We start from the raw sequence: 72,089 nt of genomic DNA, 5'->3' as shown, positions 1-72,089 counted from the left end.
ATTGAAGTGGCTTCTTCAGCCACTGATGGAGCATCGCCCTGGATCTGTGAGCTTGAAATAAATGCCATCTTCCCCTAAACTGGGCCTGGTTTGGACATTCAGCCCAGCAACAGTGCTGAAATCACAGTCTTTTTCACAAACAGGTTCTCCATTTCTTACTATTATTTCTCTTTAAGCAGAAAGATATTTTAAAAAAAAATAAAGATCTACTTACAACACTTGATACAGGCTCTTCTAAGTTCAATTAAATGCCATCTTCCCCTAAACTGGGCCTGGTTTGGACATTCAGCCCAGCAACAGTGCTGAAATCACAGTCTTTTTCACAAACAGGTTCTCCATTTCTTACTATTATTTCTCTTTAAGCAGAAAGATATTTAAAAAAAATAAAGATCTACTTACAACACTTGATACAGGCTCTTCTAAGTTCAATAGCTGGCTAACTATAATGGGTTGAAAAAATCACTTGACTAATTAATTAGCAGGTATAACTAATTAGACACACTCAAATTAACTTACACTTGGCATATATAGAATGGGTATCAGGTAGCACCCAAGAGAAAACAGAAAATGGAACGATTACATTAGATCAGCTATTTAGCATAGCTTTGCTGCTGTTATATAACTTCCCAGTTGACCTTCTCAATGAGGCCTTTCCGGGTTACTCTTTAAAATTTCCACCTGACCTCAACAGTGTATGTTATCTCCTCTGTTTTATTTTCCTGTTGGGTACTTATCACTGATTTACATGCTATGCATCTTTGAATCTACACTCCATGAGGACAAGGATCTTTTTCTAATTTTTTAATTAATTATTTATTTGAAAGTGACAGAGAGAGAAAGAGGCAGAGAGAGAGAGATAGAAAGAGAAAGAGAGGGAGAGAGAGAGAGAGAATGGGTGCACCAGGGCCTCCAGCCACTGCAAAAGAACTCCAGACGCGTGCGCCCCCTTGTGCATCTGGCTAACGTGGGTCCTGGAGAATCGAGCCTTGAACTGGGGTCCTTAGGCTTCATAGGCAAGCGCTTAACCGCTAAGCCATCTCTCCAGCCCAGGACAAGGATCTTTTTGAGCACTGTTTCCTGCTCCGGATTTCAATCAACACTTACGGAGTGCATTAATTGACATATAAATCCCAAACTTCTAAAGAATTCTTTTTGCTTTTCCTTCCCTGCAAGGAAGAAAATTGCTTTTCCCTATCCTAGTCTTGTCCCTACAGAGTCCTTTAATTCTTCTCTAGATTCCATCCAATAAAAACAATACCAATGCTTGAAAAAAAAAATAAAAAGGATGATACATAAGGCCTAAGGGAATAGTTTGTTCTGTCTCCATCACTTACAAACAGCTTAATCTGAGTCTTTTATCTCATTTGTGCAGTGAGAATACAAACAGTGTTGTCCAAAAAGATGTAGAACAGTGATTTATATACCTTAAAACCGTATATAAATGTTTACAACTACAGGCCAGTTGTCATTACTATGTTTTTCCTTCTTCTTTTTTAACTGCCAAGTAATACTTATTCCACAGACTCTCTTTCTCTGTCTCTCTCTCTCTTTCCCCTCCCTCTCTTTTTTTGCATTCTTCTTTTCCTCCCTCTCTGCCCCTCTTTGCTCTCTTCCTGCCAAGAATTCTTCTGAAATGAATGGACTATTGACCCAGTGGTCTCTACACCATCTTGAGACCACCTAACTTCTCAAGATTGTGTAGCTGCAGCCACTTTCTATCATCTGATGACCTGGCTGGAGCCAATGAGCCAATAGAAAAGATAGTAACATATTTAAGTGTCCAGATGCCAGAGAAATAACTAACAAAGCAACCAAACCGTGTACTTGGTAAATAAGATCAGAAGCAGAGTAGGTAATATAATTAGAAAGGTGCTAGAAAGATCTTTTCTAATTTGCTGGGGACTCTGAAATTATAAAATAAGATATTGATTTCTTTACTCTGAACCATTTCTCTTCAGAAGTCTTCTATTAGAGAGCAAATTCCATCTTAGAAAAACCCACAAAAATTGTTGCTCTTTTTTTGATACTTTTATATAAATTAGATTTCTGAGAGCTTGCTTTCGCACTGGAGAGCAGAGAACAAAAGCCCAGTGAAATATGATTTATATTAAGTAGTGATAGTGGGAAATGAAGGCTACAGAATAGTCATAGAATAATTCACACAAGCATATTAACTTAGAGCAACTTTTGCTATGAAGGATCAAATGGTAACCCTCTGGGGTTTTGCAGGCCATCCAGTCCCTGGTGGGACTGCCTAATCATTGGTGGCACTGCCAGGCAAAGGCAGCCATAGAAAGCAGTGAGTAACCAAATAGGGATAGCTGTTCCAAAACACTTTTGTTTATACTTGGCAGTGGGCTAGCCACATTGGCTAGCTGCCTATAGTTGACTGCTCTTTTCCTACATACAAAACCATAAATTTCCCATATCCATGCCCCCTGTTAATTTATAAAGAGTAATAGTAATCATTAGCCCCTTTTCTTTTGTCGTAGCACTCACTGGGAACAGTAGACATGTTGGCTAGAAGTGTGGACTTTGAGGGAAGATTTCTAGCATTCAAATCGTGCACTCTACCTCACGTGTGACTTTGGGCTGGTCTCCATCTCCTCATCTGCTAAACTGTGCATAGAGATGGAAACCACAACTACTGATTGTTATGAAGGTCACATCAAAAGCAGATCAAGAATGAGAATGATGTGTGGATGTGTATTAACCTCTGAGTATTAAGTACAATTTGATTCATACTCAACCAAGAGAGAGGAGCACTTTATCTCCACTTATTCATGGGACCCAAGCACAAATAAATTGCAGTCAGCTGATGACAGACACTCACTATATTGCTTCAGATGATGGTTGGCTAGAGAGAAGATGATCTCTGAGAACATGGTGACATAAGTAGCTCTCCCTTCTGTTCAATGACAGTTCCAAACTCAGAAATTTTGATTTCCCTCAGCTGGCTTCTGATGACAATGGGCAACTAGGTGTGGGCACAGGTTGGAATCTTATGTGAAGGGTGGCAAAGAAACATGAGTGGAGCTTTTATTTATTGTTTATTTGAGGTAGAGTTTCACGCTAGCTCAGGTTGACCTGGAATTCACTATGTAGTCTCAGGGTGGCCTTGAACTCACGGCACTACTCCTACCTCTGCCTCCCAAGTGCTAGGATTGAAGGTGTTCACCACCATGGCTGGCGAATGTACTTTTTGAGCCAATAATTCGGGTATATCTCCTAAGAATAGAACATTGAGACCTTGATTATGAAACTAGGAAGTGAAAGATCCTACAGAAAAATCTATGAACTCCTGAGTGCATGTGACCACTTCCTTATTTCACAAACGTACAAGGAGAAGCCACATAGCCTGAATTCACTCTAGTCCTGAGCTAGGGGAACACATCTTCCTCTTTGCTAGTCATGGTCCTGTACACTGCCGGGCCACTGAGACAGAAAGGCAGCATACTATCTTTAGGAACCACTGTGTTCATGGTATGTGAAGTCAGGTTCCAGGCACTGAAGTGCAACATGTCAGACGCTCAGAGTAGAGAGGCAGAAAGAGAAGTTTGTGACACAAAGGTCCCAGAAAGAGGAGGGTAGGAACATCTTTATTGTTTCACAATCACCCTACCACTTCATTATACTTCATTATGAGAAAAACTATGCCAAATAAACTGCAAAGAACCCCTACTGGATACTCTAGTAGAGGATGGTGAATGACAGGAAACTAGAACACATAGGCACCATGATCACTACGTAGCCTCTATTCAAATCCAGCTGATTGTTGTCCTATGAGATGTCAGCATGTTGTCCTAAACTCTAACCTTTACAGACAAGGAAGAAGTGTGTATTTTAACGTGTATTCTTGTAGTTCAAAATCTAGGATAGATTGAGCCAGGCATGATAGCTGCATGCCTTTAATCCCAGCACTGAGATAGGACTGCATGCGCTAAAGGCCAGACCGATGTTACAGAGTGGTGGCCAGGTCAGCGTGGAAAAGAGTGAGACTCTGACTTGAATAAATAAATGAAGAAAGAAAGAAAGAAAGAAAGAAAGAAAGAAAGAAAGAAGGAAAGAAAGAAAGAAAGAAACAGACGGATAAATTAGATACTATTAATAGTTGAATCCTACCTTAGCCCAGCATTTCCACTTTCATCTTAGGCACAACTATTGCAATGAAATTTGAAAATTTCATTGCAGGAACCAGTGACCTGCTTTTCAGAACCAATTGTAGAACATTGCATATACATAAACTAGTGGAATATAATTAAAATAAGTAAATAACTTGCCCCATTGAGTTGGGTTTTAATTTAGATCTTTGGTTTAAAATGGAGACATAGGGCTTAGTGGTTAAGGTGCTTGCCTCCAAAGCCAGAGGACCCAGGTTCAATTCCCCAGGACCCCTGTTAGCCAGATGCACAAGGAGTGCACATGTCTGTCTAGAGTTCGTTTGCAGTGGCTGGAAGCCCTGGCACACCCATTCTCACACTTTCTATCTCTGATTCTAATTAATAAATAAAAATTTAAAAATATTTAAAATGGAGATATACAGAACTACATTAAAAGGACCTATCAAAAATTAAGTATACTAAGGGCTAGACTGATGGCTTAGCAATTAAGCGCTTGTCTATGAAGCCTAAGAACCCCGGTTTGAGACTTGATTCCCCAGGAACCACATTAGCCAGATGCACGAGGGGGCGCACGCATCTGGAGTTCTTTTGCAGTGGCTGGAGGCCCTGGCACGCCCATTCTCTTCCTCTCTCTCTCTGTCTCTCTCTCTCTCCCTCTCTCTCTCTCTCTCTCTCTCTCTCTCTGCCTCTTTCTCTGTCACTTTCAAATAAATAAATAAAAATTAAAAATTAAAAAAATTAAGTATACTCTTGAAACAGAATCATTGAGGCCTGCCTGAAAAATGAAGACATGTCCATTTTTTCTCAAATTATTCCACACAATTCAAAAGGAGGTAACACTCCCTGATTCCTTCTATGAACCCAGAATTACACTAATAGCTAAACCAGACAAAGACACACAAGAAAAGAGAAGTACAGAGAGATATTTTTGATGAACTTAGATGCAAAAATTATTAACAAATTATTGCAAACTGATTTCAAGAACACATCAAAAGGTCAATCAAGTAGATTTCATCCCAGGGAGGGAGGATTAGTTCCACGTAGTGAAATCAATAAATGTAATTCATCATATTAAACAGACTTAAAGTCAGGAACCACATGATCATCTCAATAGATACAGAAAAGGCCTTTGACGGAATTCAACAACCCTTCATGATTAAATCACTGGAGATGACAGGGATGGAGGGACCATGCTTCCACATAATAAAGGCGACACACAACAGACCTAAAGCCCATATCATACGAAATAGAGAAGAACAGGAAGCATTTCCATCAAGATCTGGGACTAGGCGGGGCTACCTCCTGTCACCACTGTTCAGCATGGTGCTTGAAGCCTTAGCTCAAGCAAGTAGACATGAGAAGTAAATAACAGGGATACTAATGGGAAAGCCCTGGTCACAGATGACATGATTCTGTACTTAAGAGATTTAAAAAAAAAAAAAAACTACAACAAAAAATTCCTCGGTGTTATAAACACAGCAAAGTGGCAGGATGTAAAGTCAACACAAAAAAATCAGCAGCCTCCATTAATATCAATGCCAACAATATGGAAAAAGAAATAAGGGAAGCTGTCCTATTTACAACAGCCACAAGAAAAAAAACAAATACTTTGGAATCTCACTAACCAAGGAAATAAAAGACCTATGCAATGAAAACGTAAAATCACTGAAGAAAGAACTGGAGCAAGACACGAGAATATCGAGTGACCTTCAATGCTCATGGGTTGGAAGAATTAATATTGTTAAAATTATCATCCTGCCAAAATTAATATACAAATTCAATACAATGCCAATCAAAACCTCAGAGATATTCTCCACAGAATTACAAATATAGTCTCCAAATTCATATGGAAGCACAAAAGGCTTTGGATAGCCCGTCCCCCCCCCCAAAAAAAAAAGAAGAAAGAAAAAAGAAACAAAGAAAGATAATGTATTCAGCAAAAAGGAATACCTCTGGTGGTACCTACCTAATTTCAAGTTATACTATAGGTTCATAGTAATAAAAACAGAATGGGACTTGCATTAAAAACAGGCACATATGGAGCTGGAGAGATGGCTTAGTGGTTAAGCGCTTGCCTGTGAAGCCTAAGGACGCTGGGTCAAGGCTTATTCCCCAGGATCCACGTTAGCCAGATGCACTTGGTGCACACATCTGGAGCTCGTTTGCAGTGGTTGGAGGCCCTGGTGCACCCATTCTCTCTCTCAATCTCTCTCTGTCTCTCTCTTTCTCTCTCTCTCTCTTTCTCTCTCTGTCTGTCACTCTCAAATAAATAAATAAAATAAAAATAAACACCAAAAACCAGGCACATAGATTAATGGAATAGAATGAAATGGAACATGTGAGTGGAATCAGCCTGAGGCACCATGACCACCCCCTTCCCCCCAGAGACCAGCCACTATGAATACCAATAACACCACCAAAGGAAAACCACAGCAGAAAGGGAGTAGACGAGAGGGAGTCTAAAAGTACAACCTTGTTACAAAACATTAATAAAAAGTAAAAACCTTAAAAAAATAAGGCATTTCTGAAGGTTGGTCTTTCCGATCTCCTTCTCTCACATACCAAGCACTTTCATGCAATGTCAGCTTTACCTAATTTGTCTGTCTGATTTTTTGTTTCATCTGATTACCATCTAGTGCTCACTCATACTGTGTTCCTTCAACCTTGGAATAGTTACACAATGTTGGTGACTCCTGTGCCTGTTCCTAACAGGTCCAGTTTCCTTGACTTATGTAGTTGAAATTGTCTAAAGAGGGGATTTGACACACTCAGATTGTCTTCCTCTCTTTCATTGTATGACGTACTTCAGAGGTTAACCTGTGAGCGTGTTGCCATTGGCTCATGAAAGCGCTCCTCCAACCCCCTGGCTGGTAAAGACAGGACATACATGGAACATGTGGCTTCCTAGTAAAAAGTATAAAGGGGACAGATTGTCTTGCAAAAGAAACGTTGAGGCATGTTTTTATTACAATGTAACAGATGTTTACAGGGGTCTCTGTTCTTGGGAGTTCAGAAGTTTTGATAGACACTTGATGGCGATGCCCTATGAAAAGCCAGTGCATACATTTGAGTTTTCATTGCTTTTGAGTCTTTTTCTGTAAGACCATTATTTTATTTATTTATTTGAGAGTGACAGAGAGAGAAACAGGCAGAGAGAAAGAGAGAGGAGAGTAGGCGCGCCAGGGCTTCTAGCCACTGCAAATGAACTCCAGACACGTGCGCCCCCTTTGTGCATCTGCCTAACGTGGGTCCTGAGGAATCGAGTCTCGAACCAGTGTCCTTGGGCTTCACAGGCAAGTGCTTAACCGCCAAGCCATCTCTCCAGCCTGTAAGACCATTCTTGCAAAAAGGTTGCATCAAGGAAATTCTTAGGTGAGTCTACAACTATAGTCTCTGAAGAACAATTTTGTAAAATCTGAAACAAGAAGTTTCCGGCCAATAAAAAGTTTAGCCAAATCCAACAATGTATTCAAGTTGTACTTGAAATTTGCGCTCTCTAAAGCTGCAATCATTTTTAAAGCTTTGAAATGTACTATGCAAAATCACTTTCAAGTTATGTGCTAAGCTATGGTTTTAGGGCTGTCATCACAAAGTACTGTAAGTTAGTGGCTTAAAACAAGAAAATTATATTCTCTACCGTTCTGGAAGCTAGAAATGAAATGCAGACATTGTTAGAGCTATGTTCCATCAGCACCCCCCCACACCCCATCTTGCATCTTTTATGTTTGTTTTTAAATATATTTTAATGATTTTTATTTCTTTGAAAACAGAGAGCAAGTGAGAAAGAGAGAGAGAGAGTAAATTGGCACACCAAAGCCTCTAGCACACATGTGACACTTTGTACATTTGGCTTCATGTGGGCACTGGGGAATGGAACCCATGGGGACAGGTTTTGCATAAGCTAGCACCTTTAACTGTTGAGCTCTCTCCCTGGCCCTGTTTGCTTTTTTCCTTATTCAGGGTCTCCCTCTATCCCAGGTTAACTTGGACATTGTTCTATTGCCCAGGCTGGCCTGAAACTCATGGTGATCCTCCTACCTCAGCCTCCTGTGTCCAGGGATTAAAAGTGTGTGCCACCATGCCTGGCTCATCCTGCATCTTATTTTCATACCTCCAAGTATTTCTTGGCTTGCAGCAGTTTGCTTGCAATATCTACCTCTAATTTCATAGGGTCGTCATCTTGTGTATATGTTCCTATGTGCTTCATCTCTTCTCATAAAAAAACCCCAGTAGTTTTGCACGGTTATCTACCCTAATGTCATCAATGTTAACTTGACTATGTCTGCAAATAATGTATTTCTAAACAAGGTCATATTCATAGGTGCCAAGAATTCAAACTTCAACATACCCCAGGGAAGAACATGCAGTGTGCTATTATCAATTTCAATTGTTGCATTGAGTTTTGTTTGTTTTTGACAGATTCACACTGTGTAGTCAAGGTGATTGTATATGTATGAACTTCCTGCTTCAGCCTCCCAAGTACTGGAATTACAGGCATGCACCAAGTCTAGCCGTTGCTCTGGGTTTTGAAGGCACAGTTAATACTCCTCACAGGGATGGAATACAACGTTGGCTGATTAATAGAACCACCTGGGGCCTTTTCAATGTTCTAGTTAATTACCATGAGCCACAAAAACAACAGTGAAATCTGCATGTACGGAGGTGGGAGTGGCACATCAGAATATTGGAAAACATCCAGGTGCTTGTGAGTCTCGGGCATTTGTCCTGTGTAAAAGATACACAAGAGAAAACCTAAAATGAAAAATAACTGGGCTACTGTTGAAAATAGTTTAACCTAGGATGTCAAAACTATCTTATATTTCTTTGCAAATAAAATGGATCTTACTCCTAAGTCAAGGCCAAGCAGCTGGGCACATTCAGGTTTCCTTCTACATGGGCAAACGTGGGCCAGTCTGCTTCTGGCATGGGGCCTTCTAGCTGTCAGATCTTGTGAGTTAGACAAGAAAGACGAGGCCTGCTTACGTAGTTTCCATAATGCCATCAATCAGATGACTATTCCATGGAGAGTAGGCAGAAATGAAAAAAGAAAAAAAAAAAAACAAAACAGGAAAGTTCTTGCTACTTCCAACTATCACATATCCATTTATTTTTCCTCCCTGAAAACAACAAATAATTGCAAGTCAAATTAATTGGTTTCTCTCATTCCCCAAAAAACAATCTGGCTGACCTAAAATTGAGTTTCTCTGAAAAGTACTAGTTTAGCACCTAATGGCTTTCCTTTTTCCTATCAATAGGAACATCCTCTAGCAATACTTCCCACACAACATGGAACACCTTAGTTCGGCTACATTTTAAATGTGATCATCCACCTGAGATAATAAGCATCACACTGAAGATTCACTCACACACTCAGTTCTCAAATACTTCACTCTATGCTAACAATTATCCTTCTATCCTCTGTCTAAACTTTAGACCCTGTTATCAAAGCCAGACTTAACTAGCTAGCAAGTAAACATTTTAGATAGTGATAACTATTTTTGAAGGCTAGGGAGATGGATTAGCAGTTAAAGGCACTTGCCTGCCAGCCTAGGTTCAATTCTCCAGCACTCAAGTAAAGTGAGATATAAAGAGTGGTCCATAGGTCTCGTACTCATTTGCAGAGGCAAGAGGCTCTGGTGTGCCCGTAAACATACAAGCACACATGAAAATTAATCAGTTAAAATAAGTATTTGAGGGGAGAATTAAAGCAAAGATACGAATTTGATAGCCCAGGGGGTAATGTGCAATCTCTTGGCACTCTGTCCCTAGTCCTTCCCTTTCTATTCCCTTTCTATTCCCTTTCTATTAACACAAGGATTGGGAGGGTGTTTGAGTTGGCTTTCTATGCTCTGGCAAAATGCCTGGAAGAACAACTTGCAAATGAAGAGACTTTTTATTTGGCTCATGGTTTTGAGGGGTCAGTCGATAGTCTGGCGTTGTTGATTCTGGGCCCATGGTAATGTGGAGCCTCCTGATGGGTGCTGGGAGGAGCCAAGTTAACCCCCTGACAGCACTCAGGAGCCGAGAGAGGATGCCTGCTGGTATCCTCCCTCTCTCCCGTCTATTCCAGTGGGGAACCCAGCACTGGACAGAACAAGTCTCCCCAGTGTCCTTGAGTTAACACAGAGATGTGCTTTACTCCTCAGTCTAATTATGTTGGCAATGAAGATTTAACTGTCACAAATGAACAAGGAATATATTCTCAAGACTCCCTTGTATCTAGGTCACCGGGAATCATTTAAACTCTTCCAGTGAGATGCCCTTGGGTAATATGGGGAACATCGAGGGCAGTTTCCGACATGGGCTTGGCTCAGCAGATGTAAGCGTGCATCTGTTAATGTGTGCGTCATCGGTGCGCAGCGGTCAGTGTTACAGCCATGGCAGTAACGGTAGCATGAGAAATTTCCTAAACTGTGCCGTGACATGGCCTGAGCCTGTGGGCATGAATTTGTCCTTTGATTTTTTTTTTTTTTCATCTAATGATTCTGTAAGATTCTATTTTTTTTTTTTTTTTTTTTATTTCCGAGGTAGGGTTTCACTCTAGCCCAGACCTGAAATTCACTGTGTAATCTCAGGGTGGCCTCAAACTCATGGCAATCCTCCTACCTCTGCCTCCCGAGTACTGGGATTAAAGGTGTGCACCACCACGCCTGGCTAAGATGCTAATTTTTATTTTTAACTTTTTATTAACAATTTTCATACCTGTACATTATATACTTCAATTTAAAGTCCCTCCCAATAAATTCTTTTGTCCCCCTTCCTGCTGAATCCCTTCTTCTGTCCAGCCAGTCTCTCTTCTATTTTGATTTCATGGTTTGCTCTCTTCCACCATCTGTGACAACATGTTGATGGGCCCAAGGTTATGCAGGTCTTATGCAGATAATGGCAGCTATTGTGGGGTCATGAAGACAGTAGCTACGTTAGCTGTGTCTGCACAAAGAGCATTTCAAACCGCTCCTTCCTGTGCTTCGGCTCTTAAGTCCTTCCTATCACCTCTTCCGCAGGGTCCCTGAGCCACTGGAGGGAGTAGCGGAGATGTCTCACTTAGGACTGAATATTCCACTGTCACTTCTCAGCACACTGGGGAGTTTTGTGTTACTCCAGTCGTCACCACCATTAGAAAAACTTCTCTAAGCAAAAATGACAGCTTCACTAATAAATGGGCATAAACATAAATAATTTAGAGGGCAATCTGGTGCACACAATATATCCACTTAGCCAAATAGTAGTAGTATCTCCCCCCTCCTAGAGTTTATAGCTTTCCAGCCAGTGGTTTTCAGTACCTGGCATGAATTGCCTCCTATCGAGTAGGCCTCAATCAAATCCAACCAGAGAAGAGTTGATTACCACCACAACAGGCATGCCATTATTTCACTAATGGTCACATCTTGCCTGGTTGGTCATTTGTATAGCTTGCATGGTCCACTGATGGTTAGGACTCTTGATTACTTTTCTCCCCAGCAGCCTGCATAGCACCTTCACAGCTAGTTTTCAGGGAGGAGGCTTCCAGGTTTGTTACAGCTTAATTTTCAAATGTCCTACAACAAAAACACGTGGTGTCTTCAGCACATAGGGTCTTACCATGCAGTTCTGGTAGGTAACCATAAGCTTCTAATTTTAAGTTCAGTTCCTTTCTTCTTGAAATATCTAGTTACATATAGAAATTTTTGTACTAAATCAGGGAAGATTATTAAAAATGATGATCAAGAAAATGTGTCTGATTAAGTTGCCTTTGAGTGGAGATGTGCCTGAATAAAGGCAGACCTTTACTCACACCGGCCAAGGAAGAGAACTCTAGGCACAGCAACTAAAAGCACAAGGATGACACTGAGATCACTGTGCTTGTAAAACAGCAAGAAATATGATAAAGCTGAGGGGGGTGAAGAGGATTAGAGTTGGTGTACATAGAATTATGGCATGGTAAGCTGACCTTAAAGGGCATGACAAGATGGCCAGATTTACTCTCAGATGGGAAGCTGTTAGACTGGGGTAGTAAGAGAGTGATATAAACTCAGCCCCAGGCAGATAATGGCAATTAAAGAGGTTTAAGTAGCAGCTGGAAGGCCGTTTTCATGGACCAAGAGACAGTGATGCTTTGGACTAGTATGGAATACTGGAAATGGAAGAAGCACTGAGACACTGGATACATTGTGAAGGCAATGCTAGAGGGACTTCTGAGACATTGCATAGAGTACTCCCTGGAATAAGAGTTGAATGAATATATAATTCACTACCCAAACAGAACACCTTACACACTAATGAGTACTCTATTAATATTTATGCTGAGAACCTAATCTGAGATTGTGGTAGGGACACAAGGATCATGGATCCCTTAAGTTGGAGGAAAAGAAAGAATTCAAAGCTGAACAAACCTATTTTTCTTGAACTACTAAGCAGATAGTCACCTTAAGGGGTGAAGGAGTGAGAGAGAAGCACACAGAAATGACTTAAATTACAAATATCTCCATGGCTGGCCTGATGAACCTGTCACCAGGACTGGTGCAGTGATTGGAAGTACTTTTCGCTTTTTCAAATTTTTATTTACTTATTTATTTATTTATTCACATAGGTATGGGGAGGGTGGTATGCCAGGTTCTCTTGCTGCTACAAATGAAAATCTGTATGCTTGTGCCACTGTTGTAGTTACCTTTCTGTAGTTGGAACAAAACACCTGGTGGGGGAAAGGATTTATGTGGTTCCTGTCTCAGGGGGAAGCTTCGCAATGCCAGGGGAAGCGTAGCTTGAGTAGACATCACGATCTGTCATAGCAGGGGCAAGGCAACAGCACAGGAATGAGCTCTGGCAAGGGTGAGCCAGCTATAACACCCCAAAGCCTGCTCCCAGCTGCACACCTCCTTCAGCAAGGCATCGCCTCCCAAACCGCCACCAGCTGGGGTCCAAGCTTTGAACGCGTGTAAATTTATTGGGACATCAGATACAAGCCACCACAGCCACATTTCGTGTCTGGCTTTATGTGAGTAGACTTGGAGAACTGGACCTGAGCTGGTAGGCTTTGTTGAGCAGGGGATTTTCTTCTTGTTTTAACTCAGAGCTGGTCCTTGGTGTCTGGATTCAATGATGCCAGTAAGTGATAGCCAACCGCCACCCTTAGTGGATGGGCAGGAGGGATTTCCAGAGGAAGATCCTAACACAGAGACAACAGTAGATTGCATTATTGAGACATTCTCTGCTCCTAAATATACTGTCACATGCTGGATAGAAAGAAGAAAAGCATGCCACAACTATAAATATACTCTGGACGCTACAAATCATTAAGATTACTAGTCAACAATTTCATTGGAGTAAATGTATAGATTAACTTCAGGAACTGTGCATAATTGGTTGAAACATTGCTTAAGTTGTTGCTTGCCTCCTATCTATTGCATTCTTGTTCCTTTTCTGGTTGATGCCTTTTATCTTTGTGAAAAGGTGCGTGTGTGTTACCCACTCCAGGCTATTGCTCTGCGGCCATGCTGCACCTCCAGGCCTTCTTTGTAAAAATTAATGATCAGAATTCTTTTGCAATAGTAGTATTTGATCCTCAACACTGCAAAATAAAAATGAAGTATCGCAAACATAACTACCTCATGCTTTCCCTAGTAATTTGATAGACTGTCCAGTTTTAAATGAAATTTCAGACTCTAAGTAATAAATGGAAGAAAACTGTAGCATTATGTCAACAATTTATGCTGGAATGAATCTCAACTTATATAACAGTAACTCTTGAAGATAAGAAACCTATCTAATTATTTCCCACATCATATTAAATAATATGTTTTTATCCTTCTGCCAAAATATTTCCTATCCTGAGTTTCTGTCATCACTTCTATAATTTTATTATAATTAATACATGCTAGCTATGAATTTGTAGCTATCCAAAGATTTCATTGATAAATGTGACATTTCTTTGATTTCTCTAAGTCAGTTTTAATGAGCTCCTGCATCCTTTCCTACTGAAGGTTAAAAAAAGAAGAAGTCTGCGTAATCTTTGTGGGGCCCAGTTCTTTCTCTGCTGCATTACAATGTTAGGGTCAGTCTGACTTATTTGTCTGCATTGGTCAAATTCTGTGTCCTCTTTGAGAATGGGGAGCTCTGACACATCTCTAGCAACCTTGAGCATAAGTGTGTGTGTGTGTGTGTGTGTGTGTGTGTAAGCCTGTCAGCACTAATTAGGGAAATGAATTCCTAAAGGATGCAGAACCCTGGGCCTTGCTTCTTGCCAGACAATAGACCTTCATCTTGATACGCAGCTCATAAGAGAACCAATTTACTTTGATATACAAGTCAGCTTAACCAACACTGAAACCCTTTGAAAAATGTGACATAAGTCCAAATTGTCCTGCTGTTGAAAGAAAATGTATTCCTAAGTAGCTCAAATCGATTAGCCACTGAATTTCCAATAGGTACAGAGAAATAGAATCCAATCTCCATAACTCAGAGGGTCACAGAGGCCTAAGTTTATGAAGAAGTGGGGGTGTGAGTATCCTAAGCCCCAGATTCATTCCACGCACCAGTCCTTCCACATAACTATGCTAGTGTCTCTTCTGAGAAGAAGCCTTTTGTGCCTCCTTGATGTACCTCGTGTTCTGAATGTCGAGTATCTTGTTAAGTCCTCTTCAATTGATCCATGGTATTATAGAAAGCCCTGGACACTTGTGAGCTTAAAAGCCAGGAGAGAAATAGCTGGAAAAAAATCAGCTTCTCAAGTAGTGTGACCACAGTGCCATACAGATGCTGTCCACACCCTTGCAGACCAGGATTAGAGATGCTGTCCACGATTATAGATGCTGTCCACACCCTTACTGACCAGGATTGGGTTTGCTGCCCACACCCTTCTTGACCAGGATTATAGATGCTGTCCACACCCTTCCTGACCAGGATGGTAGATGCTGTCCACACCCTTGCTGACCAGGATGGTAGACGCTGTCCACACCCTCTCTGAGAAATAGTTTCTATAGTCTTATGATATCATGTGAAACCTGTTACTTAATAGCTTCTTCTTTCTCTTAAAAAGAAGTGATTTGAAGGTTAAGCTGAGGATGGTCTGAATTCCAACCAATTGTGAAAGCTCAGGCATCTATGGGGCCTGTCTTCTGAATATTTTAATATGCTAGAAAAGCCTCTGAGCTTTCAGTGCCATAAAAAAACCATAAAATATCATAAAATGAAGTCATTGCTATAAAAAGGAAAAAAGGGAGATGGGGAGCAGTATTTTGGAATATCTTTTCCATTGAGAAGAATTTTCTAACTTTGTGTCTGTTTTTCCTAATTGCTTCGCTACTGTGTTCGGGGTTCTTAGGCTGGAAGGGAGGGATGATCTGTTGATCCCCAGGCCACAATTTTCTTCAGCTCCCCTTGTATAACCTTAACATGGGCATGTTTGCAGCACCATAGAAAGAACAATGAGGCTGGAGGGATTGCCTAATGGGTAAGGTATGTGCCTACAAAGCCAAAGGACCCAGGTTTGATTCCCCAAGGTCCCATATTAGCCAGATGCACAAGAGGTCACATGCATCTGGAGTTGTTTGCAGTGGCTGGAAACCCTGGGGTGCTCATTCTCTCCCTCTCTCTCACCTTTTTCTGTCAAATAAAAAAATAAAATAAAATATTTTAAAAAGAACAATGGATAAGCTGACATTTTTTTAAATGAGTTTCCAGAAAATGAGCTCAAATGAGATTTCATTCTTTCTTCATCCATTGGTATATCTATTACCTATAAGATACTAGCAAGTTATGGACACTATAAATATATTTTTATCTATTTATTTTCAAGCAGAGGAAAAAGTAAGAGAGCTTTGGCATGGCTGGGCCTCTTGCCACTGCAAACAAACTCCAGGTGCATTTGCCACTTTGTACACCTGTCTTTATGTGAGTACTGTGAATTTGAACCCAGATCAAGAGGTTTTGCAAGCAAACACTTTTAACAACCGAGCTGTAATCTCTTCAGACCTCAATAAATATATTTTTTAACATAAGTAAATCAGTTAACTGAAAAGGACAGAAGAGCTCTTTGGATATATGTCCCTTTTCTCTCCCTCAAGGTTGCTAGTTTTCTAGGACATCTATATCAAAGTATCAAAACCTGGGTGGCCTAGAGGAAGAGAAACCTATTGTCTCACAGTTCTGAAAAAGTCTGAAATCAAGTTCTCTCAAGGAAGACTCTAGAGAAGTAGCTTTCCGTGTCTCTTCTAGCTTCTAGTGCTTGTCAACCATCCTTGCCTTAAAGATGCATCACTCCAGCCACATAGCCAACTTTTTCCTGCATAATTTTCCATAGTCATTGCTTTCATGTTTCTCTTTCTATACCCAAATATCCATTTTTATACAGACAGCAGCCATATAGGATTAAGATGTATCCTAATCACCTCATTAGGCTGATAACAAATGTAAAGAACTTATTTCCAAATGAAGTCACATTCTGATGTACTGTAGATTAAGAGTTAACACTCTGGACTGGAGAGATGGCTTAGTGGTTTAAGCGCTTGCCTGTGTAGCCTAAGGACACTGGTTCAAGGCTTGGTTCCCCAGGACCCACGTTAGCCAGATGCACAAGGGGGCGCACGCGTCTGGAGTTGGTTTGCAGTGGCTGCAGGCCCTGGAGTGCCCATTCTCTTCCTCTCTCTCTCTCTCTCTCTCTCTCTCTCTCTCTCTCTCTCTCTCTCTCTCTCTGTCACTCTCAAATAAATAAATAAGAATAAACAAAAAAAATTTTAAAAAGAGTTAACACTTGTTGGGGAAAGGGACATCAATCAATGTAAACAGGAAAAAATGAATCATGACCTACTCTAGGAAAAGATAAGAGCTTTCTCTATTTCCCTCAGATTTGAGAGGCTGTGGTAAGTGGGAGCAGGGGTTGGATTAGAGTCACCAAGGAGCCAATTATAACCTCCTCTGCACGTGCTGCAGGTGCTGCATGGTGGGACAGGGAGGAAGCTACCTGCTGCTTTCACTGAGGAACGTTGCCCATAAGCAAGTCCTCAGGGCCGCTGCTTCTGATTCCCTTCTTCCTTGACACAACAAATCATGTGTCAGTTAATACAGATACGGTGTGATGGCTTTTAAATGTCAATGAGTGTTAGAATGACCTAGCCAGAAGGCTGGCCTCCAATCTCAGCACCTCTGACTCAGCAGTTCTACAAATAATAGGTTCCCAGGTACCGCACGTGGATATCTTCACATTGGGTTTTGTTTCCTAGTGCTTTAGTGCGGCCTTAGCTATAATTATCTACAAAATCATATCAGTGGTTTCCAATCCCAGCCGCTTGAATGCAACTTTGCTAGGGCATTCCCCACAGTGATGTCCATGCTGACATACTGTCAACCCTGCACCAGTTTTTCTAATGACATATGAAGTCACATGTCACAAATGGGTACATCACAATCCCGCAATAAACAAACTCAGTCTATTTTTACTTCCTCATTTTTACCTCCTGTGAATAGTGAATTAATATTCTTGAGGTTTCAGCCTTGGCTCGACAATATTAACAGAAATAGTGAACTCTATTGTGCAGGCCAAGTTTCAGGAAGCCTTTTTTTTTAAACACCCCAATCTGATAACATTCACTCTGAACTGCTCCAAAACTAAAGCTTGCCTGCTTTAAACTGGATCCTGCCCTTTCTTTGCTAATAATCTTTTAGCCATACACCTGACACTCGGAAGTTATCACCAACTGGCCCACTCACCTGCTCCTTATAATCATTGTCTAGGGTTTTCTATTCTTCTTCTTTTGGTTTCAATCTATTTCTTCCATTTTTTTTTTCTGGTATCCCTTCATTTGAGACTCCAGCCCCTTATTTTGGTCATTTCATGCCTTGCATTACCTTTGATAACATTCAACCAAAACCAAGTCCATCCACAGGTCTCCATATTCTTCTGAAACACAGTTCAAATCACTTTGCTTTATATTGAAACCCTTCCATGGTGTTTCAAGTTTCAGTCTTGGCATAACAACAAAGTGCCCTGAGTTCTAGCCTCTCTTCAATTTTTAAAAGTCTTTTTGTACATTTCTTCTATTGAATTCCTTATCCTAGGGAAACATTAACAAACATCTATACACCCCATACATGACAGTAATGACAAACCAAAGAAAACATTGCACTTAAGCCCACCTTGGTGAACCAATGCATTTATTGGGTTCACTTACAGGAGCACGGGAGAGGGGTTATATGATCATAGAAACTGATACACAGGGTATTACATAACACACACACACACACACACACACACACACACACACACACACACTCTCTCTCTCTCTCTCTCTCTCTCTCACCCTACTTTTTGTCAAATTCTCAGCTTTTTCACTTTTTGATTCTTTTTTTAAATTTTTATTTATTTATTTGAGAGCGACAGACAGAGAAAGAGGCAGAGAGAGAGAGAGAGAATTGGCACGCCAGGGCCTCCAGCCACTGCAGAGGAATTCCAGACACGTGCGCCCCCTTGTGCATCTGGCTAACATGGGTCCTGGGGAATCGAGAGCCTTGAACCGGGGTCCTTAGGCTTCACAGGCAAGCGCTTAACCACTAAACCATCTCTCCAGCCCCACTTTTTGATTCTTAAAGAAGATTCTCCTGACTTGATTTTTAAAGGGATATAGAGATAGGACAATGCCCAGTCTCCACAGCCTTTAGATGGTCCTCAAATGGGAAGAAATTCTGCTGCTGTGGAATAGCTCCATGACCAAGACTCAGTGGTGAGCAAGCAGCTGGGACTTAAGGAAACCAAAACGATTAGAAACCTCACAACCAATAACAACGAATGTTCGTCCACATTGGAAACTTTGATTCTATCACCCGTAGCTTTTACTTTGCATCTTAAATGATACAAACAAACTAGGCTTTCCAGAAACAAGGAGAGAGACTTCCTCACATTTTCTTCGGTATTTTTTTTTCCTAAAAAGATGATTCTGATTGTTTTTGCAAGAGAAGTAGAACTTATGTAATGCATTAATACATTATATGTTTTAAAAGTTTATACATATTTCTAAGGCTTACAAGGCCACAGATATAACCCATGTATTTTATTTACATCTTTCATTTTTGTTTTTCTTCAAGTTCTCTTTGCTGGGAATTAGCTGTGCTTACAAGCTGATTTGAGGTACCAAGTCTTCTTTCTCACGCAGACTGTCTTGACCACCTAGCTATTACGTATTTAGATGGGGAGATGATAGTTTTAGAAGACGTACGAGCATGTGAGCACTGCTGGATGAATTACAGAAGAAATGCAGTCCTGAGATTGGTAATTACATGATAATGAATTTAATGGCAATTTAATATGTCAAAAATAGTGCAGTGTTCTAGTAGAGGCCAGCTGAAATACTTCACCGTGCATTTCACTATGAGCACTAAGTTTCCTTCAAGTTAGATATCTAAAGAAGAAGCATATCCTCCACTGGGGGAAAAGAGTTGCTTGTATCTGAAAGTCTATGCAAATGAAATTTGAATAAGTGTGTGTGCTTATGGTTTTTGAAAACTGAATATGTCTTTAACATTCTTACTATTAATGGTTGCCCATGTTGCTTGATGACATTGATTTAATTTAACTTAAAGAAAGTTAGGATTCTTGTCACCAATTGGAAAGAACACTTGATGTATTTTCTTTCTCTCTCCTTTCTTTCTTTCCTTTCTTCTTTCTTTCAAGAGAGAGAGTCTATGGATACACCAGGGCCTTTTGAAGCTGCAAATGAACTCCAGACACATGTGTCACCTTGTGCATCTGGTCTTATGTGGGTACTAAGGAAATGATCAAATCCTGGTCTCCAGCTTTTGCAAGCAAGTGCCTTTAACAACTGAGCCATCTCCCTGGCTCCTTGATATATTATTTCGTATTCATCAACTACTCCTTAACAAGGAATTCTTGCTACTTGTACAGAGGTGACCCTCTTGAATTTTGAGACCTATTGAGTAAAATGACCATTATCCCAGCAGCAACTAAGAACTTGTCAACCATGCTGAACTACACAGGAGCAGCAGACACCAGAGCCAATGTAGTTTGAGGACTAAAATAAATACATCCTCTTTAATTTCATTCAAACTCCTAATTTATACTTCGTGTTAACAACAACAATGACAAAAAAAAAAAAAACCCATAAAACCTTTCTCCAGAGGAACAGGGGAAATGATGAGAGGTGATTATGATTATGGCATATTGTCTAGATTTATGGTAGTTGCCAATAAAGAGTTCATAAAAGAAAGAAAAAAGGCGGACTACCCCTTTGCCAGTGCTGGCTGTGTTTGAGCAGTCAGTGGTGGGCTGAGGAAGCTACACAAGAATGGCAGCTGCCTACTTCTGGAGCACGAGTCCCACTCCTGAAGGTGCCAACCCAGCTATGACTGCTTCAGATGGCTTGTGCTTTCCCTGAAGTCCCATGGGGGAAGAACTTCCCTTGGTTGCTTAGCAGAGGGGACTGTTGTTGAGACTGTGACAAAACAGACAATGCCACGATTGATATAAACACATGATGTAGACCAATTTCCTCCAAGTTGAAATATGCCCTCCTGGAGGGAGCAGGAAGGCTCAGGAGACATAGGAGTCAACAAGTCCTGGAGAGCAGAAACTTCTACTGTCCCAAGGCTCCTCTCCAGGGTCTGCAGAAGCAGTAAGGGCCAACAGCCGAGTCGCCTGCAGGTGGCGCAGTGAGCTCCAGAGACGCAGCTTCCAGGAGTCCTCACCCACGCCAGGGTGGGCTTTTTGGTGACACAGCTGCCTGGAGGTCACCCATTGTCCCATAAACAACCCTCTCCCCTTCTCTGTTAGTGATCTCAATAAACGCATCAGTTCACCAAAACTGACTGAAAAATAAATAAATAAACAAAGGGCTGGAGAGATGGCTTAGCAGTTAAGGTGCTTGCGTGTGGTGCCTAAGAACTCATGTGACTCTTCCAGTCCCAGATAAGCCAGACTCACAATGATACGAGCATGCCACGCAGCACATGTGCACAAGGGAGTGCGTGCATCTAGAGCTTGTTTTCAGTGGTTGAAGGCTCAGGAGCACCCAGACGCACTCTCTCTCTCTTTCTCTCTCTCTCCCTCTCTCTCCCCCGCTCCCTCTTTGCCTCTTTCTCTCTCTCAAGTAAAAAAAAAAATAAATAAATAATAAAATTGGGCTAGAGAGATGGCTTAGTGTAGAAGTTTGCTTGCCTGCAAAGCCAAAGGACTGAGGTTCGATTCTCTAGGACGCATGTAAACCAGGTGCACAAGGTGGCGCACGCATCGCAGCTGGAAGCCCTGGCATGCCCAGGCTCTCTCTATCTCTCTGTCTCTTTCTCTTTCTCAAATAAATTAATAAATAAAAAGAAAATACTAAAAATAGTTTTTAAAAATAAAACTTTCTCCACTACCCTCTCCAAGAAATTTCTGGGTTTTTTATTCTCCCTAAGTAGACAGAGTGGTTAGTGCTAACATGTTGGCTTTTCAAGTAAATGGAATTCTTTGTGTTAAGATTTTTTTTAATTTATGTCATTTAAAAGGAAGTACTGGTTTTATTGGTTTTTTAATGTAAAGTACAACATGTAGATGATTTCTGATTATAGATGCATGCTACTAACAATGAAACCTGGCGACCTCTGGAGACCCAGAACTAATTTGGACTTCTTTTCAGCTCCGACATGAAATTCGGCTGTCAGTTTCCCAGGAAACTTGGGACTAAAAATGGCTGGTGGAAGAAAGACTCCAGACCACTGTCCAATATTTCAAACATACTTCTGAAATGCTCTCAAAATCTCTTTTAATAGGTTGTTGCCTGACAGGAGTAATATTTTCTGAGTCATTTAAAAATGGATATGAAACATAACATAAATTATTTAGGCTGAGGCAGGAAGGCAACATTACTTACAGGAGCTGTAAAGAATGTCTCCTTTTGAAAATGGGTTAACTGCATGTGGTGACCTGGTGCTGATGAGAACCACCAGAACTTCTGGTGGCGTGAGCCTGGCCTTTCTGAGACATCGGCCCTGGCCTCATTCCACAGGAGTCGCATTTCAAGGGCTACTTTCATTCTCGGGGTAAAACAGCAGCAGAAGCTTCATAAATAAGGATGGTGATGGCATGGTAAGGTTTCAAAAGGTTGAAAGAACCTCGGGAAGGAACGTGAGGCCCTCCACCCTTATTTCCACTTGCGCAGACTTGGCCAGGAAAGGACTAGACCCTATCATCCTCAAACCATGAAAGAGTGGATGGCTAAGCAGGAGATTCACCAACCCCCAAGGAGCTTCACCTTTGCAACTTTGGTTCTATTTATCAGAGGGAAAAAATTATGCATCTTTGCCTTTATTTTGTATAAAATGTCCAAAAAGAATGTGACATCATTACCTCATATGTTACCTTCAAAGAGAAGGAAAATTCGAACTCAACATTGATGATTTCCATAGCAGGCATTTCTGCTTGTACATGAGGGTTATGGCACGTCAGTATTCACATACAGTGTGGGTTTTCTTCTCTTTCTCATTCATAAGTTGTTTTGTAAAAATCATGTTTGTCTTAGCAACATAACATTGTACACATTCTAATTCTAGAAGTCATTTTTATACCAATTTAACAGCTGGTAAAATTGAAATAAAAAGAGGTTAAATGCCTGGTCCCAAAAGAATAGCAAATTAGTTACAGTCTCAGAAATAGAAACCAAGTCTCATGACCCTTTATTCAGTACTCCAGTTCACACTGAAAGTCAGAATTATTCAAACATGTCTGAGAAAAGAAGGACTCTTATGCAATTGAAATAGAACAAGAGACTTTGGTTGATGAACTGTTGAAAAAGATCTTGATTCTCATGCAAGTTATGCTATGACTAAAAAACAAACTGGGGCATTTTTATAGGAGGATATTTACAGTGATTTAAGCACTATCTTTAGCAGGAGTCAATAAAGTTATTTCTTAATTAAAATAGCAAACTCAGTGAAAGCAGTCATGAATAATAGGAGTGTCATCAATTTGTTTTCCAGGTGTGTTAAAACCCACAACACGCATAAGCAGGGATATTTTACAGATGAGCTAAAAATAAAAATAAAAATAAAAATAAAACAAAGGCCAGGCGTGGTATGCCTTTAATCCCAGCACTCAGAAGGTAGAGGTAGGAGGATCACCATGAGTTCAAAGCCTCCCTGAGACTACATAGTGAATTCCAGGTCAGCCTGGGCTAGAGTGAAACCCTACCTCAAAAACCCAAAAATAAATAAATAAATGAAGCAATTGAAGATTTGATTGATTCATCAAGGTCATGCCCCTAGAGAATAGCTTGTGCTTGACTCCATTTTGATTTTAAGTCTGTTGCTAAGACTATCCCTTATCCACTTGTATTGATTAGAATCCTAAGATCAATAATAGCAACTAATTGCAGTTACATAGAAATTATCCGAGTAATTTATATGTATGGATAATACTTAGAATTTGCAAAAGTTTTTAAGCTATAAGAGGAGGGACAGAAAGAAAAAAATGTCACGGGCTATACAGATGGGTTAGCATTTAAAGTGCATGCCTGCAAAGCCAAAGGACCCACATAAACAGGATGCACAAGGTGGTGCATGCACCTGGACTTCATTTGCAGTGGCCTTGACATGCCCATTCTCTATCTGCTGCTCTCTCTTTCAAATAAATAAATAATAAAAACTTTAAAAAGAAAATGTTGTGTGGTTACTACAATATAAAATATAAAATAAAATTACAGAAGCAATCACACTTTCAAAAAAAATCAATTATGGAGGCTGGAAAGATGACTCAGCAGTTAAAGGCACTAGCTTGCAAAACCTATGGCCTGGATTTAATTCCCTGGCACCCAGGTAATACAAATGCACAAAGTGGCACATGTGTCTGGAGTTTCTTTGCAGTGGCATGGGGCCCTGGCATGCCCATTCTCTCTGTCACCCTCTTTCTCTCTCACATAAGTAAGTAAGTAAGTAAGTAAATAAATAAATAAATAATATCAATTATGAGTAAAGTCTCTGCATAGCTGGGATACTTATTTTTAGCCAACACATACTAAGCATGGATACATGCCCCAATCCTAGGTAGGTATAACCCAAATGGCCCTCCCTATCTTTTGTCTGTGGTGTGTGTGGGTGTGTGTGTGTATGCATGTGGAGACCAGAGGTTGATTCAAGGCCATGCCTAGTTTTTACATGATTTTACAGATTCAAACTCAGGTCTTCATGTTCTCAGTGCAAGCACTTTATTGACTGAGCCTTATCTCCAGCCCCAACAACATTTACTTTGTAATATGGGATATACCTTGATATATTTTTCTCCCTTTCTCACTACCCTCCTTTATACTCCCTCCTCAATACCCCCTCCACTGAATCCTTTCTTCTTTCTAGGTAGTCAGTGATCTATTTTGATGCCATCACCATTTTCATATTCCCCCCCCTCATTATGTAGGCATAGATATTGTCAGCTACCGTGAAGCCATAAATGCTGTGTTCAGTTCATGTTTGGATGACAGTATTGCAAAACACTTGTCCCCTTCTTTTGGCTCTTACATTCTTCCCACTACTTCTTCAGCAATGGGCTCTGAGCCTTGGAGGGTGTGATAGAGATGTGTCACTTAATGCAAAGTACTAATTTTAATTTGCATGGCTGTCATATCCCTTTCTAGTTAATATTTCATTATTTATAAAATATCCAAATAACTAGAGAGCTAAAAGAATTTAACTGGCAGGAGCAGACTTCATTTATAACAATTTTGATAAGACTGGAAAGAATGGAAGCACATGGTATTTAGGAAATGAATACTGGTAGCAAACAACTAGGGTTGTGTGGGCATCTATCATATTGTACCAAGGGCAAGGAAAATACCAATGAGTCTAAATGAATGAATCAGCTCATGATATCCAAGGAGATTCCACAAAGCAATTGTTTCTGTAGGGAAACTCACTCAACTACTGTCTTCAATCAAGGTCAACTGAGACTTATTTCAATTTTCCCTGGATGAATGAGTTACAGTCAGCTAAAAAAAAAATCTTTAGTTTCCTTGAAACAGAAATGGTCCTCCTAATTTAGGCAGAAACCTTTTCAGCCTAGAAAACATCATCACTTGGCTAGGGAAGAAATATGCTAGGAAAGCTTCCCTAGGTAGCTGTACATCTGTCCTAAAAAGCAAAACAAAAAGACTTGTTCATTTTATAATTACTATATTAATCCATAGTCACGTAGAGATTATCATTGTACCTACGTTAGTAATGTATACTATGTTTCAAGACTATCAGGATAGTAACTCAAATATGAAATATTTTAGACATATTGTTCACAATATCTTTCTGGAATTGAAAGTCATTCTTGTATTTTCCAGTTCAGTAAATTAAATCAGTAATCTTTTCTGCCTTGCTTCCTGAAAGCTTTGCAACACAAGAATTCTACATTCCAGAAGCATTTTGGTAGGAAACTGCTAAGCAAAATATCTAGTGTTTTATCACACAAGAAATACTCTAAGGAAAGTGGAAGCTTTCCTTAAAGTAATACTTTCATAATGAAAATAGATTTCATTTATTACATGGTTCACAAAATATTAAGTCTTCTTAAAATGCAACCAAATACTATGTATATATTTTTTTTCAGTTACAATCTGAAAGAGCATCATGTTACATAAAGCATTATTTTATATCTCTCAAATTAGGAGTAAATACATTTAGTTTGTAATTTCATAAAAAAGATACATTGCCACATTAAGCAGAGTTTTGAAATATTCATCAAAGTAGGTGAGGCCTGCTGATCTAGTGCCATGTTTTTCATTCAAGTGAAAGGAGAAATGCATTAGTTTTTATTCATTTATTTTAAAATTTTATTAGAAACTTCAATATATAAATATACTGAAAATTGGTCATATTCCCATCAGGTTATCCTCTTTTTTCCTCTCTCCCTCAGCCCAACTCTACTGAAGGGTCTCCTCAACAGGGGCACCAGTGGTCACTGTGGGGTCATGAATGGACCAGTCAGTTCATTTCAGAAGCCACAGTAAGCCTTCCCAGCCTGTGCTCTGACAGTCTTTCAGCTCCTCTCTTGCCATGTTCCCTGAACCTTGCAGGGTAGGAGAGAAATCTCCTTTAGTGTTGAGCCTGATTTTCTCCTTTGATGAGTTTTGGGTTTCCTTGGGGTTTACCATCTTCTCCACACAGAAGGTTCTCTGCCTGGCAGTGGGGGCAGCACTCATATTCAATCCTCCACTCTCTCTTCAGCGTTTCCCGGGCTCTGGAGGATGTGATATAGACAAGTCACCTAGTGCCAACCCTCCATCTTCTCCTCCTGTCATTTTGGTGGGTCTTGGGTCTCCCTGGTATTTGCAGCCTTCTGTAAATGGCAGGTTCTCTATCCAAGAGTAAGAGCAACACAGATGAAAGGGGATGACCATATAGAGGTGGAAGACATTTTGATGGGTATCATTTCTCCATGTAGCCAAAAGATAATGAAAGCTTTCCTCTAAGGTCTATGATTTTCCAAGCCATAGGCTTTTGACTTGGTTCTCAGTACCAGACATGAGTTCCTTCCCACTCAGTGAGCCTCATATCCAACCAGAAAGCAGTCAGTTATGCCCATAATTTACATGGCACTGTTGGACAGGTGGACACATCTTTCCTGGCTGGTTGATTTTGCAGCTTGTTGAATCCACTGTTTGTTCATGTTGATGAGTTTTATCCCCCGGCAGCTCACGGGGTGCTTTCCAGCACTATGACAGGTAACGGCAAGGAGATGCCTTCCATTTCCAGTTTGATTTCTCAAAGTCCTGCACCCACAGGCTATAGTGTCTGCAGCAATATGGTCTTACTATATAGTTCTGGTGGGTAAACAAGTGCATAGGTGATGACCTGCATTGTTTCAGAGGTCTCGTAGGCCTCCCTAACCAACATCTCACTGTGGAGGGAGTGAGGTTATCAAATCTCCAGAGCTGGGATGTATAAGCAATAACCTATGGGTTTAGGCTAAAGCATTAATTTTTTTTAAATTTATTTATTTATTTGGTGTGTGTGTGTGTGTGTGTGTGTGTGTGTGTGTGTGTGTGTATGCCATGGTCTCTTAATGCTGCAAATAAATGCCTGATACATGTGCCACTTTGCATCTGGCTTTCTGTGAGTAACAGGAAACAGAACCTAAGATGATAGACTTCACCATATGGCTGAGCTAGCACCACAGCCCAAGCACTCATTTATTAAAAATATTTTAATAGCATATAATTTTAATAAATCATTGTCATATGCAATTAATAGTAATTAAAGTCAGTGGGTCACAAAGGAAGACATGAAAGTAGAAGGACTAGTTGGGAGGAGTTCAGTGAGGGAGGGGACAAGAAAGTACAGCATGACCACATCAAGCCATATTACTACCAAACTGAACTCAACCTAAAATTAAAAAGAACGTTCATTATCATCGTGTTGGGTTCACCCCTAGTGTTCCAAAATGGTCCGATATCTACAAATCAACCAATGCATACACCATATTAGCAGAATCAAAGGCTAAAACCATATGATCATTTCAACTTAGGCATAAAAATTGTGATAAGGGAGTAGAGAGATAGTTCAGTGGTTACGGCACTTGCCTGCAAAGACTGACAATCTGGGTTGGATTCCCCAGTATCTTTGTAAAGCCAGATACGCAAAGTGGCTGTGGCGGTCTGATTCAGGTGTTCCCCATAAACTCAGGTGTTCTGAATGCTAGGTTCCCAGCTGATGGAGATTTGGGAATTAACGCCTCCTGGAGGCAGTGTGTTGATGGGGATGGCCTTATGGGTGTTATAGCCAGCTCCACCTTGCTAGTGTCTGGCACACGCTTCTGTTCGTTTGTCCACCTGACGTTGGCCAGATGGTGATGTCCACCCTCTGCTTATGCCATCGTCTTCCCTGCCATCGTAGAGTTTCCCCCGGGGTCTGTAAGCCAAAATAAACCTTCCCCCCGCCCACAAGCTGCTCTTGGTCGGGTGATTTCTGACAGCAATGAGGACCTGACGGCAACAGCACATACGCCTGGTATTCCTTGCCATTCCTTGAGGTCCCGGTGCGCCTCTTCATTCTCGCTCTCATCTGCCTTCTTCTCTCTATCTGTGTGTGTGTGTGTGTGTGTGTGTGTGTGTGTGTGTGTGTGTGTAAACATACATATACATATGTTTGTGATAAGATTCAATATCCCTTTTGTAATGAAGAATATTAACCTCTCAAAAAATTAGATATAGAAGGAATGTATCTCAAAATGGGGAAAAATCAAAAGCTTTTTCTTTAAGGTCGACCATAAGAAAAAGATGCCCACTTTTACCATTTTAATTCAACATATTAGTGGAAGTCTTAGCCAGATGAATCAAGCAAGAGAAAGAAATATATAAAAGACTACTAGAGGGCTGGAGAGATGGCTTACTGGTTAAGGCACTTGTCTGCAAAGCTAAAGGACCCAGGTTTGATTCAGAATCACAAGGTAGCTCATGCATCCATATTTCATTGTAGTAGCAGGCCCTGTTGAGCCCTCTCTCTCTCTCTTTCTCTCTCTCTCTTCTCTCTCTCTCTCTCTCTCTCTCTCTCTCTCTCTCTCTCTCTATATATATATATATATATATATATATATATATATATATATATATATATGTTCTGCTCTTTCTCTCAAATAAATAAATGGCAATTAGAAGACTTGGGGAGTGGGTTGAATCGAGAAGGGTAGGATCTTTGCTGGTGAGGGAAGGGTGTGAACACATGATTGGTGCTTTGTGGAGGATGTGTTAAAAGCTGTAGATGATGTGGCAGCTGCCCAGGTCGGACGTGACTTGGGGGAGCATATATAGGACCCTAGGCAGAAATGCAGAGTAGAACACAAAGTTGCAGGGGAAATGGAGTACAGAGGGGGAGAGGCTGGTGGTTTGGGAAAGAGGTTTGGGGGAGAGGCTAGGAGTCCCTGGAGAGGGGTCTCTGGGATGGCAGGAAGGATAGAAGGAAGGAGGACTCTAGAGGGTGGGGGGAGGAAGTCATTTTCTTCTTGTCTATAGTTGACATGATCTTGTATAGAAAAAATCCTGACGATTCCACAAGGTATTTTGGTATTGAAAACAAATTTTATTAAAGTTTCAGGAAACAATATACACAAAAATCTGTAGCATGTTATTTGCCCAGTTGGGGACACAGCCCTGGAATTATGGAAACTAACTCTTCAAATAAAGATATGAATAGGTATTTGTAGGGAAGACAAACAAATGGCCAGAAATTGCTGAAAAACATAAGCCAAACAACAATTAAGTAGCTTCACCTTAACTAGAATATCTATCAAAGGAAAATAATAAGCTTGGGACTGTAGCTCATAGTTTACTGCTTGTTTAGCATGCACAAGGCCCTGAGTTAAATGCCAGCACAGTGAATAATAAGAATAGTAACAGGTCCCACTGTTGCTAGGAATATAAAGTAGGACGCATTATGGAAAACAGTATGGCCGTTCCTCACAACGACAGAACTAATAGGATCCACCAGTTTCACCACTCACTGTATATCCAGTTGGAATGAGATCAGCATGCAGAAGGACATCTTCGTTCTCATGCTTATCTCAGCACTATTCACAATAGGCAGGATATGGAATCAACCTAAATGTTCATTAAGAGATGAATGGATAAAGAAAATGTAAGATCTAAACACAGTGACTATGATTCATCCATTAAAAAAAAACAAAAACAAAAACATGAGAGCTGGAGAGATGGCTTAGTGGTTGAGAGCTTGCCTGTGAAGCCTAAGGACCCTGGTTCAAGGCTCGATTCCCCAGGACCCGCATTAGCCCGATGCACAAGGGGCCATACGCGTCTGGAGTTTGTTTGCAGTGGCTGGAGGCCCTGGCGCATCCATTCTCTCTCTCCCTCTCTCTTTCTCTCTCTCTCTCTCTCTCTCTCTTTCTCTCTCTCTTTCTCTCTACCTCCTTCTGTCCGTGTCTATTACTCTCCAATAAATAAATAAAATATTTTAAAAAACATGAAATCTTGCCCTCTGCAACAATATGGTAAGCCAATAGTATATAGAATAAGAAGACACAGAAAGACAAGCATTATGTGTATCAGTTACTTTCTCATTGCTGTGGACAAATCCCTCACCAGAAACAGAAGGGAAGGGTTCATTTTCAATTTAAAGTTTCAAGGGCGGTTTCTTAGTACCAAGAGTGAGCGCACAGCTGGTCATACTGTGTTTTCAATCACGAAGCAGAGGGGAACAGGATGCAGTACTGGGCTGTGACACCTGATGGTCTTCCCCCGGTGGCCCACTTGCTCCAGCAAGGACCCACCTCCTAAAGGTTCTGAGGCCCCCAAACAGCGCCACCAGCTGGAGACCAAGTGTTCAAACATGTGAGCCTATGGAAAATATTTTACATTCAAACCATAACGCTACATGATTTAATCCCTGAGTGGAATTGAAAAAGGCTGATGTAGTCGACATTGGGAGTAAATCACGGTCAGGAGAGGCGGGGCTGAGTGTGTGGAATGAGTGATGGGAAGAGATCAGCCAACAGGTACGATGCTTGGTAGGAAAAATAACATCTGGCATTCCATGGTATAACACGGTGAGTATAATTAACTGCAATGCATCGTATATATCTAAAGAGTTAAAAGAGAAGCGCTTGGGTACTCTTACCTTAAAGAAATGAAAACTTAAGATGATAGGCATAGTAATTACATTGATTGATTGTTAATATGCATATGAATCAAAATACTACTTTACAATTCTAAAATAAATACAAATTTGTGTCAATCAAAAAATAAAAATTAGGGCTGGAGAGATGGCTAAGTGGTTAAGCGCTTGCCTGTGAAGCCTAAGGACCCAGGTTCAAGGCTCGGTTCCCCGGGACCCACGTTAGCCAGATGCGCAACGTGGTGCATGCGTCTGGAGTTTGTTTGCAGTGGTTGGAGGCCTTGGCGCACCCATTCTCTTTCTCTATCTGCCTCTTTCTCTCTATGTTTGTCTCTCTCAAGTAAATAAATTAAAAACAACCCAAGTAGCAAAAGCAATATTGAGCAGAACGAGTGTTGCTAGAGGTTTCATTAATACCTGATTTCATATGATTCCACAGAACTATATTCATATAAACAGCACTATACTGGTACAAAAACAGAAAAATGGATTAGAATAGTGACCCCAGAAATAAGCCCACAAAGCAACAGCCATCTCATTTTCAACAAAAGTATCAAAAACATTCATTGGAAAAAAAATTACATAGTACTGGGAATACTGTGTATATTCACGTATAGAAAATGAAACTCTATCTCCACCTTCAATCAAAGCCATTAATATATGACCTAACACTTTGAAGTTACTATAGGAAAATATGGGGAAATCACTTCACAGTGTAGACAGGGAATTTAAAAAGGACTCAGCACAGAAAGTAATAGCAAGAATTGATCAATGGCATTCATAAAACTGAAAAGCTTTGGCACAGCAAAGGAACCAACATAGTGAAGAGATAACCTAAAAACTGGAGAAAATAGATGTCATCCATATATCTGACAGAGAAGCAATACCTGAAACATATAAAGAACTCAAAAAGTTAAACACACCAGAGAAAAACACCCAGTGTGTACCAAAGCATCCAACCAGTAAACAGGCAAATAAACTGAGTGGAAAATTCTCAAGATAAGTATAGAATGTCTAATAACTGTATGAAAAAATGTTCAATGTCTTTAACCATAAAGGAAATGCAAATCAAAACCCATGAGTCTCCATCTCACCCCAGTCAGAATGGCTATCAAAAAAAGAAAAAAAGAAAACAATAAATGCTAAAGAGAAAGGACGGCTGTAGACAGACCCTTCTACACTGCTGGTGGGAAAGTAAATTATCCCAGCTACTATTATGGAATTTCTTACAACATAAAATATAACTATCATGTGGTCCAGCTCCTGGGTATAGCCAAAGGAATATAAGTCAACCAACCAGAGATAACGTCACATTCATTTTTACTATGACAATGCTCACAATAGCCAGGTTGTAGAATTAGCTCATTACCCATCAACAGATTAAATACATGTGGTACATATTCACGGCAGAGTTTTACTGAGTCAGAAGGAAAAGGAAATTAAGAAATTTATAGGGAAATTGATGGAACTGAAGAGCATCATGTCAGTTGAAATAAGCCAGAGTCTAGAAGACAAATGTCATGTGTTTTATCTCATCATAGGGCCTACATTCTAAAGCATACTTATGTATGCATATATATATATATATATATATATATATACACACGGCATGAAAGTCAAAGGAGCTTCGCTGGTACAAGGAGCCGAACAGGGGAGGAGATGGTGGAAAGAGAGAGGACAGTCGGGGTGGACGGGAGTAAAGCTCATGATATGCACGTGTGGAGGTATTAAAATGAAATCCATTATTTTGGACACTTATTTAAGCAAATAAGGACCTGATGTTCTATTCCTGGCTGAAAGCTGGGGGACTCATTGCCAGGGAGGTAGACGGCTTCTGGAGCAGCTCCAGCTGACATCCAGTGAGGAGGTGGGCACTTAGTCCTACAATGCAGAACAATGTTGCCCATGTCAGTGATGATCTTGGAAGAAATCTCTGTACCTCAGTTGAAAATATGCTTGTAGGGCTGGAGGGATGGCTTGGCGGTTAAGGCTTTTGACTGAAAAGCCAAAGGACACAGGTTCGATTCCCCAGGACCCACATCAGCCAGATGCACAAAGGGGTGAACGTGTCTGGAGCTTGTCTGCAGTGTCTGGAGGCCCTGGCATGCCCATTCTCTCTCCCCCACTTTCTCTGTTAAATAAATAAATAAATAAAATATTTCTAAAAAGAAAAGAAAATGTGCTAGTATCATCTCAATTTCTGCCCAAGTGGGGAACCCAGCCATGCAGGACCAGATCCCATCCAACATGTCAATGAGGTAATAACTGGGTGTTGGTAAACTGATAAAACATATATACATATATATCAAATATAGATCTATTCTAATAAGAAAAATAATGCATTATTCATGGGTAGCAATAACCCCCAAATTTACAGTCAAAATAAATAAAAGAATCTCCACTAGAAAACGGACCTCAAAATCTCAATGGCTTAACAGAACAAAATTTTACTTTCACTCACAAAATGTTCAAACAGATTTTCCAATTTCATGGTGTTTCACCTTCAAATCAGTATTTACAGACTCAGACAACTTTTCCTGAAGCTCTACAATTTTCATACATCACTCCCTAAAGGATAAAGAATAAGTCAGAATTTAGGGATGGTTCATGTAGCAGGTCTGGAAGTGGCACACGTCACTTGTATTCATTTTCCTTCAGTGAGAATCCAATCAAATAGCTTTACCCACCTTAAGAGAGGTCAGGATGTTTCAGCCGGGCATGGGGGTGCACACCTTTAATCCCAGCACGCCCGAGCCAGAGGTGGGAGGATGTCTGTTGAGCTTGAGTCCACCCTGAGACTGCCCAGTGAATTCCAGATCAGCCTGGGTTAGAACAAGACCCTACTGTGAGGAGAGAGAGAGAATAGAGAGAGAGAGAGAGAGAGAGAGGATGCTTCAGGTTCTGTCTCAACCCTCCAGCTGAAATAATTTGTCAGCAGGAATGACCACCTTGCTCAGCACAATTTTTTCTAAAGCAAAAATCTGACCATGTTACTCTCATAGAACTTTCCATAACTTTACAATTGAAAACAAAACCGAAGTTCTCAGCGGCTTGGAGTTGGATGAGACACTTCATGTGAAGATAAGTGACGCTTCAGTCACACGCGTGGATCCACTCTGTTAGAGGAAGGAACACGTGACTCCTCTCTGCTGTGCCCTTAGCACAGGGACCCCACACTACTGTCCCCTCGTGGGATATTTACCGTCTTCACAGCTCAAGCCAGACTGCAGCTTCTTGCCAGCACGGCCATGGGACTGTATATACTTGCTGCCTCTCCACGGCTGTTCTTCCCACTTAGGACAAAGCACTGAGTATAAATGCTCATTGGCACTAATACTTGAGATTATTCTCAGCCTTCCCAGCAACAATGAATACAACCAGGCAGGGACAGTAATACCATCCAGTAGTGAATCTTTTAGATGGAGCCAACTGACAAAAACCACCACAAGACCACAGGTAATCCACAAATTTACCAGGCTGCCCTGGAAAGTGCACGCTTTTAAAACTTTATTTATCTATCTGTTTATTATTTACTTAAGAGACAGAGACAAAGGCAAAGAGAGAGCATGGGTGCACCAGAGTCTGTAGCTACTGCAAATAAATTCCAGACACATGGGCTATCATGTGCGTCCAGCTTACCTGGGTCCTGGTGAATCAAACCTGGGTCCTTTGGCTTTGTAGGCAAATACCGTAACTGCTAAGCCATCTCTCAAGCCCCCCTTTAGATTTTTATACCCCATCATGAATGGGTGGAAACTGTTATAATTGGAATTATTTACCATAAATTGAAAAGTTCTCTTGTGTGAAAATCGTTACTATAGGCAGAATATGTATGTCTTTTCAAAAATTCATATGTTGAACTCCAATCCCTAGTGAGTTGGTACTAGGAAGTGGATTAAGATATGATTGGGATTCAATAATACGAAAAGACGGGGAAGTAATGAGAATGGAGCCCTCTGCAAAGGGATGAGCCCTTATAATATCTGACAATCAAGGCACAGCAAGATGGCAGAGGCTGACTCTGCATTTCCTTCTTGAATTCGCCACCCTCCAAGCCTCCCCTGTGTAAAAACTGCACAATTGTTCTCTTAAAGCAGACTTAATGGCCTAAGATAATTGACCAAGAACTGCAGTTTAATTAAGGTTTAGATTAAAGCCCTTACAGTTAGAGCTTCTGATTAGTATCTAAGGCGACTCCCAGGTTGTTTCTGATGAGATTCCTTAAGGTTGTGCGACGTCCTTCAGAGGCTCAAGCCAGTCCATGCAGGCATTTCCTTCTATAATGTGAGCCAAACATTTGAAGACAAAAAAGAAAAAAAATCTGTCTCAGTAAACATTTGTGCAGTTACAATAACCACAGGACAACAAATGTTACTACAGAGAACGCAAGGAAAGAAATCTTGGGTTTTTCTTTGCCCAATCACCAAAGGAACACATTCACCCAGCCACCACCAAGCAAGGATGAAACATCAGCATGAATCCCTATTCGACTATTCTTTTTTTTTTTTTTTTAATATTTTTTAGACTATTCTTAGCTCCTTGTTTCTTTTATTGTTTTGTGAAAGAACAATTAAATTGCAAAACCTCTTCAACTTGGCTTAAATGAGTTTGAGCATTAATATCCTTTCAGTGAATTGATATTTTGAATTAATTCTGATTTACTACTTCCTTCCCATTGAGCTGAAATGGACTAAAAGTGGAGAGATAGAGCACCACCTCTCTGTAAGGTGCTTTTCCAGATACGAAAGAAATACTTCAGCGACCTGTAAAAAGACTATAAAGAGAGAAAGGTGGACAAAATAGAAACCATGCATTTTATGGAGTAACTGAAAAGTAGTAGATAATAGGAGACACTTCAAGAATGGAATTCTAGAAGGAAGCTGTGGAAAGACAAGCAGGCGGCCCCAGCGGTTTCTGTATCTTCAGACACTTTCTCCTTTGAGTCCAGTCCAAGGACTGGAGATATCACACACAGAGGATTCAGCAAATGAAGAAAATAATCTTACCTCTACTGGTTAGAAAAACAACTAAATCTGGAAGGCCTTCAGGTGTGAAAACAAACTGTTTGAGAGGACAATTCTAAGTGCCAACCCAGAGCATCAGTGCACATTATATTGAGTAACAAACTTTGTTTTGTAAAAATATTTAATTGACTCCTTTTACTTGGATGAAATTCTTCTTATATAAAATTTATTTAATTTGTAGCAAATATATATAATTAGATATATTTATTATATATATTTATTGTAGATATTTATTATATATTTCATACATATAAATACATATAATTTATAGCAAAACACAATTCCTTCTTTCAATAAAAAGCAATCCATAATATATGACAATCTGTTTTTCATTGGGGGAAATGGATTGTCATTTTACTTTGAAAAAACAAAACAGTAGAGGATTGAGAATTGTATAATTTAATTCTGTTTTATTAGATAATAAAAATTGCTAGATGTTACATCTAGAAGTATACCTCTGCAGTGAGTTATTGCTTTCTCAACCAAGTAAAATGCCCTGGATGCCAGAATATGTCACATGACTGTCACGTCGCCCTGTCACACAACTGAGGATGAGATTTAGGACGCTGGGGAGATTGCTCATTGCATAAAGTACTCACCACTCAAGCTGGAGTATCGAAGTTCAGTCCCCAGACCCTACCCTACACAAGAAGCCAGAAGCTGCAGTGCTTCTGTGATCCTTGCAATGCCCACACAGAAGGACAGGAGAATTTCTTGGAAGCTGGAGGTAAATGAAGGAAAGACCAGCGGAGTGAGAGAGAGTCCAGAGTGAGAAACCCCACTTCCAATGAGCTGGATAGGCAGGACCAACAATGAAAAAGTCCTCCATGGAACATATTCCTGAACATGTATTCTCTTTCCTCTCTCACTCACTCTCCTCTCTCTCTCTCTCTCTCCTAATGAATTTTTTTTGCAGAATGGGTTCTTTTTTAATATGTTGTTTTTTATTTACAAGAGAGACAGATGGAAAGAGAGAATATGAATGCTAGGTTCTCCAGCCACTGCAAACAAACTCCAGACACATGCACCACCTGGTGCATCTGGCTTACATGGGTCCTGGGAAATCAAACCTGGGTCCCTTGGCTTTGCAGGCAAGTGCCTTAACCGCCACGCTCTCTCTCCAGCCCTCAGAGTAGGTTTTAATAAATCACCTGTACCATGAGATCAAATTAAATACATGAAAGCAAAACTAAAATCCCAGACACAGGTCCAAGATGCTGCAGGCAGCGCTGCACTGTGTGTGACTCACTTCTAGATCTTATTTAGATCCTTACACTTGAGGGCTGTGGATAGCATCAAGGAAATCCTGAAGAATTCAAAAGAAAGCTTGTAGGGCAAATGAGAAATGAAACCTGGGGAAATGAAAAGATATGTCTGGTACCATATAATGTCCCCTATTATTTCTTGATTTAAGAATGTGGTGGTGGTGTTTTTTCACTGCATAGATAACCTAAAATATTGAGAGGAGGGACTGAGGGGATGGTTTAGAGGTTAAAGGCACTTGCTTGCAAAGCCTATCAGCCCAGGTTCAATTCCCCATTCACTGACATAAAGCTGGGAGCTTAAGCATCTGGCATTTATTTTCAGCAGCAATACACACACACACACACACACACACACACACACACACACACGCCAATATTTTTATAACTTGTAATAGTCTATGGATTCTGGAAATAAATGATTTTAAAACACAAGTATGCTCCTTTAAGGAAGTCAGGATTTTCTATTGAACTATCTTCAGTAGCTGCATAAATGTTTTAAAAACAGATGACCCAGAATGGGTTTTCAGGCTAGCTGTGAGAGCAATATTCATGCCACCCCTTCCTCTGTAATGACTTCGGCGCCCAGGCAGATGAGGTGGAGGTGACCCATCTCCTGCTAGACAGTCGGATGTCTATTCTTGATATGTAGATGTATCCTTGTTCTCCCCAGTATTCTCCATCATCTATAAGATATAATAGATTCTCAGATGGGTGTGGTGGTGTACGCCTTTAATCCCAGCACTTAGGAGGCAGAGGTAGGATTGCCTTGAGGTCCAGGCCACCTTGACACTCTATAGTGAGTTCCAGGTCAGCCTGGGCTAGGTGGGAGCAGTTTAAATGAAAGGGGATAACTGTGGCTATTAGACTAATTGATGTGACTGTCCACTCTTGTTAGTTAAAGAACAGTAGAGGTTCTTTCTGAAGCCTATTGGTTTCCTTCAAACTTCATCAAAACAGAGATTCAGAGGCTATAGAGAAAGCGGCACAAAATCAGATTCCCCATCTTGCTCTCCAAGGCTCAGAGAACACTGGGGCAGAGAGGGTGGAAAGATTTTAAGAGCCCCAGAGTGTGTGCAAATAGCCTGAGGCACTGGATTCCTTCCCCACTGACTGGGGCCTCTAGGTCCCACAATGAATACCAATAAGCCCACTATCTTCTTTCTTGCTATTACTACATTATGTACATTATTAGAAAGCTGATATGTAGCATGGGATTATACATGAACTTTCATTTTTAATAGTTTAGTTATTTATTTGTTTGACAGAGAAAGAGGCAGAGAGGGCAAGAGAGAATGGGTGCACCAGGTCCTCCAGCTTCTGGAAACAAACTCAAAACACATGTCCCACCTTGTGGATCTGGCTTATGTGGGTCCTGGGGAATCGAACCTGGATTCTTAGTTTTCATAGGCAAGCACTTTAACCATTTAGCCATCTCTTCAGCACAAATATTTTATTTATTTACTTATTTTAGAGATAGAATGGGCACACAAGGTGCCTCCAACCACTGCACATGAATTCCAGTGCATGTGCCACCTAGTGCATCTGGCTTACATGGGTCCTGGAAAATCAAACCCGAGTCCTTAGGCTTCACAGAAAAGCAGCCCTACATGAGGACTTGCTAAGCAAGTACCAGAATTGAGCTCTGAAGGGACTCCTGCTACGCCAGCGTACAGCCAGCACTCAGGTCAAGAAACTCAGAAATGCCTGGTTGGTCTTGTAACAACCACAGAGTCCACAGATGCCATAAATGACAACTCATGAACGGTTCCAGTCAAACACAGGATTTTTCAAATCATAGTCTTAAAGTTAAAGGATGACCAGAATCTAAAAGATTTTTTTTTTTAACGCATGTTAAACAAATCAACTAAAGAAAGGGGCTAGGAAGATGGCTCAGTAGGTAAAGCGTTTGCTACCCAAATGTCCGAACCTGAGTTTGCACCCCCTGCACCTGTGTAAATGTCGGGTGGCTGCCAGCGCCCACCTGTAATCCCAGTACTCAGCAAGTACTGATGGGATTTTCAGGGCAAATTGGATAGCTAGACTTACCAACTTGGTGAGCTCTTGGTTCAAGTAGAAACCCTGTCTCGCAGATAAGGTGGAGAGCTATCACGGAAGGCATCTGATGTCAACCTCTGTCCCTCTATGCACACACATACGTGTGTACACACACGCCTGCATGCACATTTGCACTCATACACATATGAACATGCATGCACACACACCATACACACGTCAAAAACAAAATAAGGAAACATCTTTTTCCCATCGTACCCCTTACCTTTTTAGCATCAAATATGTAATTGATATTCCTTGATTTATAAACATAATGCCATCTAGTCTTGGTATTTATTTATGGATAGGTGATTCCTGCCCACAATACTATGTTCACATGCAGCTTATATAAACCGCATATGTTAGAAGCCTCCAATAAAAACCATGATTCACATTTAAATTTTTTAATAATTAATGATACAAAGCATTTGTTTTCACTGATACTGTGTTATAATTATGTTTAGTGATACAAATTTTACTGATTATGCTTCCTTTTTAAATTTTTTGGTTTGTTTATTTTTATTTTTATTTACTTGAGAACAACAGAGAGAGAGAGAGAGAAAGTGGCAGAGAGAGACTGAGAGAGAAAGGGCTTGCCAGGGCCTCCAGACACTGCAAAGGAACTCCAGATGCATGAGCCCCCTTGTGCATCTGGCTTACGTGGGTCCTGGGGAATCAGGCCTCGTAACGGGGTCCTTAGGCTTCACAGGCAAGAGTTTAACTGCTAAGCCATCTCTCCAGCCCAAAATATGCTTTCTTTTTTTATTAATATGCATTTACTACCTTGTGATGCACGTATAGTCAAATGTCCATGGTAGTTATAGTGAATTTTGATGGCTTGCATTGCTGAAAATGCATCTCAAAGATATTTTCAAATTACTCTCTCTCTAGCTTTCTCTCACTGCCCTGCTGACATATGAACTTGTTGACATGCTTTCTCTACTTGATGAAACTTCTCTACATTGTAAGCTTGAAACAAATCCTTTCCTCCCTTAAAAAATATTTCCAAACCCAAGTGGAAAGATGTGTCTCTGGCTGTACTTTCAACATTATAATTTAAAAACATACAAAAATTACATCATATTTCCATGGAAAAGTATTATTGATAAGTGGTTTATTATAAAAGAAATAATATTGTACATTTATCAAAACAGAAAACATTGTAAAATTATTTTATCTCAACGATAACTTAAATTTTGGGGTGTTTTCATGTAGATATGGATTAACAGATTGTATATGAAAGTAGCTTATAGGTTATAGTAAGTATGTAATATCTCTCATTTCTCAGTAGGATTATATTAGGAGATGAGACCATGGGAGGTGGGTAGCTCATGAAAACAGCACCCTTACGAATGAGACAAGTGTCCTCAAAAAAATTAATGAGCTCATTAAGAAAGCCCCTTTACGTTGCCTTATCCTTCTACGACGTAAACATGCAAGAAGGCATCAACTTTAAGGAATGGATCCTCTCTGGATACCCATCAAATGGCCTAGCACTTTGATCTTAAACTTTCCTGACTCTGGAATTATGAGAAGCATTTTTTTCCTATTATTTATAAGATGGTTTATGGCATCGTTCCTAAGCAACGGAAGCAAAGACAGTTTGTGCTGAAGAAATTTAATGCTAGTATGTTGGCCTTCTATTGCTGTATAGCAGTTTCCACAAACTCAGTGGTTTTATTCAACACCCACTTACTCCCTCACAGTTTCTGTGGGTCAGGGAGGTAGACACAGCTCACGTGGCCAAACACTGCCACAGAGCAGCAATTAATTTACTTCTCAGGTTCTGTTTTGATCTGGAGTTCACCTGAGAAAGAGTCTAATCCTGATTTTACCCAAATTACTGGCAGAATTTGTTTCCTGGAGAAAAAGGGTAGTCACAGAGTTTTAAAAATATAGAAAAAACAGTAGATAAGTGATATGTGACCTTTTGTCAGTTGGTGGAGGCCCCCATGCAGGCCTTAGAGGGATGAACCTCATCTGTGCGGCACGTCATCCAACACAATCAATGCTTCAAAACAACCCAGGGTGGAACCAGACTCTCTTGCACCTACAGTAGCTACAATCTAGCATAATTGCAGACCACTTTTGCCATATTCTTTTGGTTGGAACCAAATCCAACCCATATTCAAAGTGAGAAGATTGCATAAGTGTGTGGTGGTCACAAGGCAGGGATTATTGGGGTCACCTTGGAGTTTGGCCCTCACACTTAGATTATTTAAAATGTAGGAGAAGAAGAAAAAGTTTAAATAAATAAATAAAATGAAGAGGTTAAAAAGTTGTGGAGCTTTTGGTGAAGGAAGCTTCTTTCTGCAGGAGGTGGCGATCTCTGGGTGACTCAAAACTTCAAGTGCTGAGAAGCAATGACTCTTTAATGCTCAACACTACTGAGACATTTCTATCACACCCTCCATGGCTCACAGAACATTACAGAGGGGGCGGAAGAAAGAACATAAGAGCCAGAAGACGAGGAGGAATGCTTTGTAACCTCTCTTCTAGACATGAAGGGGTCATTGCATTCGTGAACTCACAGTAGCTGTCATTACCCACACAAGATCTGACAAGATGGGAACCATCAACATGTCATCATAGGTGATAGAGGAGGAAAAAAAATGATATCAAAACAGGGGCACTAGTTGGAAAGAAGGGGTTCAGTGGAAAAAGGATGGGGGGCAAAAGAATAATGGAAAGGGATTAGGATCAAAATACATTATAAAAATATAAGAAAATTATCAATAAAAAGTTTTTCAAAGTTGTGGAGGGCAGTGTAAGATGAATTTTAAGTGCTTACTAAAATCGTACTAAAAGCAATGCTGGATTTATTAACTTTTATATCCATATATTAAGGGATTTTTATTGTTAAATTATTAAACATCTTAATTTAATGGAGTTCATTTTAACATTCTGTTCTAAACAGATTATTTCATCTCTTGCACATATCTTTAACAGCCCTATTAACTAATTCTGTTTGATTCTCATAAAAGTTAGGCTGATATAGTTACTTTTAAACATTTTTGCTGGCTCCTCAGTGTGTATGTGTGTGTGTGTGTGTGTATATATATATATATATATATATATATATATATATATATATATATATATATATATATATATATATGATGTGTGTATAACAGTATATATATATATATATATATATATGTTAGCCACCTAAAGTTTAGTGATGTAAAGCAAAATTGTATTTTCTCACCCCTGTGTGGGAAGCCTGAGCCCATCTCAGGGAATTTTCTGCTAAACAGTTGACCTGGATTGGGGATGTTATCAACTGCATTCAGCTTACCAGCTAGATTGCAGTTGGACTATTCATGATGGTTTTTGTCATTTTTTGAATATATCAATTGAGGATAGCATTTAATGTTATCATTTAATTTGATCTTCCTTGCTTACTTAATTTATATTTTTCATAATATTTTCTTTTATTTGGTGACGAATTTCCTATATCTATACTACTAAAGAAGAAAACATAGCTTTAGAAAATAAGCATTATTCTAAATAACCTAAATATAACTGATGTTAAACAGTATTTGTATGTGTTCTTGTGCAAGGACCAGAGTCTCCTGAGTAGGAAGAGCATCGACCTGGCCAGGCATGGCACAGAGCACCAGCAAGCCCTGTGCTGGGGAAGGCTAAGCAATCGGATTGCAGGTTGGTGGCGGGCTCGGGTTGTAAGATCTTACCCCTCATTAAACGCACATGCGCAGACTCACCCACTAAGAGAAACAGTGAAAGGCTCGACATTTTATTTAATTTTTTTTTTCTTTATTTATTTGAGAGAGACAGAGAGGGACAGAAAGAGGCAGATAGAGAGAGGGAAGGAGAATGGGCGCGCCAGGGCCTCCAGCCACTGCAAACGAACTCCAGACGCGTGCACCCCTTTGTGCATCTGGCTAACGTGGGTCCTGGGGAGTCGAGCCTCGAAACGGGGTCCTTAGGCTCCACAGGCAAGCGCTTAACCACTAAGCCATCTCTCCAGCCCAGGCTCGACATTTTAAAGTAGGTATCTAAAAAAAAAAAAATTGAAAATTCAGAGGTATTTCTACAGGCTCAAAGAGCATAAAATTCTCTAGGGTTGGGGAAGAAAGAAAATAAAGTTGCAGAAAAAGTGAAGTATTAAATGTTTTATGGCCCTCCACCTCACCTTAGAGGTGTTATTTATTTATTTGCAAGGAGAGAGAGGAAAGAGGCAGAGAATATAGGCCTGCCAAGACCTCCAGCCGCTGCAAATGAATAACAGACGCACACACTACTTTGTACATCTGGCTATTTCTTTAATACTGTTCTTGGTAATGCTGCCCAATTATTTTTTAAAATTTTAATTTTTTTATAAGAGAAAGAGGCAAATAAGAGAGAAAAAGAAAGAGAGAATGGGCATGCCAGGGCCTATAGCCACTGCCCTGGGAAGTCAAACCAGGGTTCTTAGCCTTTGCAGGCAAGCACGTTAACCATTCAGTCGACTCTCCAGCTCCACCTTAGACTTTTGAGGTCCAAAGAAGAATAGACGACATTTTCTATTAGTTCTTGGGCTCCTAAAGTAGAAGAGATTTATTGATACACTTTATTTTGTTCAAAGCATGAAGAATGAGAAACTTAGCCGTTAAGGTCTGCTTGCCTGCAATGACAAGGATACTATTTCAATTCCCCAGAACCAATATAAAGCCAGATGCATAAGGTGGCACATGCGTCTGGAGTTCATCTGCAGTGACTAGAGGCCGTGGTGCACCCATTCTCTCCCTCTCTCCTTCTCTCTCTCTCTTTGTGTATTTCTCTCTCTCAAATAAATAAATGAAATATTTTAAAAAAATAATGAGAAACCCCACAGAAATTCACCACCTTTGCCTGGCCTAGTGAAAACATAATTAATCTTTCTGACCTTCTAAAAAGCTTCAGACTTAGTGAGAAATTAAATAAAAATAGAACCAATATAGCATCTGAAGGTCACAATGAAGGGAATTAGCATGGATCACACAGCATTCAAAAAACACCAGTGGTCCTCTAAAAAGAGGCCTGAAGCACATATACTAAGTTAGATACATTTAAACCTGGAACAATATTGTTTGGCTGGAAGCTTCTACAGATAGAATAGGAGTCAAAAGAAAAATAAATTGAGAAAGTATACAGACCAGTGCATTCCACATGTACATCAGGTCAATAGTCAAATTCACAACCATGGATCCTCTGAGAATGCTTATCCTGATCTGTTCAATAAGCCATGTTTAGCTTTGAAACTATGCTGGTATGATTCAGGTGTCCCCCATAAACTCAGGTATTCTGAATGCTAGGTTCCCAGCTGATGGAGATTTTGGAATTAATGCCTCATGGAGGCAGTATATTATTGGGGCAGGTTTATGGGTGGTATAGCCAGTTTCCCCTTGTCAGTGTTTGGCACACTCTCCTGCTGCTATTGTCCACATTATGTTGGCCAGGGGATGATGTCCACCATGCCATTGTTTTCCCTGCCATCATGGAGCTTCCCCTCAAGCCTATAAGCCAAATAAACCTCTTTTATCCCACAAGCTGCTCTTGGTTGTGTGGTTTCTACCAGAAATATGATCCTGACTGCAACAGAAGCCTAAAATTAAAAAGATACCCTTGAGCATATAATGAAAAACAGTTTCAATCATTGAAAGCAAGCACGAATTGGGTAACTTTAGGTAAAAGATGTATAATTTGTGAAACATGCACACATACCCCTGATACTTACTTGCAAGATTTAGAAATCTGAGATGGAATATAGCAATGTGAAATTTTATCCTTGAATAGTCCAATCAAAATTGGAGCTAGGACTAAATGTCTCAGTCTGCAGTGTCCAGTTCTTAGCAGTAAAATTCCAGACGTGAAAGGCAATACAGGAAGCATTGTCCCCTGGGATCTTTTCTGGGAATGTTCTAGACTTGCCTCCTTTCTATGACGTTTAGTGGCCAAACTCAGAGCCATCACACTTGGCTACCTGTTGAAAACATTGCCCTGTTTGGATTAGGGATGCTTTTTGGAATGTTGATCTTGATTCTGATCTAGCAGTCTATAAGACGCTGCATCTGAAGTTGTTTCCAAGCTCCCCATAGTACAAAGGGCCTACAATAGTGGTTTTCCTTCCTTATTCTCCATTTTAGGGAGGGTGATCAGACAAGATACTTTTCTATGGAATTGGAAAAAATTATTTGACGTTAGAGGGTATCATATAATTTATGTTTTGGATGTCCTAACAAGAAATTCTTTAGTGGCCAATCATGGAGTTCTCCTACACTCAGTTGCTAATTTAAATTCTCCTAGGGTTCTATAGTTATTGACAATCTAGTAAAATTGAACTTCATCAAAAATATGCAATATTTGTTTTTCTTTATCATTCACTTAGTAAGTAACTCATCTCACAAATATATCTATGCTATGTACAAATTACCACGTATAAATACTGAACATAAAGTTGAAAGGGAAGTCAGATAGCTAATAATTAGGTCACTGGAGAGATGGCTCATTGATGAAGGTACTTTCCTACAAAGTCTAAGTATCCAGGTTCACTTCACCAATACCCACATAAAGCCAGATGCACAAGGTGGTACGTGGATCTGGAGTTTATTTGCAGTAGATATAGGCCCTGGCATGCCCATTCTCTCTTTCTTTTTCTCTCTTATTTGCCTCTTTCTCTTATAAAAAAATAAATAATTTTTTTAAAAATAATTGGGCAGCATTACCAAGAACAGTATTAAAGAAATAGGCAAAATGGGATATATGCTCTTTTTCTTAAGTTGTTCATTTGTCTCAAGCTATTATTATGAGAAGACCCAAAAGACAGAGTGGTGATTATTGTAGTATTTACTTATGTCTGAAGACTTTTATGTTTAGTCATTTACTATTTATTAACTTCAGTTCCATTCTTTTAGAACCACATTCATGTGCCTAGTTAACTTCTGCTGCACCTTACAGACAATATACAGCCTTAGTGTTTGCCCTCAGCATTGTTTCTGAGGAACTTTAAGATGCTCTAAATAATTCCCAGACTATTCCTTGCTTAGATCTTGCTCTTCAAACTGTCACACACCATGATCTACATTTTTCTGTTTTTTCTCCTTATACAGCAAAGAGTAGTTTATGTTTCAAAGAAAAGACATTTTACTTGGAATAAAATCCCACACTCAATTACTTGGCCATTTTTAACCATACATAGTAGAATACTGTGACATTCCAGAATTTGGAAGAAGCAAAGACATTTTAAAGTTATATTCTAATGACACACAGAGAGAAATGCTTTGTATATTTTACCTTTTGTGCTTAATGAAAGAAAAATCCTCAGAGTTTGCACTAAATGGACTTTCAAATGCTGCTCATGTAACTAAGATATTGTCAGGAAAGTGAATTATATGATTCTTAAGATCCTCTCTCTCTTTCTCTCTCTCTCTCTCTCCCCCTTCCCTCTCTCTCCCTCTTGCTTTCCTTGCAAATAAACAATAAATAAAATAAAGATCTGATCAAAATGATTGGTTAATAGGCGCTTTACTACTGCGACTAGAAAACTTTCAAGTTCATGTTTCTTATAGTCTAATGTGGACATGTGACTCAGAATTGACATTGAAAAATAAACCACGGGGAGGGGGAAACTCTGCCACTGTGATTGGTATGTGTGTGTGCATTCCGTGAATTAGAAAAGAGGGTAAGTATCTTGCCTTGTTTTCTGACAATTACTAGATTTTGCTGCTGTCTAAAAAGAATGGAAAGAACAAAAATCACTAACAGTAGTTCTCTTACCAGTGTGAAGAGGATAAAAGAAATCGTTTACCTAAAGATTGGCCAGGAATATGTAATCACAGGGGAAACAAACATACAATTGATCTGGATAGAGAAGATGAGAAACGTGTTAGTGAGAGTGGTGTGGATGTCACCATGTCTCTTATTCCTAAAGTCATACTTTTCTTTCCTTGATTGCTATATCAATGCAAGGGCTGGTAGCTCAGTGAAAAATCTATAAGAAATCAAGGCAAAGTAATAGCATTGCACATATGCCTCTTTGATTCCACAGATTTGTAATATATGACCAAGAGCTGTCTTTTTCTTTTTTTAAAATCAAATCAGACATTACTGAACACTAAACCAAACACTCCATTATATAGGGAAAAGCACATGTTAAAGCCTGGAGAAGCAATGCCTGGAATTAGGTGCCTGGCAAATCATACCCAATGCAAAATTTGAACCTAGACTCCAACACTTAGCTCTCAACCTCCAGTGATCTTTGTCCACATACGATACCAGTGGGGCTAAGGATGGAGTTCAAGAGTAGAGCACTAACCAAGCATATGTGAGAGCTTGGATTCAATTCTGCTTTATTTATTTTTAATCCAAAGATCAGTAGAGCACAAAGCATAATGATTACAGTGAGTTCAAACAATCAAACAATCCACCTAGCAATTTGAAGGAGAAATTTGTTATGGAGGATAGAATATGATGCTTATAAAAGAAAACAAACAGAAAGAGAGAGAGCTGAATTTCCATCAGTCACTAATAATAATCTGTGATACAACTTGGCTAAAACACTGTATTTCTAAACAACTTCCTAGTTTCTAAAAGTGGAATACCTACTGTTCCATAAATTGTTACCCAATTTCACTCTTAACTGTATAAATGGGAACTTTCTTTTACCAGTTTCTGAGGAAACTGTGCTAAAGCTACCTTTGTTGTCTTTATTGTCTTTTTTAACGTGACAGAAGTATGACTTTATTTGATATGCGATCTATTTTAAAACCTAAATGGAGGGAGTCAGAGAAGGAAATGAAGGGGAGTTGTGAAGTTTTATAGATATTGTAACAAAAGCAAACAGAACAGTAGAGAAATCATACACGGGCATTGCTGGCTGGGTGCCAGGAAGCAAACTCAGATATGCAGTACCTTTCAAAATGTACATTAAAATCTACATGCTCCTCTCTCAAAATCAACTTTTGGGCTGAGAATGAATGGAAAGGAAGCAATGTTTTGCAGAAGAGACATTGGATGAGTGTACTCTTAACAAGGGACATGAAATTTAGACTGGGATAGCCCTTAAGAGTTTTCTTTTGAACTGAAACAGATACTAAGTTTTTATAACCCAATCCTTAGCTCCCACCTCCACACTGAGAACAAGAGAAGAAATATTACTGGGGCAAGTTGGTAAGAGAGAGCAAGAAAATGGGAGCAATATTAGCAATGTTGTATTTACTTTTCGGTGGAGGCCCAAACAAATGTCCATTCATCCCAGATAAGGCACCAAAGACAAACAAAAGGAATTATTCCACCAGTGAACCAATGAGCTTACCTATAGAGCATAGGTGAAGAGTTACTTACAGTAGTGTAGATGACCCCAATGCAGTTGTATCTCTCTGCTAAGTACCACCCTCATGGATACTACGTCATAGAACACCCCTTTCAGTTAATCCTCCTCGTTATGCATAATCTTGAATAATGCTACATCACTAGCAGCTAGAGCGTGAGACAGGAAGGAGTACTGGCTAGAACCCCAGGTGCGGATCCCATGAGTCCTACCTCCTTCTACAGGGAGTGTCAATAGATCCATTGCAATGACCACTGTTGTAGAGCTAGTTAGCTCTGTACTGTTTTGCTCAACTAGCTTCCATGACTACCTGGGAAAGATAACCCCTACCCCAAGATGGCCACGGGGTGAACAAGTGATGCCTGGTGGTAAAACATCACACTGCAACAAGCAAGTAGGGCTGTGGGAGCAAGCCCTTTGGGTCTGAAAGTGAAAGTAAGGCATAGACCACAGCACCTCAGCCTCTCAGCTCCTTTAGGATTGTGCTTATCTTCTTTCGCTGGGACAATACACAGAAGAGGAAAGTTTGTTATGCTTCTGCATCTTGTCTGTAACTGATATTCATCATGTCCTTCCCCTGTTCTCCGTCCCAGCATCTGCTCACTCTGGGCTGACGCACTGCTAGATGAGGTGGCTTGACCTATGAGCATGACCCGTACCTCCTCCTCAGATCCTCTCAGTTGATGACACTAAATCTTGTTCAGAGATATGGCTGCCTATTTACCATGAATTATGCAAGAGAGTGCATATAAATATCCAGGTGGGGGCTAGAGAGATGGCTTAGCGGTTAAGGTGTTTGCCTGCAAAGCCAAAGGAGCCTGGTTCGATTCCCAGGACCCACATAAACCAGATGCACAAGGGGGCACATGAGTCTGGAGTTTGTTTGCAGTGGCTAGAGGCGCTGGCACACCCATTCTCTCTCTCTTTCTTTCTCTCCCTCTCCTTCTCCCTCTTTCTCAGTCAAATAAATTAATAAAAAGAAAAAGAAATATCCAAGTGGATAGTTGTGTGACATATAAATTCATTCTTGCTCTCATTGTGCGATAACATCATAACTTCCTAGTACTCAAGGTCAATGATCCCGCAAGGATACTTCCAGCCTACATGTGCCTTGGCAAAAAGAACCCAAAAGACCTAGGTAGAAGCCAGCAATTACTGTTCAATGGGAACTTCTTGCCTAAAGTCACTCTCAAAATGACCAACAATTCATGCAACACTTATTGGATCTTTTCCCCCTCTGTAAACCAGGATCTGCAAGTTATACACAGGACAGTACTGCAGAGCAGAGAAGGAAAGTACAAATGATGGTGGTCAGGCCAGTGTCAAGTGGTTTCCTAGTTCCATGGATTCTAACTATGGGCAACATACCACCACATGGGCGTCCTTTGGCTGGTATGTACCCTGTATCCTAAAGGATGACACTTTATTCTGTCAGTGAATATTTTCTGAGCTTGAGCCTTCTGTGGAACTCATCATTCTAAACTACTCTAACTGGCTGGCGGCGGCACAGTGTGTGTTATCATCTGAAGGTCTTTTGGTCATATGTTCACCACTGCATCTACTTTGCTCCACAATAAGCTACTTGATGTGATTTTAGCTGGGATATTACATCAGTGAACCAAACCCTCGTCAGTTTGACTAAATCCTCAAGGGAATAAAAGGCAATGTCACAGCTAGAATATGTGACGGGTATCTACCGCAATGAAGTAATGCTCTTTAGATCAAAATGTCAACCAAGTGGCTGGTTAGTGTTCTGAAGGCCAAGTATGTCAGCATTTTGCGGCCACTAAAGATTAACTTGGGCTTGTGGCAGTGGATCGATCAGATATAATGAGTGCCAGACACACTATTAGATGTATGACCCCTCCATTGTCACCCTGCTTTTATGTGCATTGGACTCAGTACTGTTATGGCTGCGATTAGCTATATGAGTTATTCCTTCTATTTGGTTGTTCAGTTCTTCACTCGTAGATCTGCTAGATGCTGGGACGCAACACACATATCTTCACCATCTGTGATCACTACTGCCGGTCTATCCATTTACCTCACATTGGGCTCCCATGCCTCCAATCTTCAAACTGTCCCCTTTCCAGTCCCCTGAACAAATCATCAAGTCACTTCCCCTTACACATGAGTCCATATATAATCTTACCTGTGGTTTCTTCTTTCTTGAAAGATAAAATAGGGTCTAGTGCGGTAGCGCATGCCTGTAATCCCAGCACTTGGGAGGCAGAGGTAAGAGGATCACTGAGAATTTGAGGTCAGCATGGAACTACAGAGTGAGTTCCAGGTCAGCCTGTGCTAGAGTGAGACCTGATGTCAAAAAAGAAAGAAAGAGAGAAAGAAAGAAAGAAAGAAAGAAAGAAAGAAAGAAAGAAAGAAAGAAAGAAAGAAAGAAAGAAAGAAAGAAAGAGGGAGAGAGGGAGGGAGGGGAGGGAGGGAGGGAGGGAGGGAGGGAGGGAGGAAGGAAGGAAGGAAGGAAGGAAGGAAGGAAGGAAGGAAGGAAGGAAGGAAGGAAGGAAGGAAAAAAGAAAGAAAGGCAAAGGAAAGAAAAGAAAAGAAAAGAAAAGAAAAGAAAAGAAAAGAAAAGAAAAGAAAAGAAAAGAAAAGAAAAGAAAAGGAATAAGACCAAGTAGGTAACCAATTACAAAGACTAAAGCTCTTCTTGTTTGCATAATTTTTCCTCACTGCCATCTTTCCAAGCATGACCCTGACTGGAACTGAAGCGTGGTATCAAAATTTTGAAAATATTTGTACCAACAAGCCAAACTAATATATCCAGAAACCATGCAGCTTTTCCTTCTTTTGTCATTGGGGAACTTACTCCTCCACTCTCTGAGATACAGTGACTCTTAGGGCCACAGAAGTCAACATTCAAATGTAAAATAACTGCTCATGTGCCCCGTTTGTTCATCATGTTTCTGGTTATTGTCAGTCCTGACTACCACTTCCATTTGACTACTATTGACTATTAATAGTCCGGTATGGCCTGAGTTTCTGGATCAGAAAAACCAAGAGCTTCCGTAGGAGTCCTGCTCTCAGGATCACATTATGGCCCAAAGGTCAGGCTCACCATCTCCTCCAGGGTCAACATAACACAAGGAAATTGTTTGTTTGTTTGTTTGTTTCTTATTTTTAAGTTGTATAATACTCCTATGTGACACTTTATCTTAGACATCAGCAATCTGACTTAAAATTCCATCAGTAGGATTTGCCACAGACTATGCACATCACCATTTTTAAAATATTTTCTTTATTTATTTGCAAGAAGAGAGGGGCAGGGGAATGGGCATGCCAGGGTCTCCTGCTACGGCAAACAAACTCCTCCAGATGCATGCACCATTTTGTGCATCTGGCTATATAGATACTAAGGAATTGAACTGGGCCTTTAAACACTGAGCTGTCTCTCCAGCCCCACATCACCATTGCTTATCTAGAATTATATAGCTGTGATATCATAGTATCTATCAGATTGAAAGTCAAACATCAGCTCCATGTTATTATACCCTTAATTAAGGCAGAAAGCTTTCTTCCTCCAAGTCTTCCTCAAAATTGGTAGCCCTCCATGTAGCCTGGTAAGTAAGTCAGAGGAATAATCCCAGATGTAAAATATTTTTAGAACTCAAAGAGGTCTTTTATCTAAAAAAAAAAAAATACTTCCTGGGCTGGAAAGATGGCTTAGCAGTTAAGGTACTTGCCTGTAAAGCCAAGGGATCCACGTTCAATTCCCCAGGAATCTACATAAGCTAGATGTACAAGGGTAGTGCATGCATCTGGTATTCGTTTGCAGTAGCTGGAGGCCCTGGTATGCATATTCTCTCCTCTTTCTCTACCCCCCTCTCTCCCCCCTCTCTCTTTCTCTCTCAAACAAATAAAATAAAACTAAGTTTAAAAGAAAAGAAATCACACTTCCTTGTAATGAGATGTACAAAACACAAAGGTTGGGTTTCATGTTAGAAAGACGGCTCAGCTCATCATGACACTGAGTTCCTGCATTCATGACATTAGTGACTGCATACAGCACATATTAGGCTGCATAATCTTCTCTAGCAAAATTCTCACATTAGACACAGCAGCAGATGAAACTTGATACTAACACTTGTTTACAAGAATTCAATGTCAGCTTCCAGATGCATCTGGTTTTTGTAATTCATTCAATAAATTCAATCAATTTTTATAATTAATTAAAGTTATGATAGAACTACTGCCCTCCACCCCCAGTCTCATGGTATTCAAGATAGTAATTTCTGGAATTTCTCTCTAAATATGATAAAGTTCTTGGTACACGAATTTAGCCGTATGAATGCAAGGAGAGGAAGTAATCATTTTAGAGACTTTGATGTAATATTTTGACACTAAATCTATTACCTTCCAGCCATATAATCAATTACTGTCCTGAGAATTATGGTAATTATAAAAACTTCCTGTTCCAATCAAACAATTTGAGAATGAGGCAATGACCAATGGACAGACACATTTCGCCTTCTGGCAATGAATCTGCTATAAACTGAACTTCATGTGCTGCTTTATAGGAAAGATCCCAAGACAATAGAGGTCTCGGATACCCATGGAACTCAGAACGTTTGACCAATGAGGTTTACCACGATGTACATCCTCTTAGCTCCACTTTATCACTTCAAAAGTAAATGGAGAAAAGGCATCATTATTTTTTTACTTGCTATGATATTATGGGTTCTTATTCCCAAATTTTTATGAAGTCAGTAAAATGGATGCCTGAAAATTGAATCAGGTCCAGTAATTAAGAAGTGGCTTGCCCTAAATTATTCCATACTATGTAACAGTGATGTCCAGGCTGTTTCTTACCCTGAGAGACTTCATTTTACATGCAGCATTTGACTCCAGTTTGAGGATGACTTGGTACCTTGGTGGGCATGTAAGGAGCACCATCAGTCTGGTACCACCCCCAAGGCACAGACTGAGAAATAACTTATTCCTAAAAAATATAAAGGGACTGGGCATGGTGGTGCACACCTTTAATCCCAGCACTCAGGAGGCAGAGGTAGGAGGATTGCCATGAGCTCGAGGCCACCCTGAGACATAGCGAGTTCCACGTCAGCCTGGGCTAGAGTGAGACCCTACCTTGAAAACCAAACCAAACAAACAAATATATGGCTCATCTATTAATTTATCAAAGTATATTTGGATTGCATGAACACTGGGTATATTAAAAATCCAAATAAGAAAACCAGACCCAAGAACTTATTGGGCATAGAAGACTATCAAAAGTGTGTGTGTGTGCATGTGTGTGTGCGTGTGTGTGCATGTGCGTGTGTGTGTGCGTGTGTGCGTGTGTGTGCGTGTGTGCGTGCGTGTGTGCGTGTGTGTGCATGTGTGCGTGTGTGTGTGTGTGCGCATGTGTGCGTGTGTGTGTGTGCGTGTGTGTGCGTGCGTGTTTGTGCGTGTGCGCGTGCGTGCGTGCGTGCGTGTGTGTGTGTGACAGAACCAACTACTGAATGACTGAGTGCCCCAAAGGCTTCATCTCCACTTGGTTCAAGCAATGGGTGCAGCCTACTGGAATTTCCATATGCCTGCCATCCACCACTCCATCCAGAGCCACTGTGTAGCCTCAATAGTAATGAATCTTACTTCTGCAACTCCGCTCAAACCTGAGACCCAGCAGCAGCCCCTCCAGCAGACTACCACGCCTGGGTTCCTTGTCTTATTACTATAAGCTCTCTGTATCTCTCTCAGCTTTGCAACTCCTGGTACTCAGACAAGAAACTCCTTGAACTCTACTCTGGTCTCTTTAATCTTTTGTGGCCATTCTTTAACCTGTACCATGCACACGCGCACGAAGGCACACACACACAGCTGTGTAGTATATAATGCATGCTCTCGGAGTTAAAATTAGCAACTTATTAGTAATTGAGATTAGAACTTTAAAAAACTGTGCTTACCTGACTATCAAAAATAGAACTGCATAACAAGCTGGCTGCCAAAAATTAAACAGCTATATTTACTAAATTTATTCAATAAATTCTGGTGCTGCGGAAAGACACAAATATGTTCTTCTATGTTTCTGCCATAGCGCACTCATGAAAATGTCTGCCATTCATTCTTTTGTTGAGACAGGGTCTCACACTTTAGCCCAGGCTATCCTCCTGCCTTAGCCTCCAGAGTGCTGGGATAACTGCCATGAGTCGCAACCCTGGCCAACTCAACCACTTAAGCATCCATCATTGATATTTTGTCGTTATATTAGTTAACTAATATCCTGATTGGCTAACAGTCTTTCTGTTCTCTAGAGATGCCATGTCTCTGTGGGCCTGGCCTTCCTGCATGCTATCGCAATATATTCCTCATTGTTTCAAGATTTTGTCACCGTGTTAGCTATAGAGACCCTTTTCAATGAGAATGTTTCTTGCCACCAGTCCTGGCTTAAAGGTGACTAACGCCAATGACAATGTTTTAAATGTGTGTGTGTGTGTGTGTGTGTGTGTGTGTCTATACATATATATATGAGAGAGAGGCAGATAGAAAGAGAATGGGTGCATCAGGGCCTCAGCCACAGCAAACCAACCCCAGACACATGCATCACCTTCTGCATCTGCCTTATGTGGGTCCTAGGGAGTTGAACCAGGGTCTTTGGCTTTTCAGGAAAGCACCTTAACCACTAAACCATCTCTCCAGCCCACCAATGTCCTCTACATGGCTCTCCATTAGCCCACTGCTTTTCACAAGGTGAGTACTATGTCCTAAACTACCCCCAGACATCCCACGAGACTTTAGCCTCAGACATGCATCTTGACATATGCACTTGTCTAAGCCTTGCTTGCATATAGTACCTTGTAATATTACTCCCACAGTTTAACCTTATTTGATGTGGTCTAAAACTTTTCTCTAACCCAGTGGTTGTTTGAATTCAAAGTGTCCTCCACAGGCTCCCGTGTTTGAATACTTAATCTCCAGTTTGAGGCACTGTTCTGGAAGGTTGTGGAACCTTCAGGAGGTAGAGCCTTGCTGGAGGAAATGTGTCACTGGAGGGTGAGCCTTGAGGTTTTGAGTCCCAGCAGGGTTGTTGTGTTTCCTGCGCGGTGTTGCTGTGACAGTGTGGCACAGGCCTCTTGCCCCAGCCTGCCGTGCCTTCTCTGCCGTGATGGGTCTCCTGGAACTATGGGCTGAATTCAACCCCTTTCCTTTCAGAAGCTGCTTCTGGGCAGGTGTTTTTCTTAGCCACAAGAAAGTAACTGAAACACACCCATTCTATAAGCATGTGAGAATCACCTCTAGCTTAGCTTATGGAATGCAATGCCCCTATATTTAAACACTTAAAAAAATAACTTTATTGATTTATTGGAAAGAGAGAGAAAGAAAGAGGCAACTAGAGAGAGAATGGACGCACTGGGACCTCCAGCCACTGCAAATGAACTCTAGTCACATGGGCCACCTTGACTTGAACATCTGGCTTATGTGGGTCCTGGGAATCAAACCTGAGTCCTTTGGCTTTGCAGGCAAGCACCTTTACTGCTAAGCCATTTCTCCAGTCCCTATTTATAAATGTCTTTGATGCAATGTTTTATTCTACTCACCTTAATCAAAAAAACTCCAGAACCCACTGTCAAGCTTCCTCTTGTGGCTCCAGCCACACGTGACAAGTAAGTTTTACAGATTCTTTGGAGTATGGCTCCCCCCCACCCCGCAGTCTTGCCGTTGTGAATCATCCATGGGCATTTGGCCTGGTGGTAAAGTACAGAGATGGGATATTCTGAGACTGACTCAGCATAACTACCTTCTGAGGCTGACTCAGCATAACTGCCTTCTGTGACATTCTCATGAGAGAAATAGTTGTCAACAGTGAGAGTCTAACTGAGTTGCCAGCTCACAGGCTCACAGGAAGCAGGGGATTGAAGAAGTTAACAGCCCTCAGCCAGGCACTGACATCTGATTTTCAGGATCACATTTCTCACCAACCAAGATCATGACAAGGCTGGCCCTTCGCCTATTGCAGAGCTATGGCATACTTTTCCTAAGTCCTATGCCTAGTTTTCTGGACTCTTTACATTCTAGATCTTCTCTTGACTTTCACAATTAGCATTTACTTGACTGTTGATAGTCCTACTTTTTTTTAATTGTTATCAGTCCAAAGCATCAGATGCCCCAGTAAACATCATATGTTATGGTCCTTATACTTTCCTCATTCTTCCATATCTTTAATGTGTCTGATACACTGCTAATTCATTTCTTAATTAATTTCATTCTGATGATATATCAGATCCCCAGCACCCAGGTAAAAGATAAGTGTAGACCAATATCAAACTTTGGTCTCCATATACACTCAAACACACACACACACACACACACACACACACACACACACACACACACACAATTATAGACATAAATGAAAAAGAATTCTTTGCACATAACCTCTTTTTTTTTTTTAAATTTATTTATTTGAGAGCGACAGACACAGAGAGAAAGACAGATAGAGGGAGAGAGAGAGAATGGGCGCGCCAGGGCTTCCAGCCTCTGCAAACGAACTCCAGACGCGTGCGCCCCCTTGTGCATCTGGCTAACGTGGGACCTGGGGAACCGAGCCTCGAACCGGGGTCCTTAGGCTTCACAGGCAAGCGCTTAACCGCTAAGCCATCTCTCCAGCCCTGCACATAACCTCTTAATAGCTTCTCAGATCATTGCTTCACTTTGTGATGTAACATCTTAGAAATTTAATCCTTTTCTCTAATCTGTCTAGAATGTAAATAATTTGAGGGCAGGTCATGTGTTGATGCTGTCAGTATTAATACAGTTCAAGATTAATAAATCCCAAATCATGGGCTGGAGGAATGGCTTTGTGGTTAAGGTGCCTGCCTGCAAAGCCAAAGTACCAAAGTTCAACTCCCCAAGACCCACATAAGCCAGATGCACAAGGGGGTGCATGCTTCTGGAGTTTGCAGTGGCTAAAGACCCTGCCACACCATTTTCTCTCCCTCACACACTCTCTCCCTCTTTCTCTCTCTCTTTCTCTCTTCAATAAATAAAATAAATTGATAAAATATGAGTCCTGAATCAGAGCTGGAGAGATGGCTTAACATCTAAGGCTCTTGCATGTGAAGCCTGAGGATCTAGGCTGGATTCCTCAGACCCACATAAGCCAGAAGCACAAGGGGCTTCATGTGCAGTGTTGCATATGAGCACAGATGGCGTACATGTCTGCAGTTTGGTTGTAGGGGCTGGAGGCCCTGGCATGCCTATTCTCTCCCCCTACCCATTAAAAAATAAATAAATAAAAATCATTAATCAATGAATGGGAAAAAAATGTTTTTTCAAGGTAAATGTCTGTGTCTTTTTCTCATTGGAAGAGAAGGTATCCTAAATGTAGAATTTGTTGTGTCCTAGAAATGGTAGCACTTGGCAAGAAGCCAGGCAATGTTCTATACCAACTAAGTTTACTTAAACCAACAGGTGGCACTGGCATATTTACTGTGAAAAAAAAAAAGGTGAACATTCTTACATCTTTAGTTCATGCTGAGCTTCTTTTGTGTAAAAAGATAGTAAAGAGAGGTATGTTACGTGTTAATAGCTACAAAAGCCTTTTAGACTGCATTTTCAGTGAGAAGAACTGGTAAAACATGTTAAGTAATCCATTATCCAATGAATAAAATATGACTACCAAGCATTGAAAACAGTATGCTAATGGATTTTAAAATTGGCAGATAAAATTGCATGTACTTACCATATACAACAAGATGTGTTGGAGTATATGTACATCATAGATTGTAGCTATTATCCCTACTGAATACTGAAATGCCTCTAGCTCATGTAATTTATATAGAAGTATTTTGTTGCTAATAAAGTTGTTAACTTTAAGTACTCAAAGCTATTTTTCTTTATGTTATTTTTTTCAAAGATAGGGGCAATTACATTAATAAAAATCTATATATCACCATACAATAGCATCCACTTATTGCTACTAATTTATTTCAAGATTTCAGAATAGAGAACATTGTGTTAACAGTCGTTCCCATGGCCCTGCAAAACAAATTTAGTGATAGGGCCATCATTGGGTGCAATGATTCTCAAGAGTGTACAATTTTTCCCTCCAGAAGGCTTTTGATGTTTTCTGGATTATGAGGAAGGTACTACCAGATGTGCTACTAAGTGGTTAGAAACCCACCATAGTCCCTACAGCAAAGAATTACCCCGCCTTAATATCCACAGCAATAAGGATCAGAAACTCTATAATTAAGTGTTTTGTAGTTGTATACCTAATACAAAGTGCATGCTTTGGGAAGCAAAGACTGTGGCCTCAGTTGAAAGTTGGTTTCTTTTGTTCATGATGGCAAGAATTGATTTACAGTGCAGTGATAATAAAGCACAACCTGAAATTTTCTCTAGAAATATTTTGCCATAGGCAAAGTGCATCATGCCATGAAGCCACATGGAATTGAAATCACCATGAACTTTGTTTTATAGTTTGGGTTCCTCTACAGAGGTGATGGTTGAAAAATAGTTATCACGGTGTAAAATACATGGTGTAGTTTGCAGCTCTTTGCCTTTCCAGGGATGGATATATTTTGAAAGTCATTGTTTCTGTTATCATTTGAATTCTTTAAATATGTTCCATCCAAATGGCTTCTAGAACCTGCTGCACTTTTTTTTTTTATAAATTTCTGTATTTGAAGTCTTTTAATCTCTACTTGTATCTTTCACTTGTCCCTAGGAGCTCTCAGTCTGACTTGATGCTTTCTGTGTGTTTGAAGTGCACGAATGCAGAGCAAGCGCCTGCCCCATCCTGTAGCCAAAGTGTCCAGCGACACAGTGACAGCTCAAGAACAACCACCATTACTCACTGCCTGACAGCCACTCACCGACACAGTGACAGCTTCAAAACAGCCACTGTTACTGATTGCCCCGACAACCACTTACTGACACAGGGCCAGCTTGAGAACAACCACAGTGACTCACTGGCCTGACAACCACTCACTGGGGCTTTCCAACAGCAACACTTGTATGTTGTTCTCACAATGAGAAGTGGTATTTCTCCTGGCAGGTGAACAAAGAGGATAAGTGGAGTGTCTACTGCATGTTTCATCAGTAACACATTGCCCGGAGTTTATATCCGTAAGGTTTTACAAGGGAAAATAAAAAGAAGAAGCAACCAAAACTTCCTACCATGTGACCCACCATACATATAATAGTAAATGCAGCAGGTTTTGATCATCCACGTCATCAGACTACTTACTAATTCTTTTCAAAGGCTAGCTTGAGTTGTTTGACAACCTGAGCAAGTCTAACCATTCTCTTGGGCTCATAGCACCTGTAAGGTTTTGTAGCCATATTACCAGAAAGCAACCATTAAGTGATATTAAATGTGTTTCCTTTTTGTCTTTCATATAAAGGTTTTATTTCTACATTAAAATTGTTCCAGGTAAGACGGGCATGGTGGCGCACAGCTTTAATCCCAGCACTCAGGAGGCAGAGGTAGGAGGATCACTGTGAGTTCAAGGCTACCCTGAGACTATATGGTGAATTCCAGATCAGCCTAAGCTTGAGTGATACCCTATTTCGGGGGAAAAAAATGTACCAGGTGTTAGCCAGGCATTGTGGTGCACACCTTTCATCCCAGCACTCAGGAGGCAGAGGTAGGAGGATCACCATGAGTTCAAGGCCACCCTGAGGTGACATAGTGAATTCCAGATCATCCTGGACTACAGTGAAACTCTACCTCAAAAAACAAATGTACCAGGTGTGGGAGTGCCCATCTGTAATGTTGGTCTTTGAGTGGTGTAGGCAGAAGAATTAGGAGTTCAAAGCCAGCATAGTTTACATAAAACCTAGGGGAGTGGTCTGGAGCTGTAGCTCAGTGGCCAAGCACTTGCTCAACATGTGTGACTGTACGTTTGACTATCATTACCAAAAGAGAAGATTCCAAGGGTCTAGAAGTATAATCGTTCAGTGTACTTACTCAGTAAATAGAAGGGATAAGGGCTCAAGCTCCAGAGGCTCCTAAGAGCGCATCACCAAAGTAAACTTAAGACACACCCAATAGGGCACAGGGTATTTTTCAGAAGAAGGGGTGGAAAGAATGTAAGAGTCACGGGTTGGGACCCCATGGTGGAAAACCAACATACCCACTGAGAAGGGCCCCTTTCAGAATGGGGACAGGGAGGAGGGAAGAGATGGTACCAACACATGATGTATCCATACAAAATATGTTCTTAGTAAGAAAATTAATTTTAGCCGGGTATGGTGGCACATGCCTTTAATCCCAGCACTCAGGACAGAGAGGTAGGAGGATCTCCATGAGTTCAAGGCCACCTTGAGACTACACAGTGAATTCCAGGTCAGCCTGGACCAGAGAGAGACCCTACCTCAAAAAACAAAAATAATAATAATAATGATTTTAATTAAATTTAACTTTAAAAAAATTCTCTCTACAAAACTATCAATAACTTAAATTTCCTCAGTCGCACACACAGTGCACACTGATACAAGGTCATTTAAGAAGCTGCTGCTTTTTCTTGGCAACTATCTCAATTACTCTCAGGAGTAGACTTAGTTTTGCCAATATATGTACTGTGGGTCTTGCTAACCTCAGATATTTTACAAAATTTATCCCTAACTTTAATATTAGGTAAATGAATGAATATCTTTTCCTTCCAGGCCAGACTAGAGTTAAATATGCTATTTTTATCATCTTTGCAAAGTCTACAGACTTTTGAAATCATTGTGAATCATGCACTCATTGCTCTACTAGTTAAGTCCTAAATTTAAAGGAAGTATTGTATTATAAATATAGGTTTTGGGGTTTTTTGGTTTTTTTTTTTTTTTTCTTGGTTTTGTGTTTGTTTGTTTTTGTTTTCTGAGGTAGAGTCTTGCTCTAATCCAGGCAGACTTGGAATTCACTACATAGTCTCAGGGTGGCCTTGAACTCATGGCAATCCTCTTAGCTCTGCCTCCCGAGTGCTGGAATTAAAGGCATGTGCCACTATGCCCTGCCTATAGTTAAATTTTGTAATGTATTTATTTGCACATGCTGGTGGGGGCAAGGTCTCTTGCCACTGTAAAGAAATGCCCATCTGGCTTTTCATGCCCAGGGAATTAATGCAGGCTGGTAGTTTTGCAAGCAATTTCCTTTAAACCCTGAACCATCTACCCATCCTCAAAAAAACATCTTCCCTAAAGGATGTTCCTTGTGCCCCAGGTTTAGAAAGTAAAGTGCTGCATGTTCTCTCTCATATGTGGACCCTAGCTATAAATGTTTAAATGTGCATGTGAGTCGGAGTGAAAGTCAGTAGTAGAGGCCAGGAGGTTAGAGAGGGGCTGTGAGGGAGGGGCAAGAGGAGGAAGCTGAAGGGCAGGGGATGGTAGGTAGAATACTGGGGTACAGGGAGGGGTGGAGAACAGGAGTGAGTGGAATAAGGGTAAATCAAAATCAAGGATGTTATGAATAAGCCATAAGGAAACCTACTTCTTCAGTAGCTAATAATATATATGTTTAAAACAAAAGAGAGGGCTAGAGAGATGGCTTAGCAGTTAAGTGCTTGCCTGTGAAGCCTAAGGACCCCGGTTCGAGGCTGGATTCCCCAAGACCCACATTAGCCAGATACACAATGGGGTGCCTGCATCTGGAGTTCATTTGCAGTGGCTGCAGGCCCTGGCGCACCCATTCTCTCTCTCTCTCTCTCTCTTTCTATCTGCCACTTTTTCTCTATGTCTGTTGCTCTCAAATATAAATAAAATAAACAACAAAAAAAATGTAAAAAAAAAAAAAAGACAGAGTTTGGGCACAAGTATCCTGTGGAATTGGGCAATGTAGTGAGCAGAAACCATAGATTGTTACTAGAAAATTTCAGTCAGAGAGGAGTTACCTTCCAGTAAGTTCTTGATCAGGGAGGCCTATGATGCACCACCAAACACTACAGGCCATTGCCAAAGATCTTGGTTGTCTACCAGAACTACATGGTAAGATCTTATTGCTAAGGACTCCACATGTTTGGGTTGCAGATCAGTGAGAAATCTAGCTAGAGATGAGCTGGAAGCCCCCTCTCTATTGACTAGCTGCAAGGAGGCTGGAAAGAGCTACGCAGAGTATTGGGAGAGAAAAGACATCAACGGTCTTAATCTGCGGTAGACCCAGGCCAAGTGTACACACTGGTGCAATGGTGGAATGTCTGTGAGGGGGTAAACTAACTCTTCTCTGATGGGACTTGAGAGCCATTCCATGGGCGAGAATTCCTGACTGGTAATGAAAACCTAATCACAAGCCTATGGCTAGGGCTGTCATATGCCCTAGCTGAAAAACTACTACTGTTGTCTGAATAATAGATTGAATATACCCACAAACTGCTCTCTAAATACTTATGTTTATTCCCATATATTAATGCTATTCTCACTTTGGATTACAGAAGCTTCTTTTTCTTTTCAGATGGTGGTGACCACTAAGAAGACTTAAAACTCACAAAAGTGCTGAGAAGTGACAGTGGAGTGTTGGGTAAGAGCTCTCTGCGACACACTCCAAGGCTCAGGGACGATGGAGGAGCAGGCGCTGGAACCAAAGGAAGGGGACGAGTGCTTTGCAAGTTTGTCTTTCAGGTACAAGGTGGCGATGGGATTCATGACCTCACAGTGGCTGACATTGCCTGCACCAGATCTGCATAACTGGGGAAAGCATACCGACATCAAAACAGAAGAGACACTAAGTGGAAAAAGAAGGGATTCGGTGAAGGGGGGGGACTTGGGAGGATGAAAAGGGGAGTGGGGGGGATTGTGATCATGGCATATTGTCTGTATGTATGGAAGTTGTTAATAAAAAGTTTAAAGACAAAAGAATTTTCCCCATGGCCCAGGCTCGCATTCTTTTCCACCGAGAGAATGGCAGTAGCTTCATGTCACGTGGACATACCCATGGAGTACAGGAGGACGATGAAGGGACCGGACAGAAAGAAGCCTGCAGTGATGGTCAGGCACCATGTACTTCCGAGTGGTGGCGGATTTGTGACACTTGGCTTGGATATGTGAGCAAAAATTTGAGAGGCACAGCTAGAATTCTGATGTGATCTGTCTCCTTTAGAGAAAGCAGCAAATTACATCTCAATGGATATGGTAATTATCCCAACTGAGAATCATGAATCAGGCTTTAGATGAGTTTGAGGCATGCTGCCAGTATTCCACTCGCTGCCATGTCATTTCAGAAGGAAGAGTGAAGGTAGCAACTGTGGCCCTTTGCATCTACACACGGCGTGAGGCTACGCCAGCCTTCACTGGCTTTCCCCAGTATGCCACGCATTTCTACAGTTCGTAGCCAGGAAGCAAGGTCCTGACTCCTCAGCCTAACACCCACCAGCCAGTCCCCTGGGCAGAGCAGCTGGGCTGCGCCAGCCTCACTAGCAGTTCCCACGTGAGCGCGCTAGGGCTGGGTTGCCTTGTTCTTTTTAACCGCACACGTTCATACCAATTTGGATGAGTTCAGTGATTGTCCCGTTTCCATAGCGTGTGATGAGCAGAAATCTGGACAGGATTTTATTATCATAAAATGGGATTTCCATTAGCCTAGTCATGCTATGTGATGAATCATCCTCCCAAGGAACAGCGCCACAGAAATTATCACAGACGCCTTCATGTGGGTGGGACATACCTAGAATCCCAGCTTTCGGAAAGCAGAGAGTTAGGAGACTGGCTGCAAGTCAGGGGTCAGCCTGGTCTACAGAGGGAATGCAAGGCCAGCCAGGGCTACATAGCAGGCCCTATTGCAAAGAACAACAACAACAAAGCTAAATCATTACAAATTTCAAATCATTAATTTTACTAACAAGCCTGTAGCATTTTAACTGGCTGGATGGAAGCTAGCTGTCCACTTATTGTACATTTCATTTTTGGTGTTAGATATAACGTGAACGAAATATACCTTATGTTTTTCTGGTGTAATGGCTGATGGCATCACTATACAATGACTGCAGTAGTTTACACCTACAAATTAAGTACAATGTATCTATAATCCACTTACAATAACAGCATTTTTCTCAGGTCTTTCTTCCTTTCTCTCTCTCTATCTTTCTTTCCTATTTTCTTTTTGATGAACATTGGCCTGCTGTGGAATAGCCTTTCCTCCCCTCCTAATGGATGCTGGTCCACGTTAGGAACTTCTTATGAGAGAGGATATTCTGTGTTTGCCTTCCGGAGCCTGTGTGACCTCGCTTAAGCATGATTTTTTTCTGATTTCCTCCATTTTCCTGAAATTCTGACCACTTCATTTTTCCTTCCCACTAACTAGAATTCCGTAGTGTATACGTACTGCATCTTCATTAGCCATGGTTTTGTTGATGGGCATCTAGGCTAATTCCAATTTCTGCTATTATGAATTTTTCTATTCATAAAAGCTGCTTAGAAACTTTTCAGCTCCATCATAATAATATAGATGCTCCATCCATCATACAGTCTGCGAGTGACTTAAAACAATGTTATGTGCATATATCTTAATTGTTTTAATTTCTTTTATCCCTTGTCTTTCATCATTTGGTATGGTGGTACAGGGGAGGTGATGAAAAAAAAAAGCTCTAAGATCTCTTAAAATAAGTAGTTTAAATAGCAAGCTTTTTCTCAAGATAATTGATGAAAATTTTCTCCAGGAAGTGCTTCAAACTGCTTCTTCCTATGGTTGGATAAAAACAAGTCATTTTCCAGCACTCATTGGAAATGCCTTCTTATTCATATAAGTGTTCATAAGTAGGACTCTTGCCCTACAGAAAGGGCAACACAGGACATTCAGTGTTGCTGCAAAAGCATCTGTGCCACTCCTTCTGGTTGGTAGAACTGCCATAAAAGAGCAGAGGAATTTCCAAGTAGAAATGGAACCAAACTCAACTAAAACAAATTTGTTTTGAAAATGCCACAATTAAAAATATGTAAATTTCTGTATGCCAACCAAAAGAAAAAAAGTAAATTAAATGTTTTGAAAAAAAATGGGATCAAATATTACACCTCCTTGCAATTCAGGGATAGCATGCTACAAACTAGTGGATGAAGACAGTCTGCTGGTAGGACAGGACACATGGTCTCTACAAAGGGGAGTTCACCACGTGAGAGCATTGAGCGAGCTGAAAGAAGGAGAGTCCATGCTCTATGCCAGCATCTGGTTATTCCCAGGGAGAGATGGTTCCAGCTGAGCTCAATGTGGCTGTGTATGCCTCTGGATTCAACTGCGACCTGCAAGACAGTCCCTCTCTGTGAAGGTCTAGACTATGAAGAGCGAAATAGGAAGCTCTTGCCAAGGATTTAGGTCAGTAAAATTATCACAGCAACAACCAATAAAATGCAGCAAGCTATGTTGTGTCATTTCTTGCTGGAGACATACTGTGTAGCCAGAGCAGAGACAAAGGGAGGGTAGGAAGAGACACCTGAAACTCCACTGACCACATGTCCATCCAGGATGGGTGTGTGGCTTGGCTAAGGAGGGCACTGAGTAGACAACCAGAAAATTAACAAAAAAAGAAAATAAGGAACAGACCATTTTATTACCCCAAGACAGAAATGCCTTTTATACCAGTTACATAATAAAGTAGATGATACTTGAAAAATAGTCAAGAAAAAGCATTCAGGTAAAATTGCTACTCTCATCAGCTGCTAATAAGAATGCATTCATGTGAGTCCAATCTTCTGCACAGATTATAGTGGAGTTGAGTAGGTGTGTGTGTGTGTTCATTTCCCAAAGCTTCAGAAAACTAAGATGTTAAGATCCTGTTTTTGCCTAATTGTTCTAACTCTAGTTAATGTCCCAGTGATTAAAACATAAGCTCCTAAGTTAAATTTCTTCCTAAATCTTTTCAATGTGCACTTTTTTTTTTCTGCAAAGACAATACAATTTGGGTTTTGTTTTGTAAAACTCATTTTGCCACAAGAAAGATACTGCCAGTAAGAAATAGAGATAACAGGCTGATTTTTCAGCATATTTGCTCTTGATGGCACCTCTAAATTATAAGTCACAAAGTAGACTTTTACTTTAAATTTGGTAAAGCAGGTAAGATTTTTCCTAGTCCTCAATAGCGCAAAATTCTCAAGGTTTTTGTTTTTTTTTTCAAGGTAGGGTCTCACTCTAGTCCAGGTTGAGCTGGTATTCACTATGTAGTCTTAGAGTGGCCTTGAACTCATGGTGATCCACCTACCTCTGCCTCCTAAATGCTTGGATTAAAGGTGTGTGCCACCACACCCCAGGTAATTCTCAAGGTATTAAGAACTAAATGAGAGCTTATTTACAAATAATACCCAAAGAGCCAATATATAAGTACATTTGTGAAACTAAGAATATGACACTATTGAGCCTCACTTAGAGTATATTTCCTGGTCTCTAACAAAATTTAAACTACTCCAAACATTGTTTTCCTCTGCCTCTTTCCACAGGACTGATGAGAGATGATAATGCCATATGTAATTGAAAAGCAGGACTTTTGCCTTGAAACAGAACAATGTCTGAGAATCAATTTAGGATGAGAGATTGTTATCTTCAAAATGAAATTTAACTGGGATTTTGAGGTAAGTAATGACCATTGAACTAATTTCTACTGTAATTCTATGAAGGAAAAAAATATGAAGTAGATATAAATAATAATATTGCTACTTGGGGCCCGTATTCTGGGCAGGCTGAGAAAGCACTCATTGTAGACAGGCAGTCTTTAGGTCTTCACTCAGCCCAGGTGAGGAGGTGATCATTGAGGGCAGGCAGTCTTTAGGTCTTCACTCGGCCCAGGTGAGGAGGTGTTCATTGAGGGCAGGCAGTCTTTAGGTCTTCACTCGGCCCAGGTGAGGAGGTGTTCATTGAGGGCAGGCTGTCTTTAGGCCTTCACTCGGCCCAGGTGAGGAGGTGATCATTGAGGGCAGGCAGTCTTTAGGTCTTCACTCGGCCCAGGTGAGGAGGTGTTCATTGAGGGCAGGCAGTCTTTAGGTCTTCACTTGGCCCAGGTGAGGAGGTGCTCATTGAGGGCAGGCTGTCTTTAGGTCTTCACTCGGCCCAGGTGAGGAGGTGTTAACTATGGATAGGCAGTTTTGGCACCTACATTTAAACTGGCTGAGGAACTAACTACTCATCATGGATGTGTCTGGGTCATCGTCTGGAGGACCCAAAAGGTTCTTTGAGCGTAGGACAGCACATTAAACTGGATTACCCAAACCACCAAGCCTGAGGCTGCAGTCCTAACAATTTCACCATCTTGTGGCTAATCGCCCAGCAAAGACCTGCTGAAGAGCTGGGAAGGTCAGGCATTCCCAGGTGGGCATGCTTCCCTTGTCACCTATCCGCTGTTCCTCACTTCAGAGCAACCTGCCTGTCAGGCCCACAGCATCAGCCATGTGTCCCACTGGACCCCAGTGCAGTTCACCCTCCAAAGTCCTCAGGCAATGAGATCAATAAACTCCTGGGCAATTTGATCAAATGAAAGAAAAGGGAAATCTCTAAATAACAAGGTCAGAAATAAAAATGGAGCAGTCACAACGGACAACAATAAAATTGAGGAATCATCAGTACACACTTCCACAACATGTATTCCAAAAATTTTGGGTAACTTAGAAGAAATGGGTGAATTCATAGACATATACCACCTACCAAAACCAAACCCAGAACAGATAAACTTCCTTTAAAAAAAAAAAAAGCCTATTATATCTAATGAAATTGAACTTGTAATTAAAAACCTCCCACTAAAAAAAGTCCTGGACCTGGTGGAATCTCAGCCAAATTCTACCATTTGTTGAAGAACTAAGATCATTTTTTTTTTCTCAAGTTATTTCACACACAATTGATAAAGAGAGAATGCTCCAAAATTTCTTCAATGAATCCAGTATAACTCTGATAGCAAAACCAGACAGAGGCACAAGAAATGAAAATTTTAGGCTAATATCCTTGATGAAGACAGATGCAGAGATTCTCAATAACATCCTTGCAAACCAAAGTATAGAACACATCAAAAGCATTATCCACCTTGATCAAGTATGCTTTATTACAGGGATGTAGAAATGATTCAACACATAGAAATTAATAAACATAATTCACCACATAAACTTAAACACAAGAAGCACATGATCATTTCAATAGATGGAGAGAAGACCTTTGACAAAATATAGCAACACTTCATGATCAAAATGCTGGAGAGGCTAGGGGTGGAGGACCATATCTCAACATAAAGACTATAGAGCATCTAAGGCCCAAATCATACTAAGAAGAAAAAGTCAAAGAGTTCCTACTAAGATTGGGAACAAATTAGGTGTTCCCTCTCTAACCACTTCTCCTCAACATAGTGCTATAAGTCCTAGACCAAGCCAAAAGACAATAGATAGAAAGAAAAGAGATTCAAATTGAAAAGAAGGAAGTCAAGTTTGCCCTATTTGCAGATGACATGATTTTATATATAAGTGATCCAAAAAGACCTCATTAAGTATCTTCTAAAAGTGAAAAACTTTCTGCATAGTGGCAGGATACAAAAATCACACACAAAAGTCAGTAGCCTTCCTATACACTAAAAACAAATATATGGCGAAAGAGATCAGTGAAGCCATCCTGTTTTTCAATAGCCACAAAAAGGTTGAATATCTTCGAGTTTCACTAACTGAGGAGGTGAAAGACAATGGAACCATAAAAATGCTGAAGAAAGAAATCAGGGAAGATACAAGAAGATGGAAAGACCTCCTATGCTCATGGATTGGAAGAATCAACATCGTAAAACTGTCCATTCTATCAAAAGCAAGTTACAGATTCAGTGAAATGCCTGTTAAAATTCTAGCAACTTTCTTCACAGAGATAGAAAAAAATAATCTTAAAATACATATGGAACTACAAATGGTCTTGAATATCCAAAACTATTCTCAGCAGAAGAAACACATCAGGAGGTATCATCATACCTAACTTCAAATTATACTACAAAGCCATAGTAATAAAAACAGCATGGTACTGGCACATAAACAGACCTATAGATCAATGGACAGAATAGAAGGTCCTGACCTTAGTTCAAGCTGCTACAGCTACCTAATCTTTGACAAGAGAGTTAACAATGGAACCTGGCAAAGACAGCATTTTCAACAAATGGTCCTGGAAAAACTGGATAGCCACATGTAGAAGAATGCACAAAAATCAACTCCAAATGAATTAAGGGCCTCATTATAAGACCTGAAATTCTAAAATTATTGGGGGAAAATATAGGGAGAACTCATCAAGATGTAGGAGTGGGAAAATACTTCCTAAATAGGACTCCAGTAGCTCAGGAAATTAACAAACACACACCCAGTGGGATCTCATGAAGCTAAAAAGCTTTTGTACAGACAAGCATACCATAAACAAAGCCAACAGACAATCCACAGAATGAGAGAAAATCTTCAGCAGCTATGCCTATGACAGAGGCACAATATCTAGAATATACAAAGAACTCAAAATCCTAAGCAATTAAAAAACAAATCAGGGCTGGAGAGATGGCTTAGCGGTTAAGTGCTTGCCTGTGAAGCCTAAGGACCCCAGTTCGAGGCTCGGTTCCCCAGGTCCCACGTTAGCCAGATGCACAAGGGGGGCGCACATGTCTGGAGTTCGTTTGCAGAGGCTGGAAGCCCTGGCGCACCCATTCTTTCTCTCTCCCTCTACCTGTCTTTCTCTCTGTGTCTGTCGCTCTCAAATAAATAAATAAATAAAATTTAAAAAAATATTAAAAAAAAAAAAACAAATCAAACAATCCACTCAGAAAATGGGACAAAGAACTTAACAGAGAATTTTCAAAGGAGGAAACACAAGTGGCCAATATTCATTGAAAGAAATGTTTAGCATCCTTAGTCATCAGAAAAATGCAAATTAAAACAACCTTGAAGGGCTAGAGAAATGGCTTAGTGGTTAAGCACTTGCCTGTGAAGCCTAAGGACCCCGGTTCGAGGCTCGATTCCCCAGGACCCATGTTAGCCAGATGCACAAGGGGGCGCACTCATCTGGAATGTGTCTGCAGTGGCTGCAGTGGCTGGAAACCCTGGTGCTCCCATTCTCTCTCTCTCTCCCTCTCTCTCTCTCTCTCTCTCTCTCTCTCTCTCTCTCTCTCTCTCTCTCTCTGCCCCTTTCTCTGTCTGTCGCTCTCAAATAAATAAATAAATACATAAAAACAACCTTGAGGATCCATGTCATTTCTCCTTCTACAGGGACTGAACAGACAGCTACCTGATGGACACAGGACTTGGATACATGTCCCTGAAACAGACTCTTTTATCCTAGATTAAAGTGGGCGTCACAGTAAAAGTACTTGTTTTTAAAATGCTCTTTTTAATGTTTTATTTTCATTTATCTGTTGCTTATGTTTTAGCAGTAAAATGAAAATAAATAGCAGAATATTTAGAGAAAGATAGAATTTGAAGTTGAACTTCATGTTAACATGTGATACTAAGGTACATATGTAAATATGCCATGCATTCAAAAGTCTTAGAAAATTAAACCAAAGGTTTATCAAAGCAATTATAATCATGATTTTTACTCTAGAATCTAGCATAATAGAACAAAATTACAATGTAATAATAGTCATATTTTGTACTACCCTGTCTTAGCATCTGTAGGTGGCTTGTTTTGACTGCTACTCCTCTTTATGTCGGCCTGGAAGATCATTACTTAACTTTCAAGACAGTGTGAGAGTCACTTCTCATGTGGGATCTTTCTCTTGCATTATCTTTGTCATACTATCTTGCTGGGATCCATGATTATTTGTACTAAGGGACTCATCTCATTTAATACACATCATTCCTGTCCCTGTCATCCTCACTAGACTGAGAGGTCCTTAAAGATGTAGTTTATGGCTTCATTATTTGTTTGTTACCAACACTTAAAACAATGTCTGGAACATGAGCACTTTGTAAGGAAGCAACTTACCAACACACGTTCTTATATTTCCACATCATGGACTTGAACCAGAAATAGTAAATCAGTTAAAGCAAATTTATTGTAAGGGATATGTTCTCTGCTAAAGGGCAACCTAGGGACAGAATTCCAATATGAAGAGGGAGGTTTTGCATAATATGAAAAATGAAAATTGATCCCAGAATAAAGATGTCAGAAATGCCCATGATCTCTGCACTCCTAGAGAGAACTTAAGAGGAAAGGAATAACTTCCCCCTTTTGTATTCATCTCAGCACTGATCAGCCCAACCTGATGGGTTTCAACAACCTGCCAACAAGGTTCATGAGAGGACTAGCAATTTGTTTCTTTTTTATTCCAATCATCTCTTAGGCTTACTGGCAACTGGGTGATTATACACAATGAAAAGCAGCACTTTAAGCATTTTACTGTGGCTCATTCAACTTGATCTTTTTGGCTTAACTATTCACTGCATCATGATCCTCTGGCAAATGTGTATCTAAGATGAAGTTCAAAGAGCTAAATAAAGAATGTATCTCTTACTGTTAAAGTAAAAATTGAGTCTTTTGTTTTTGTACACGTAAGTTATTTTTTCTTCTCGCAAATATTTCTTTTTTACACTCACGAAATGAATCACACAGATAATTTTTTACCTAACAAAACTGAAATTTATTATCTCTACATTTAATTACATAGCAAAATACTCGGATAGGCTCGGGGGAAGGATGAAAAGTTAACTTTTATCCCCTTTACTATGCCAACCAGTAATTTTAAAATACTGGTTCCAAGAAAAATTTATGTTGTAGGGAAGCAACTACTGTATACCATTAAAGTTTAGCTGAAATCAGAAGGGGGAAAAGAAGAGTAAGGAAGAAAAGGGAGAAAAGCAGGGAAGTAGTAAAGGAGGGGGGGAAGAAGAGAGAAGTGATAAACTCTGAGTC

This window comes from Jaculus jaculus, chromosome 12 (assembly GCF_020740685.1).
Source record: "Jaculus jaculus isolate mJacJac1 chromosome 12, mJacJac1.mat.Y.cur, whole genome shotgun sequence".
NCBI lineage: Eukaryota > Metazoa > Chordata > Mammalia > Rodentia > Dipodidae > Jaculus > Jaculus jaculus.
Note: the sequence above shows the minus strand (reverse complement) of the source record.